Source organism: Onychomys torridus, chromosome 20 (genome assembly GCF_903995425.1).
Source record: "Onychomys torridus chromosome 20, mOncTor1.1, whole genome shotgun sequence".
Lineage (NCBI taxonomy): Eukaryota > Metazoa > Chordata > Mammalia > Rodentia > Cricetidae > Onychomys > Onychomys torridus.
Genome location: NC_050462.1, coordinates 22,788,616 through 22,860,704, shown reverse-complemented (window position 1 = coordinate 22,860,704; position 72,089 = coordinate 22,788,616).

Here is a 72,089-nt window from a genome sequence, read left to right as displayed (position 1 = left end):
CTCTTCTCTTTCTTCTTCTCCTTCCTCCTCCTCCTTCGTTTTTGTTCCCCATCTTCCTCCCTCCTCCTCTTTTTGTTCTTATTCTTCCTTTTCTGTGTTTTCCTTTCCTTCTTCCCCTTTCCTAAATGTCTACCACCTCTATTCTTTCAATAAAATGTCACCGATCACTAAAAGATGGGTGGGTGGGGGGAGTCCAAAATATTAAGGAGAATTGCCTTGGGGGTTGAATCCTAGAGAAGTGCTTACAAAATAATAGGAAACAATTCTGTCATGAGATTTTAAAGTGTGCATGTCTATAAAGTAACCTTGAAAAAATGCACGTGTTATAGTAAAATAATATTTTGTTGACCTTCATAGATATCAAGACATCTGATCACAAGTTATCATTTTTTTCATGAAGGCACATATTCACCATTCTTTCAAATCTGTCCCTCTCTTCACCCCCCCCCCCAAAAAAAAGATAAAATTCAGTGGAAACTACAATGCTCTACCATGTGTAAAGAGTGTTTTGAGAAGTTGTTTTCAAGCTAGCGTACTTTTGGTAAGTTCCTTCAGACACCCTTTTCTGATTTAGTGTTAATTCAATTCCTTCATTTTCTATCTGAAAAACAAATGTCTGGCCACGTTCACAAGAATTAAACATTGTAGTCTATTGCACAGGCAAATTGAACTGCTAGTTTCCATAAGGAAAAAAAATGTAATGAATCCACCACTCATCTAATTATGAAAGAGTGGCTATTTTTTCAGAAGCTATGCAAGCAATAAGAAACCATTTCATCTGTTTCACATCCATATTTCATGTAAAATTCTTGAGCCTCAAGCAACCAACAGAGTTGTCAATGAAGATATTATTGAGGGAAAACAATTAGTCTTGGGGCTCTTCCCTCTTCAATCTCACAGCAGGTTTTAAGCACAACCCAAACTTGAGGTGCTGACACCTGTAATCAGCACAGGAGGTTCCCTTTAAACTAACAAATCATTCTTCCCACTGGAAGTATAAACAAAACGCTAATTGCTGCTTTTGCTAGCTCATCTTCCCGCTGTGAACACCAGTGGCATTTGGTGTTTTAGCAGTAAGGGGAACTACAATTTATAATTGGCAAATGACTCAAGCGAATTCTGTGTGTAAAGCCTACATGGTTCAATGTCTTTCTAATTACAAGCTCGTTATCAATCATCTCAAAAACATATTTTAATTGCTAGGAGGTGAATATCAACAGCCCACACAAAGACTGCTGCTGGAGGCTCAAGCTCAGAGTTTTTGTTATTGTTTTTTTTGTGTGTGTGTGTTTCTACACGTCTCCGTTCATTTCACGTTTTATCACTCCCACTTAGGAGAACAGCCAGTCCTCTTCCTAATTTGCTGAGAGGAGGGAAATGAGGTACATAGTAGGTTATCTAAAGCATAACAACCATGAAGGCCTAGAGATGAGATTTGGCCTACGGCAATCTCTTGTCTCTTTTACTGAAAACAAAATTCTACATAAATGAAAAGTAGCTAGTGTCCCATCCAAACAATTAAATTTGGTGCAATCTATGTACAAGTTTCTCCAGGCAGGCTTCCTGGGTCATAAGGATTCTCGGGATAATGAAGTCTATAGTTTGTAAGCTAAAGAGTAGCCCTGATTAAAATAAATTAAGTGGTTAGGGAAAAGAACTGGAAACTCTGTGTGCAGAAAATGAATACAAATAAGTATGAGTGTTGCTAAATTTGGCAATATGTGCTTAATTTAAACTCAGAACACTGATTTATTTTTTACATTATTAAGGAATTGACCTTTCCTCTCTAGCTGCTTCTCAGTGTGACATCATTATGTTTCAAAGCCACATTTTATCTGTTCCCTAAAGCAGCTATGTTGAAGCTTCAGCATTATAAATTAATTTCAAATAATTAATTAAAACCTGATAAAGGTAAAATGCAAATTAAAAGTAAGGAAGGGTTGGGGATTTAGCTCAGTGGTAGAGTGCTTGCCTAGCAAGCACAAGGCCCTAGTTTCGATCCTCAGCTAAAAAAAACAAAAAAACAAAAAACCAAACCAAAAAGTAAGGAAGGGTGCCATTTGGAAGTTAGGACTCAGAATGTGGGTCCCAAATTTTGTCCACAGGTCAGAAACAAACCCTAACCTAGATTCTCAGGTCCCCAGCAGCCAAAATGGGAATTCGTAGCTCAAGATGAATATTAAATTCTTTTCCAGGAACACTGCCACTATGACTAAAACAGAAAAGGGTATATTTTTCATGAGTACTAATAAAGAAATACATCATGATTTAGAAGAAGTATATCCTCAATACTCTCCTCATCACAGACACATGATAAATTTCATTTAAATATTTCTCATAGTTAGCATTTAACTATTTCTCATAGTTAGGCTACTAAAGAATAAACAAGTAATTGTGGATATATTGTTAATTATAGCAGACAAAAGATAAAGAGGAAAGCCAGCCAGGATGAATCTCATGATAGAGTTATGATACCCATAAAAATACAGAGATACAGAAATAAACGCAAGGTCACAAACCACACACAGATATCACTGGATGATGCTGACACTCCTGGTTTTTATAGAACACTTTCTCTGACCTTATAATCCAGTGGTTTTTAATGTATGGTACTGATTATTTTCAAAACCATAGATGAAATTGCAGAATAATATAGAACCAAGCATTATATGCCACAATTTCCCCAGTGTATGTCTTTTTGCTGGACATGTAGCTCATTTACAATTTTTTTTACATGAACTAATAATGTAAGAATGGAAATAAAGGCTTTTTTTTTTTTAGAAAACATAGATGTTTTACCATATTTGGATATATTACTATAAATGAAATTTAGGTCTTTAGATTTAATCATTTTAAAGCTATTTGAAAAATATAATTTTAAGTACTACCGTAGGCTTACTGAATATAAAAAATGTTTTTCTAATTAACATAAAAATTTCTAGTAATTTATGCTTTCAAATAATTAGATATGGGAATACTTGTTAATACTACAAATATTTGCCATTTGTGATCTTTCACTTTTTTAGAGATTGGAAGAAACCCTCTAGACCAGATATATTACCAATGTCCACACCATGCAATTTTCTGTATGAAGTAAACTTTATATCTGTCAGTGTTTACCCAATAACCCATTTTACCTCTAAACTTTTATGAACCTCATTTTTTTGTTGCACTAAGGGATTGAACATGGGACCTTGTTCTAAGACAAGTGTTCATCCAGCTAAACGTTTCCCATGCCTCCAATAAGTGCATAGTATATTTTTGGTGGTATTAATAATTGTTTAGAGAGAAACACAAAAACAAATAAAATTGTAGTTACTTTCAATAAAATAAGTTTATATTTTGCTTTAGAATATAACTAGCATTTTTCTGGTGGGGGTAGGAGGACCTCTATTTGTTGAGTCATTGAAGGAGCCAGGTTGAGTAAATCTCCACCATCTATAATAACTGCTTCTCAAACTGCCCATGTGTCCAGACCAAGCTAGTGAGGTAGTGAGAGAAATCATTGAGAAACTATACCCTGGTTTACACTAGACTAAAAGGAAATCAGAGCATCTGAGATGACCTTGAGTCTGTAGAAATGGTGAAACTTAGTAATGACCATGGCATGTAATTAAGAAGAAAAATGGGAAGGGGCAAGTGAAGGTGTGACTTTCGTACTAGGTAGTGGGGGTCTGAAGACTTGCAAAAAAAAAAGTTTGTAATAAGTTGAATCTGAGGACATGCAAGTAGATAGATTATACAGGTATTTGGATGTAAATTTCAAATACTTAAACAGGAGCTGTTTGTATGAAACTTTAATGCAAAGGCACATAGGTGGTATGAACAAAGGTTAATCAGATTTTTCTTAACTTCAGATTTGCTGTTTTAGGCCTAAAATTTCTTTTGCTGTTCATGGCTTTCCTGTGCCTTGTGAAGGGTTTAGAATGTCCTGAGCCACTATCTAACAGATGCCAGGATCATTCCGCAAATCATATCAGTCAGAAATGTCTCTACATTTTACTCAACATGCCACGTGCAAATCGATCCTCTGTGGAGAGACACCACTTTAGTGTTAGTAACCAAGAAGAAACAGAGTAACAAGAAAACCAAATAGCCGTGCTGACACCAGACACCTTAAATTTAATTTGGATCCAAAATATATGGCTCAGGGAATTTTCTTTAATTGGAATAATTGTCATGGATAGGAGTGGGTAATGCGAACAAGAACACATTTTTGTATGTGTTATTGTGAGTCTAGCACAAGGCAAATCCAGGGAAGATGGAGAAATGAGACAAGAAGAGTTGGGAGATTTCAAAGTGGTTGAAGATGGGATTTTCTAGAAATAAGAGATTTTAACAGGTATGAGCTACTAGCAAGTTCTAATGTAGCACTTATTTGTATTAGTTCTAACACTAGTTAAGACTGAATAAGTGCCAGTTAAACCGTTAAACCATAGGCAGAGTTCCTTTTCAGGAAAGAAGCAGGCTGCTCTGCGACTCCAGTTTTAACCAGGGCACAAACCGAACCAGAGTCCTTTGCATTTGATTCTGTCTTTGTATTTGTTTGTTTGTTTACTTAAAAGGAACAGTCTCACTCTTGATACCTGAACTCATGTATTTCAACTTTGTCTTAGATTGATAGTGATTCTCTCTCCCTAACCTTCTAGGTGTTGAGATTATAGGTATTAGCTACTAAGCCCATCTGGCTGGCTGTTAATTGCTAATAAGCTCTAGGGTTTTCATTAAAAGTCTTAATATCTTTAATGTTTCATAGAGTATTAGGGTTTTATTGAACTATAAATGTTGATGATATTACTAGCTTCTTAGTAATGTTAACAGAATTTTCAATACATAGATCTATTTATTGGTGTAAATTTAGGTTTATGTATGAAAAATATAATGTGCATTATTTATCTGATTATTTTGCTCATATGCAAAGTATTTTTTACATTGTTTGTAAACAAAATGATTCCTTTTGATCCCTGAAAAATGTAAAGTTATAATTGTTTGCAAAAATACAACTGATTGTTGGCATCTGATGTAGTTAAAGTATGTGGCATGCTTTTCTCTTTCATTAAAAGTATTTTCTTCATTTACAAATACCTAATTGTATAATGTCTTCTAAAGAAGGTACGTTTAACACTTGGTTGATTTTGTTCAAAAATTCTTGGGATGTATCAAGTCAGTTTCTTTTCTGCACAAAGTTCATTTGGAATGTTAGCATGCAAAGTTGTAATTTGCCTCCAACTGCAAACTCCTTTGAAAGTGAGAGTAAAAACAGAAAGAAATAGAAATCTCTTTTAAAATTATTTAAGGATCTTTATTTCCCCCCTTAATGACCAGATATTACTAAGATTCTGGTTTCTAAAAACCATGCCATTTAGAAATTTCCTTGGCGGACAACATTGCTTTGCTGTGTGACATGTGGTTAATGTTAGTCACATCCTTGATGTAACATAACACAAGCTGGCTAAGGTAATCCAATGTGACATATGACAGCGTTGTAAGCCAGTCTGGAATATCTGAAAGTATGCCATCTCTCAAAGACTAGGGGTAGATAGTATGGTAAACCAAAATGGGCAACTTTGGTGCTGCATTTTGAAGGACAACGTAGTATGCCTCTGTGACAATCAACAGTGATTTCCAACCTGGTAGATTGTAGGTTTTTAACTAAAGCATGTGTATTTTTCTTGCTAGTGAGTTTATATACTTCAAACCACTGATGTTAAATCATTGAAAAAGCAACCGCTAAAGAGCTGTGATTATATATTATTATAGGTACAAGAGAACATTTCTCAGGTAATTCAGAGATGAACTAAAAGTACCTAGCAATGTATGAAAGGGTGACATGCAGACATGTGGGTCCTAGTTACATTTCATTTGTGTAAAGTGCTCACTTTGAATCAAATGTCATTTTATTAGCGTTGGAGGAAAAATAATCTAGAAACATGAGCACTCAGGAAAAAATATAAGTATTCTACATATGTTGTTGGGTTTCTCTGTAAAAAAGCCTTTCTCTCCTCAACCTAATTTATTGTGCAGGCTGTGGAGAATTTGAAAACCATGTTTTCTTCTAGGATTACTTCAAGAATGGCTCCTTTGGTTTTAAATTTGTTTCACATTTGTTTGAGCAGAAAATACTAGCACTAATAATTCTTGATGAATAGTGATGAGTTACAGAAATGAAAATAACCTGGACACTAAATTCGATAGGGGATGGAAAAGGAAATTGGACATAATATGTACATCTTAGAATGAAAAGGTAAAACTGCACTACATGGTGAAGGATCAGCATAGCCGTTCTTCCCGACAGCTGGGATGTTCCACTGCCTTACTCAATTATGTTTAAAACTGTTTTATCTTCCCATAGAAGCCAAAAGTTACAAAGTGTTTTTGCACAGATCTCAGAATAACTGCATTGGGATCAATGGTAACAACAATACACTTTCTTACAAACTAAAAAATAATGTATCTATTATGTATATCATATATCATCTATATCTACTATGAGGACTGATGTGTGTATGTATTCTAATAATTGTTTCCAAATATAGTACGTTTTAAAATGATAAATGGGGTTTGCCAAACTGCTGGAAACATAGGAAAATAGGAAGAAAATCTATTTCATTTAATGTTCTTGGGTAGGATAACAAAACTTTTCAATATATTTGTATCGAGCACATAGCATTTAGTAATGTGCTTCTGTTTTCTCTTTTGAAGTATGAGAGAGTTCTATGTTTTAATGCCAATAGATTCTTTTATCCTGTTTAACATAAAGAGACACTGAAGGCTTATTGTAGTAAGTGGTTGAATCCTTATTATGGTTCAGGCATTGAGGTTGGTGTTCACAACTTTTATATACTACTCATAAAGTCAGAGGTTCATTAAAGTATTGCAGGACATATTGAATAACATTTAAGGCAAATTTAAAAGCAAATGGAAGATGAATATCTATCACCCTGATGCTATACTTTGTTAAGGCTGAAGGGGTAGGCAGGGGTTATATCTTAAGTTCTGGTTGGTACTTACATGAACTCAGGTTTGTAGGTAAATGCATTGCAACCTTTTACTTCTTAGTGTAGAATTAATTTTATTGGAAGGGATCAATCGTCACCAATGAATCCAAAAGGTGGGATCTGATGCAATTTGGATCTGTGGAGGAAACGACAAGAATATTATCTAAACTGAGGAAACCAAAGGTGAAGAAATTATGTTCTCCATTGAGTTGGCTTCAGGAAAACTGCCTGAACTTGCTTATGAAACTGGGTTTCCATGTCTCTTCATACTGTTTACAAACAGGCAGCCCCATGGAGACAGGGAATGTGGTGCTAGGAAAAAATGCTAAGTTTTGCTGGAGCCTACCATTACTGTTCTCCAGGGATCGTTAGCAGCCGGAGAAAGTTGGTGAAAAGGGCTTTTTAGCCCATGATAGATAAGAAGTGAGACCCACTTAGTTTAAGGGACATGTTCAAGGTCATAAAGCTAATAAATAGCAGGTAAGTGTTTGAACCTAAATGAGGAACTGAAAGTTTGCTGCATCAATACAATATACAAATGAATATATAAAAGAAATGGCATAGAATAGAAACATAAATAAAATAGAACCGATGTTTTGACATGTGCAACGGCCTCCCTGGAAGAGCCATATGGTAAAGTTGAGTAATAGTTTTGTGGTTACATTGGTGAATTAAGGAAGTGCGGAAATTCCTCGAGAGTGGTTTGGCATGCATTTTGACCTCTTAAAACACCATAAGGTAGAACACAACATACCTGCTCAGACAACTCTGAATTAATTTCCTTGATATCTAGTTTGCTGAATGTGTTACTTTGGGTAGTGTATTGAATTCTTGGTGCAGAACTCTGTAAAATGACTAATAGTGTTGCTAACCTATGTTCTGTTCATGATAGTGTGATAAAAACATAACATTGCACAACTCACAATAGGATCCATTCCTGTTTGGGTCTTCAGGCCATGTACTGCTCAGCTTCTCCACCTCTTTGTCCCTGGGGTGTGCTCATCTCATAGTAAAGACAAAGGAGAGGTGGGAATCAATGGGTGGAGCTGAAGGGGCTACCTCATCACTTATTCATCTGTAGACATTTTAGGGGAGGTCACAACCTGGGCCTTTTGGAGTAGCATGGGAACTCACTTCACCTCATTGAGAAGGAAAGAAAACATCTGGAGCTATATATTCTACTCCACCAGACCCCAAGCCCAGGATCATGTACTTATGGCAGGAGATGAGAAAATGGAGCTCTGGCGGTAACGTGAACACATTAGGTAGTCTAGAAACTGAATTTAACTTTCATTCCCAGTTTGAGATTCATAAGCCATCTGAATAAAAAGAAACCTCATGAAACACTGAGGCTACATGTAGCATTAAACTAGCATTCATTTTGCCATTAACTTCTGTTATAATGACTGAGTTGTGCTGGTTACTAAAGTACTGGCTTTTTCCTTTTTTTTTCATTTTTCTTTATTAAGAAATTTTCTACTCACTCCACATGCTATCCATAGTCCCCCCAGCCCTCCTTCCCAAGCCACCCAGCATCCCCACATCCCCCAAATCAAGGTCTCCTCCCATGGGGAGTCAGCAGAGCCCAGCACACTGAGCCTAGGCAGGTCCAAGTCCCTTCCCACTGCACCAAAGCTGTGCAAGGTTTCACACCACAGGCACCAGATTCCAGAAGCCTGAAGTACTGGCTTTTTCATCTGAGGCCAGAGTTTACAAGAATGAACACTACATTAAAAAAAAAAAATCTTAGTAAGAAAGAAAGACTTTAGTTTCCTTTTTAATTTAAAATTTAAAAATGAATAGTAAACGAAGACATGACTTTACAAAGTTTACTCTTATTTTCTAAAGAATTCCAAATATTATAGAAACTTATTTCATAATTACTGCAGGAGGGAACAGTCAATACAACAGATGCACAAACTCTCTCTCTCTCTCTCTCTCTCTCTCTCTCTCTCTCTCACTCACTCTCTCTCTCTCTCTCTCTGACAATACTTCAATCAGAAGCTAGTATTTGGAATACTTAATGAAAATAGATTTTGGTAAGGATGCCATCCCAGTAAGAAAACTTACACTGGTTTTGTAAACTTTAGGACAAGAGGAAATTTCTCGATTGAATATTTCTTAACAGGTCTTTTCTATGTAATGTGGTCAATTCTCTCAAGAGGACTTTATTTTTTTTTTTAAATAAGTAATGGATGTGGTCTGGTAGAATTTTTCTGGATGAATCCTTGAGGAAAAACCCAAGAAGTTTGGACTTCCTTCTCTGAGAATAATGACACCACTGTATTTTTGGTATGAAAAGGTTTTCGCCTTGGTTGCCAAAAATCCACTGTTTTACCATCAGCTATAGAGTGGCACATACAGTGATTGAGAGCTCAAGCAGGTTTTCTAGGATGGCTGCATTTCAACTTGAAGCAGTGCTTAACTTGAAATGTACTTTGAGTTGCTTTTGGATACAGGAAAAAAAAAAAAAAAAAACATTCTTCCTTCCAGCTGACAGCCAGTCAACAACACCCACTACACAAGGTGTTGATTTTATTTTCTAATATATGGAGTACATTGAACACTTCTAAGTAAAACTACAAACTGATTCATAAAATTTAACTTGTATTTGCAATTTCAAAGTGGAGTTTGTATGCATGCAGGTCTTGATAACACGTAGAACAGTTTTTGGTCTGTGTAAAATCAAATGGCTAAGTTGTAATAATTTACCTATTTTTTCACATTAAAATGTAGTGCACAAGAATAGTTTCCAATAAAACCTGAATTGTTTAAATGCTTCCATCAAATTAAAACTATTCTAGGAAAAATGCATGAGGATGTTTTGGTATTCCATTTACGACAAGCTTTTGAAATAACAAAAAGGTTTTCACATGAATTTTGGTGTACTGTAGACATGTTCTCTCTACACACTGATATAACATGTATTTTTAAAATTGGCATAAAATTAATGGATAAATGGTAGTTATATATTGCTAAGGATCTCCTGACATATAAACTCCACTTTGATACTGCAAATGTGAAGAAATTTTTATGAATCAGTTTGTAGTTTTCAAACGCTTCTTAGATGTGTTCAGTGTATCCAAAACATTATACAATAAAATAGTTTGAAAATAAACTGGCAAAACAAAAATAAATTAGCGAAGAAAGTTTGATTAAAAATCCTGCCCCTCACTGGTTTGAGATAGGAACATTATAGAGACAAATATGCTTTAATGACAAGATTCCTTTGTCCTTAGAGTCAGCATACATAAGGAGCTACCTACCTTCACAGGAGTATTTACAGTCTTGAGACTTGTAGCATCCTGTAGCTTTCCCCTGAAATTTCAGGTCCAACTGAGTAAAGTCATGTGAAAGAAAACACTTAGGCACTTTGTGCTCCAAATCACAAGACTAGGGATCTGAGATCTTGGATAATTAGAGCTAATTGGTGACTGTACACAGAGATCAAGTTTGCTAGAAAAACTGCTTTCTCCATTGCTTCCGTTTCCAGGCACTGTTCAGAATCAAGGTTACAAAAAAGTTTGGGTGTTGTGTTAATTGATTTAGGAGTATGTTTTGTGCTCACCTCTGATGATGTGAAATGAAATGCAGCCGCTGGAAATGCGGGCTGCGTGGGTGTGGCAGCCTAATAAGCTGAAACCGGTTTGTTGTTTAGCAGTGAGCATTCGGTTGTCTCTTTCCTGAAATGTGGGCCTGGCTGGAGAAAACAGACAAATTCTGTGTCATATAGATGAAATATTCAGTTAAGCTGTGGGAACTTCAGGAGTTTTATTTTCCCCAAAATTTCCAAGACACTAATGACCCGCCTTCAGTTTGTATATCTCATCTTAAATATCTTGAGGCACACATTAGGATGATCATATTGTACAATGTCTCCTATTTTTTAAACTCTAATTTTAAATAACTTTATGCTCTAATTACTTTGCTAGATAATATAAGGCTTTGAAATAAAATTCCTGAAAATATTGAAAAATCAGTAAATTTAGAAGTCCAGATGAGAAAAACTTTGTTGGCATATTATCCTAATTATGGTAATGAAGTTGGTGTATAATGAATAGATTTTTTTTCCATAAAGTGAAAATTGACTAGACATTGATTAGATATCCTCTTTTTTCTTCATTCTGCTTTACAAATATTCAATGTCTGTATCGAAGTTTAAATTTTATTCTAGGTAGAAAGAGTCACCTTTGTGACAGAAATGCATGCTAAGGACTTCAATTGCTAAGAATAAAACACCTTTAACTGGCTACCTTTCGTCTCTTCTGATATTTGAATTTCCCTTATTGCTACCTCCTGAGTCCTTTATCTTTTTATAGAGATTTCTCTAAGTTGGGAAGCCTTTGATCAGTTTTATTTCTATCATGAAGTAAAACTTTACCTTTGGAAGTAACCCAAATTAATCTCTCGTCACTGTATTTCTTGAATCAGAAATTATTAAGATCTACATCATATTAGTAAGAAAATTTACTTAAACGTTTACAGCCCTCCAAAGAGAAACCCAACCCTCTTGCTGTTTAAATTCCCAAGCTTTGATTAAATTCTACAACACAGCGTGGAGCAGCACTAAAGTCATGTGATGGAGGCACTTGATAATCGGTCACCTTCTACCCTTCCCTTCTACATATGGTCTCTGCCACTCTCTTTGAAAAAACAAACTCGGACACCCAACATAGAAATAGACTTCAACAGCAGTCTGAACACTGAATAAAAAAGTAGCAATGTCTGAAAAATACAAACAGAAACCTCTAAAATAATGTTTTATTTATCACATACAAACGTGTTTTCCTAAGAATTATTTCCAGTGTGGGCCACCATATGGAAGCAGGAAGCCATTACAGGAATGGACTAAGATGGTTTGTATCAGCTGCATAACTTGTTTTGTTCTATGCCTTCAGGCTTCAAAACCCGCTTCCCATATTTTTTTCCTTTCTTTAAAAATAATGTACATCAGTTTAATTTATCCCAGGTCCTGACAGGGGGATCAGATTTTAAGCATTTAATGCTGTGGTTTCAAATCCAATTTCTCAGTGTTCATCGTTTCAAAAGTGGCAGAATTCAGGTTTTGAAAAGATTTAAGAACTCGTAGAGGACTGGCCCCCTTTCTGAAGTTCCACATTAACGTTAAAGGCTGCTCTGTAAGAAAGGCACAGTTTGGTCTGAATTTGTCTATAGTGCTTCAGGAAATACTCAAGCCTCAGACTCTCCAACAAGAACCTTCTCTTACTGGTGTCAACTTAGGAATACTGTTTAAACTCAAAAGGCATATTGAATAAATCATCCATTTACAGGTTTTCTGAACTAGGACACTGATTGGTTGGTGCATTTTCCTGAAAGGAGGGTATCAATAGATCTGCTTAAGGCTTGATTCCACTGAGTGTGTTCTGAAACAGCTTTCCCTGTGACCGATGGAATTTTCATCCATTCAGACATGAAGCATAGGTCTCTACACAGTCAATTCATTGTAGGCTCCCTTTATTGCTGGTGGGGGAACCTCCAAAGGTCAGGAGTCCAGATTGCTTCAAATAAACATCCAGAATCTCAGATGCCTTTTTGAAATGGACCCAAGTTTATTTGAACCTCGTTCCCTGGTTTGGAAGTCAGGCTAAAAATTTCACAGAAACAGATTTTTCTTATGAGATCTCAGAATGTTGTGGTTTAAGTAAAGTAATAAACAAACTTGAAAAATGAAAGGCAGAATTGGCCCAAACTCACCTGCTTTCATTCTGGGAAATGCCTGAAACTGAGTGGCATTGTGCAAACTTAAAAAAAGAAAAAAAGAAAAAGAAAAGGAGGCAAGAAGGTAAATAGCATTTGACTGTGGTTTGGCATAGAATTCCAAGGTTTAAGACAACATTTTGCCACTTTGTCCCCTGTTTTTGTGTTTCCTGGGATGACTATTTTGCCATCCACCTCCCCTTGTCTTCAGTTTGAGAGACCTCTGTATTCATACTCCATTTTTCGAGTTGCTAATAAAGAATAAATCTTGAGTGATTTGAAATGGGATATTTCCTATGTCTTTGTAGGCACGAGTGGATTGAAACTGGTATTTGCATGATGTAGACAAAATAAGAAAGAAGGAAGAATTTTCAACATGTTATCATTCCATACAAGGTGTAACAAGTGTGGTTTTTTTTAGTCATCATAGTGAAATCATTTAACAGATTTTTAGCTCCATTTACCAACTGGTGACACGTAGCATGCTTATCAAGGCATGCTAACTTGCTCAATTTTACATGTAATGTTACTGCTCTTAAGGAGGTGAAAAGGTAGGACTGGGGCTGAGGATGTTCAGGTTCAAAGATCACACACTTCAGAATCAATTTGTGAAATTTTCTGTTAAGTTGTTAAGGCCCCTCCAAGAGACTTCTAGTCTGTTTACCTCTAATAAAAGTCACAATACTATCTATTCTCTTCAGAAGGGATTACATATCTTACATATTACCTAGGAAGTATATCTGCTTTGTAAATCTGAGATGTGAATATAGGGAATTTCTGTGCTAAAGAATATAAATTTTAACGAAACTGCTGTATCTCTGTCAAGCAGTCATTCAGATTATGAGAAGTAGGTGGAAGAGGATGTTGAGAGGTACATAAAGAAAACAGAGTGCCTAAGAAATGAAAATATTTTCCAGGTCTTGAAATGAAGAGACACAGTGAAAAAATTCCAAGTCAAACCTTTTCCCACAAATAAACTGTTCTTTGCTTAACAATGCTTCAGAATTGTGTGGATGTTCACTTTCTAACGCTTTTTAAAAATTTCTCCTTCTTACATATTTCAATAATGGTGCATTTTCTCAGTTGGGTTTTCATATAATTCGGCTTTGCACATATGCTGTGCTTCTGATAGAAAGAGTTCTATGCTTACTGATAAAATCCAAACTACTTTTGCAAAGCTCAAAATAGTCCGGACACATGATACCAGGACTGATGGTGAGCTACCCATTTAAGCTATGTATTAAGTCTAAATTTAATCAAGGCCACATTTTATTTATACATTTCATGCATTAAACTCATTTAATCTTTTAGTCAGATTTCATTAGAAGAAATACTACCGTGTACATCATGCAGTAGTGAAGCTAGTGTGGTTCAGGAATTTGAAAGGAGTTAGAGATCAGGAGTCTGATTTCAACATTTCTTTTTCTTTCTCTCCTCAGTGCTAGCAGCAGGTCTGTTGTGGGGGCACACAGTTTGTTTCCTAGCACACTAACACAGTCAGCATGCTCTTTACAAATGTGTAAACACAGACATTCTCTGTAATCAGGGAGGTTGGTATCTTAAGGCAGGATTATGTTTTTTTAGGAAATGCAATTTATGCTCAGGATTGGGTTTCGTTTGCAGACTGATAACGTCTGGGGTTTGGGGAGATGATAATAGTATTGTGTCCTGCCTGCCTGGCATCTGAAAACTCTGGCCTTCCTGAGCAGTTGTGTCTTATGATCCCAAGTTAGACTATGTCCATTCTTCCATTCTTTGAATGATGGCCAACATGAGGGATACGAAAATCATTTTAAACTTATAAAATTTGCAACATTTATAAGCCACATGGGCTACTGCAAGGAAATACAGAGAGACATGAGGAAAAATACGCAGGACACCAGGACTAACATCCCTCCTCACAAGTCAGGAAATTAAAATTTATGTCTGGAACTCTGGTCTCCTTGAGGTTGAGGTTGTTGGGTGGGGAGCACGTTAGACACGATGCTTAGACTATAATCATTTTAGTCTGCTTGAGGCATGGCCCTAATATTATAAGACAAGTTAAACATATGACAAATATTCATTCCTGTTTCAAATACAAGTTGAAATAAATCCACCCAAATACCACTTGGTATTATAAGCGTTCTCTATAAATCCATCCATCCACTTTATCCAGAAAAAGCTGCTGTATGTCTTTTCCAAGGCAATAAAAATTGTTTTCACAAGTTAGAAGTTTCCATGCCCAAAGCATAGGTTTCCCCCTAATATTGAATTCACCGGATTGCCTTTTCAACTCCTCTTTCTCTCCCTCCTCCCCTCATCCATTCCTTCTCTTCTTCCTCCTTCTGATCCTTTCCTTTCCTTTTACAAGGTTATGCCATGAAAGCAAGGAGTTGAGATCCCACCATCCCCTATGCAGGGAATGCACATCACATGAAAGAGAGCTAAGTCCCTCAGTCAGCTGATGTTCTTCATGTTAAAAAAAAAAATCCTTGATGAATTGCGTACCCAGAACTAAATTTTGTCTTAGCACCATGACTGGCATCTTCCCTTTTAATCATGGGAATAGGTACTGGGAGGGAGGAACCCAGCCCACAGAAACCTCAACCTGTCTGGGCTGTGCTTTGAGCGCTGTGGCAACTCTGACCAGGGTGACAGAAACTTAGGATTGTTTGCTCAGACATATTTTTCTAAATGACATGTGTGTGTGTATGTGAATTAGAAGGACCGGAGGATGCTGCCTTGACCTGATTTTCCCGAAGAAGGTCCCTGTACCGCATTATAATTATCTGAATGTCTAGGTATGCCTTATAGGCACGAGTCTGTGGACAAACTTTATCTATTATGATTCTTCCAAGACACTTGGAAAAACTCGTTGTTCAGAAAAAAAAAAAATAAATAACAAACTTACATTGGGGTCCTCCGTTTGTTCCACCTAGATTAAAAATGGAACTCAATTTCACTCAGTGGCTCTCATTTCAAAACTACTTGTTAAATGACAACGTTTCGGCCTGAGATGTAGCATCCCTTGAGTACGTATTTGTTATTGTTCTTGTTCGTTTAAGGTTTCCAACAGAGAGCTAAAGTATTGAAAATCGGGAGCTGGAATGGAAAGTCGGACACGATTTTAGAAGCAGTCTCGCTGCCTTAACTGGAGAGAAAAATATTAGCCTCAGCTAACCTACCTTTTCCATAAGGTGTAAAAAGCCCTTTCTACAAGGGGAGAATGTGAAGGCCGGCTCTCGGCTGATTGCTTGCATGCTATTCCTACGCACGCCCATTGTCATAAGCTGGCGCTGGGTGAACGGCTGATTCTAACCATATGCTAAAGGCAGAAAAACTTGGAAGAGTTTCCTCTAGGGTGCCCACACTATGTCCTGCTGGATCCCCAGGCTCCAGAAGAAAATGAAAACTGTGAGTTCTCCCAAGATGAGATTTCATCCAGATGGTCTTGAGTTTATATATTAAATAACAAGTTCTGGACTTTTAAAGTAGCTTGGTATTTTTTTTTTCTTTTTCTTTTTCTTTTCTTTCTTTTTCTTTTTCAATAAATTGTGCAGTCCATATATATTTGTCCACTGGGGGGCGCACAAAGGCCATACTACTGAAGCCAACTCAGGCCGGAAACTGAAAATCTAATTTAAGATACATCACTTGAGTGGATTAATTCATAACTACTGTAATTCTAATAGGATTACTAATTTATAGTGTCAAACGCCATTCAGACCTCTGCTCTGGTTCACTTTTGTGCAGCCTGCTGAAGGTCTGAAATGCTGTGTCTTTTTTTATTGGTCTTGTTAGTCTTCTGAGGATTTTATGTGTTCAGTACTATATTTATATCATTCTTCTCCTCCCTCCAGTTCCTCCTGTGTCACACCTACACCCTTACTTCTTCTCAAATTCATGGCCGCTTATTATATATATGTGTGTGATGTGTGTGTGTGTGTGTGTGTGTGTGTACATGTATATGTGTGTGTATTTATATGTATGTGTGTGTTAGTTTAGAAATACACTCTTTTAAGGTCCTTTAGCACTGCTTGTGTGTATTTAGGGCTGAACTCTTGGGTCTGATTAACCTATCAAGGGGCATGCCATTGGAAAGGACCAAGTCGGCTTCCCTTGGCAACCATCAATTCCTCTTATAGGGTTGAAGCTTCAGAATTGCCCCTCTTTGTCCGCATGCCAATTGGTGTTGCTAGACTTTATGTCTTGTTTAAGGATCCATGTCATTGAGATTACCCGGGGGCAACTTCCTAGCTAAAGACGACACTCCAAGCAGGCACCCTGGTCCTACTGCTTCTGTCTTTCCCACCTTCTTTCATAATGCTCCTTGAACGTAGATAAGGGAGGTTATACAGAAGAACCAGTTGTGCAGGGGCACCCCATAATCATTGTTCTCTGTCTTTGGATCAGTGGTGGCTTTCGGTTCTAGTGCCTGTCTATGGCTGAAAGAAGCTTCTTAGGTGAGGGATGGGAGTTGCACTTCTCTGTGGTGCAAGGGTGAGGATCTTGAGTGTAGTTAGGAATTAGACAGTTATAGTGAGACAGTAGCAGCAGACCATCTTCGTGAGTTCAAGGGCATCCTCAAGGTCAGAAAGCAGGGAAACAAAGAGGTCTTGTGAAGGTGGAGGATTATGATCCAGACAGATGGAAACATATTCTTGCAGAATCCCTTTTCATACTTCTCACATTAGATAAAATAAGCTTGTTTATCAAAACTATTTTTAGAATTGTTTCGACTAACTTGAAACTAGTTTTTAAATAAGCATGATGGTAACCTTGTAGACAAACAAAATCCTATGAAATTCAATGAGTTTTCAGCTTTTTCTTCCTCCTCATTTTATAATGTTTCCCTAAGGTGGTAACACTTAAGAATGTAATGATATTTTATTTTATTTTCTTCTTCTTTTTTTTTTTTTTTTTTTTTGGCCAGAGCTGAGGACTGAAACCAGGGCCTTGTGCTTGCTAGGCAAGCGCTCTACCACTGAGCTAAATCCCCAATATGGTAATTGGGTGAGTAAATTTAAATAATATGGATAGAGGTGATTCAAACAATAAAGTGAGTATAATGCAAACTTGTTACTAAAAATGGGTAAGCCTCCCATTGTGACCACCAAAACTGTCTATTGTAGTGAATTAATTTTGAAATTAGGAGGATTTGAATCACCCAAGCCCAGTACTTTTAAGTAGCTAAAATCACTTAAAAATGAACCGTCTAATGTGGTGGCCTCTAGCCCTATTTCTTTAAATAAAACTAAAAATTTTATTCCTCTGTCACACAAGTCAATAGTCAGAGGTCAAGGGTTTGACCCTGATAGGTGATTAAAAGTCACCACGTTGGTGAGCTGATAGATATCAGATTGAATTGTCTAAACTCATATAAATGTCCAGCTTTTGTCAGGTGTGGTGACACACACCTGTAATCACAGCTACTGGAAAGTCTTGGGCAGAAGGATTAAAACACAAAAGTCGCCATGTTGGGATGGCTGTGATTAACAATGCTGAAAGCTCTACTGCCCAGCTACTCAAGAATGTCCAATTTTTTTGCTTATTTGGATTTGTTTCTTGGGGTTTTTGTTGTTTGTTTTCTTTTTAGAAAAAAGAGAGAGAGAAAGAACATAAATTTGGATGGGTATGGAGATAAGTAGGATCTGGAAGGGGTTGGACAGGGGAAAACCTGATCAAATATATTGTATGAAAAAATATGATGATTTAAAAATGGAGAAATGTCTGTACTCCTTTGTGGTTACATATTTCCACCCCATCTGTGTCGTGTCTCTCTGCTCATTTCTGTTATGATATATCCTAGAAAGCAAGAATTTTCAGTGTTAGTGTTTTTCTCATTAACTACTTTTCCTGCTTATGTCTGTCTCAAGACCATGAAATACCTGCCCACATTTTTCTGAAACAATATTTTTTCATGTTCTATCTCACATTGTAAAATATCATTGGCCTAGTTGGAAATCCAATGCATGGTAGTCAACAGCATTAAGTTAGCTCAATCATTATAGTATTAAAAGAAAAAAAAAGTTTTTTTTTTCCTCCTAAGAGGAAGTATGGAAATACCAAAGTTGTAAAACATATTTACTTGCAATTAATTACAGTTCAGAAACTTTGTTACTTAAGCTAACTATCACTAAAGTAGAACTCATTGGAGAGTACACCAGCAGGTGAATGTTTTAGTGAAATAACTCATGACTTTAGTTGTGAGAATGTATTTTTATGACTATAGTATATCCTTCAACACTCCACATTGACTTATTTGAAAATTCTTGCTTTAATGGAACAAAAATTCCTGACTTCAGCAACACTGAACCACATGTTTTCTTTTTAGTTCTTCTTGGTTCTGATGTGATTTCATCTTTACTTTTCTAATAAAGAAAATGATATGACTGACAAGGGAAAAGTTAATCACTAAAGTCATGCTTTGTGGATTTTAGGACTTGTGTGAGCTCTTGGGGTTCCTGATCTGTTTTATTGAATGTTCTTCAGATTTCTCCCTAGTTATCAAATAGTGACACTTTTCTGAGATTGTTCAACCATAGTAGAATTTACTTTGGGACCCTAATTCTCTAGTTCTTTTTTCTTTTCCTTTCCTTTTTTTTTTTTTTTTTTAGTTTTTCGAATCAGGGTTTCTCTGTGTAGTTTTGGTGCCTGTTCTGGAGCTCACTCTGTAGACCACTCTGGCCTCGAACTCACAGAGATCCACCTGGTTCTGACTCTTGAGTGCTGCTGGTATTAAAGACATGTGCCACCACCACGGGCAATTCTGTAGTTCTTAGTTAGTGCTGACATGCTCTAAATCAGTGCATCTCAACCAGAGGGTCAAATGACCCTTCTACAGAGGTCATATATCAGATGTCCTGTATGTCAGACATTCACATTACAATTCATAACAATAGTTTGTCAAGTTTTCTCTCTTCAAATGGATATAGCACTTCAGAACATATGTGTCAACCTTGTCATTTGATAATATCTCTTCTGATCATTCCACATCTCCTAAGATGTTGAAAGCTGTATGCATGTTGTACTTGTGAGGCTTTGTTCTTTACTGAAGAACTGCACAGAGAAACTGGCTTTCTTTCCTTGTAAACATCTCAAGGTATATCTGTGTTTGTCAGCTTTCTGTCACTGTAGCAAAATAACCGAGAAAATCAACTTATTGTGAAGAAAGATGAACTTTGGCCTATGGCTTCAGAAATCTTTTCAAGCAATTTCTTCAGGGTCCTGAATCCCTGTTCATCCTTCAAAGGCACAAAACTCCCGTGACACTGAGCTCCACCTCCTGATGCTTTCATCCCTTCAAGAAAGTGTGCCCACTAGGACTACACGTTTAAAATACAGAATTGAGAGAATATTTCCCAGTCCAAACTATAACAGTCTATTTGGTAGTACTTGTGTCCTGGTTATGATCAGTGCCTTTTGAATTATTAATTTCAAGCACTCCTTCCTCTGACTGATGCACTGCTCTATTGTGTAATATGTCTTACCACTCACCATCCCAAACCCATTTGACTTCATTTGAGATTACCAGTCTACGAATGCTATCACTTTGATTGCATATGGAGCCCTAGCATCCTTGCCCTGTTATCAGAATCTCCCCACTCTGACGAGTACTAATGACCACTCTCTGTAATAAGCGCTAACTGAATTGCACCTATAGTCTAAATATGTGTCCTGCATCCCCAACCAATCCCTATGTTTAATTTTAATTCCCAGTTCAATAGGGGCAACAGAAGGGGCCTTTGGGGGTGGCTGCTTAGGAGAGTTCTATTCCCATGAATGAGAATATGGTCCTTATTAAAGAAGCTCAAAAGAGTCCATTACCTCCTTTTTACCATGAAAAACACAGCTAGGTAGAAGATCCTTTCTAGGAGGAATGGATCTTCATGTAACTTTAACTGTTCTAGTGCTTTAATCCTGGACCTCACAGCCTACAGAATCATGGGCAACACTTTTATGTTATTATAAGTGGAGTCCTAGTTTGTTTTCTATTCCTGTGATAAATATATTGGTCAAAACGCAACTTGAGGATAAAAAGGTTAATTTGGTTTGTATGTCCTGGTCATAGTCCATCCTTGAAGAAATTCAGGACAGGAATTCACGCAGGAGCCTGGAGGCACATACTGAGGCAGAGATTGTGGAGGAGAGTTGCTTACTGGCTGTGTGTTCTTCCTGGTTGCTCAGCTTGTTTTTTTTTAAATGTCACTTAGGCTGACCAGCCCACAGGTGCATCTGCAGTGGATTGGGCCTTCCCATATCATGTCAACCACTAACAAAGAAAATGTTCCACAGATTTACCTAAATGCCAATCTGATGGAGGCATTTTTCTCAACTGAGGGCTCTCTTCCCTGGTGACTCTAGCTTGTGGCAAGTCACCAAAGAAAACAAAACAAACCCAAAATCCGAATCAAACCACCACCACTGACAAACAAACCAGAACAGTTATGCAGTCTAAACTAGTATTCTAACACAGTCTGAATAGACTGAGAGCGACAGAAACATTGTATCCAGAGCAAGCAGCCACATTACCAATGCTGTCAACTCAATGAGGATGCTGCATAAGTTTAGCTTATGGGGATTCAAGGCAACTGTGCGAAGGTATAATGAGTTGCAAATTCTTTAAAAAAAAAAAGATCTCTGAAGCAGTGTCTAATGTAGCACAGGTTGGCCCTGAAATCACCATTCAACTGAGGATAGCCTTGAACTTCTGAACATGGTACATTACCAAGTGTAGTTAAGTTTCACATTCATAAATGGACTGGCTTTAAAGATAGGCAATGAAAATTATCAAGATCCTGAGATCCTTATTTTTTTTTTTTAAAGAAAGAGCTTTACTTTTATTTTACCTGGCACTCATATCTGAAGCTGGCAGGTTTGACTTTACAGAGCTACAAGTAAAGCAAGGGGCCTTTCTGTTTGGAGAAGAGTGAACTGGGCAGAAGGGGAGGAGATATTGAGCACATAGTGAGGTAGGATGTCCTGAATGACCCTCAATAACCTAAAATGCAGCACGGCAGGCAGGCTCTTCTTTTTTTAAATTTTTATTAATACAATTTATTTATTCTATGTGTTTTTCACATCATGTGTCTTGATCCCATTCATTTCCCATCCCTTAACATCTGCCCTCTGCCCCTGCACCCCCCACCAAAAGACTCAATAAAAAAAAAAAAATTCAGGAGAAAAAAAATGAAAATAAAATGATGAGTTTAAAAAAAAAAAAAGGAAAAGAATTCAAAGTCTCATCATGGAAGCTGCAATGTGACCCAACAAGTCTCGCCATATACTTGCTGCTCCCTACATCTCTACTTGCAAGTCTTCATTGCAGAGTCATTGGTCTGGTTCAAGGCCCCTAGTCTCCACTACACCTTGGATGCTAGACCCCCCACTTAGGACCCTTCCTGGACATTCCTCTGGCACCCCATCAGGCAGATGCTAAGGGCTGTGATGAAAATAGAATTACAAGATCAAGGTTTAAAAAAAAAAAAAGGTGATTGGTTTGAAGAGAGCTATGGAGGAAAATCTCAGGAGTGCTTAATGGCAGGGGAGTAACATCTGGTTCTATGTTTAAAATACCCTTGTATCATCCTGTTTTAAATTAAGTACATGGGTTCCAATGACTTTAGATGACATTTAAGGACAAGAAGGAGAAAGTTTTACTACAAAGGCGTTCTTGCTGGTGGAATGCAGGTCCTGAAAGAGGATTGTTTCAATTGAGCTAAACACCCCATAGATGTTTTAATGGATTATGACTGTACAGAATCGGTGTGATCGTGATGATAGTTGCAGAGTTGAATCTGTAAGGCATCTTTCCAGTGCCCCTTAGATTCCTTCATTGTCTTTTGCCATTTATTACTCGGATGTGATTTTATTTCATTCTGGCCCCGGACAGACAGGACTTCCTTACATTGTAATCTCATTTAATTCGGGGGTGGTGGTGGTATTGCCAAGAGGTTCACATCTTAATGTAATTATATGCACATTTCATCTATTTGAATCAAATGAGATAATGTATATAAAAATGTTTTGGAAAGCACCAATCACTTTATAAACACAAAGGATTGAGCAGTATATTAGGAAGATTGTTGTCTAAAGCTGTTTGAAATAATCTGTTTGAAATCTCACTTACATTTTCCAATCATTTAAGAGAACTACATACTCTTCTACTACAGCTAAAGAACAGAACTTGCTTTCATTTTATAAAATTAAATTTTTGGAGAGGGTTAACAGGCAATTTTCTACATAGTGTAAAGATTGTTCTTCTGATATTGGCACTTGTAGACTGTTTAGAATTTCCCTGCCAAATGTGCAGTTTCTTGAATATTTTGAGCTGGGAGAGAATTAATTTTCTTTGCTCCTACTTGTTTTCAACTTTAAACTTCAATTTGCAAGCATGAAAATAAGTTCTCTCCCCCTTCCCTAAAATGTTAACTTCAAGCACTCGTTCGCTGGATCAAGTTGTTGGCAATTATAATATTGGCTCCAAATTTGTGGGTGTTCTTCTCAGCCAGACAATGATGTCATTGTAGATATGTTTCTTTAGGAAGATGGGGAGTTTTGCAGAGGTCCAGTCTTCCATCACTGATGTGGATCTCAGCTTCAGACTTTGAGTATGACTTCTCACCTAGATCTCTCTTGCTAGCCCTCCTGAGTTTCCCAATTAGACCACACCCTGTTCCTGACCGCCAAGCTCTTCCCCCAGGGAATCTGTCATATTGGATTGATGTGGTTTTTATTTGTTAGCTGACTATCTGGGAGATTCTAAACTTGATTGGAATAGAGCCCATGCCTCTTTGTAGCCCAAATCATATCACATTACTTGGCAGAGAGTAGATATTCTGCTGACTAAATAATTAGCAATACAGTGTCAGTCTCAAGGGGAACTGTTGAGCTAAACATTTTGAAATAAAATTAAATATGAAAGACATTACCAGTAAAATAAAATGTGAAAGACATTACCAGTTATGTGATTAATAGTGATAACGTAGCAACATATACTGTGCATTTCCCACAAACAAGACAAAATTTTATAGTTTTCAATTAGTCAGCATGGTTAGCTACTCTAAAATTTATCTCCTAAACATTCACACGTATCTCAGACATCAGTGAGGACTATTACTGCAGGAAATCAGCTAAGGATTTCCACCAATCTCAGGTTCTACTGAGTTTGGAATTGTGAGCTGGGTCCATGCTTCTCAGGGTCCCTCCAGTGAGGAAAGAGAGGTCACAGAGAAACCACCCTGCTCTCAAAAGATCCAGATTACAAATATCAAGTGTTATTTATGTTTACAGCATTTGTCTTATACCTACACTATCCGTGTGTGTGTGTGTGTGTGTGTGTGTGTGTGTGTGTGTTTTACACACACAGTGATCTTCAGAGTCTTGCACACAAAAGAAGGACAGGCAAACGTGTAATGGAAACTAAAACAAAACAAAAAACAGTAAAGTAACTCCTAAAAACAATTGTTTCAGGTGTTTGAATAAGCAATTCTAAATCAGACAAAACAGAAAAATGGGAAAAAAAATCACCCCTGTTTAATGACAAACCTTGACCAGATAGTATCCAAGAAACCAAGGTTCTTGAATTATTTTGTTAACTGAGACAGAAGTGCCATTGGAGAGTTATCTGGCTAAAGTATTTAATATCTAGCTTCCTTTTTTATCCTCATCCATTATTTACACAATAAAGTTGAAAGGTGAAACTTATAAGATGTATAAGCTTAAAGCACAAAATAGCAGAAAACAGGAACAAAGCATAATGTATTTATAATGCTAGGGGATGAAATTGGCAGATTTAGAAAGGACTGGGAATGTAGAGCTGTGATGGAATCACTCAGTTACTCAGCCTTTGAAACATGTTGAAGTTGGGCTAGATGATAGGCAGAGTTGAGACTATGAGGGGAGAAGCGGTACAGCAATCAGACGCCACACTCTGGGACCCAAGTTGAGTATTCTTAGAAAGGGGAACACTTATTTTTATAGAGAGCTTGCACTGACTCTATGTAATCAGTTTTGACATTTTAACTAATTTTAGAGTTTACTAACTACTCATTTTTCAATTTAGCCAAAAACTAATAGCAAGTGTGTTTAGCCAAAGTAGTAAAACTATGAAAAGCAATCAAATTGATAAAACATATAGTTATAGCCTCAAGCATCCCCAAAAGACTGACAGAGTTGAACATGGCCAAAAATTTTGGGTTAGAAAAATCCTGACTCCATTTCTGTGTAATTGTTAGAAGCCTACATATCCCATATCAGCTTCTCACAGTGATGTCTTACTGAATCAGACAAACTGTCTCTTCTAACCACAACCACTTCCCTCCACTTAGCACATACACAGATTAGGCATAAAAGCCACAATTAAAACCTCACATAAAACAAAGAGCTGAGGCCAAAGGGAAGTCTGTGTACATCTACGCATGACAAATGTGTTTGTGTCACAAATGTTGGGAAACTTAGTGTATCTGTCACAACCTTCTGCTTCAATTTCTGTCATTTTCTGCAGGTTAAGGACAATATCAGATTATAGCAGACCATGCCCAGTGGGCTCGGGAAAACTTTAAAAGTGCCTGTTTTTCCTACTCTGGACACCTGCCAATTATGTAGTAAAACTGATGTCTTATTTCATTTTTTTCCATATTTCTATGTAGAGAGACTTCTGTAAACTACAAATCAAATTTGTTTGCTTCAACACTACTTATTAATACTTAGAATAAATCCATTCATTTGATAGATACTATCTACTGTTCAAGACCTATGGTTTGAATGTATTATACTAATAAGATCTTTGATCTCATGGAATGAAGAGACACAGATATGAGTAACTGTAATTAAATCCTCTACAGTATTGGCTTAGAAGCATTGAAAATGTGGGTAGAGAGTGTAAGAACTCACCAAAGAAGATCTGCTTGAAAGAGAGGCGAAGATGGTGTGGCAAGTATCTTGGTCAACAACATTCTAACTAGCGAAGGGAAGAACTGGAAGGGAAATGAATTATTGATTGTGTTTGCAGACAGTCAAAGAGGCTGTCTGGCTTGCATGGAGGAATACAGGAGGACAAGAGCTGGGGATGGAAGAAAAGAGTCTGTGTCCCAGACTTGCACTCTGAATGAGACAGATTTTGAAGAAGTAAGTTCTACAAGGATAAGACAAGCAAACTGTGAATGGAACAGGTTTGGAAGTGGCTGGGATGGTTCATCATATTCTGTCAGGAACTCATGTTTGGATGTAGTGATTCTGAGAGGACAGTTGTTGATTTGTGAGAATATTGAGTATTTCGTGGGATAAAACATGGAACTCTTAGAAATAGATTTATGCCCTAAGGAAAAAGTATTTGAGATCTTGACCTGAAGAAAAATTAATTCTATATGGCTCTAATTCATTTATAAAGTATTTCTATTTTGTCCTATATGCTAACATGACATTAAAGTGTTAATAAATAAATTAATAATCTAAGAGTATTTGAGGAAGATAGACATGGAGAGCAGTCAGTTCTTTGTGATTCTATTCATATAGAAAAATGTTTACTTTTTGTCCCATACACTGCATTTTATAGTTTCATATTCATCCCACAGATCAGTTTATAGGCTTGCTAGCAGGGAAATAGCACCATCTTGTGGGTAAGAATATAAAATTTTATTAGAAACAATTTATGAAATGACACTATAGCACATTTTGTTGCATTATGCTAGGTTTAGTTCTTCAGGAAAATTAAATATTTTTAATGGTGAATAGTAATTATGGACATTTTTGTGGTACAGTGTAAGATTTTAACCCTTGTGTATTGCACAGAGATTTAAACCAAAGCAATGAAAATATCCACAAATAAACCAATTAACCTTCTTTGTGAGATTAGTAAAAAGCTGTGGGGCCAATGAGATGGCTCAAAGGTAAAAAGTGATTGCTGTCAAAACATAAGGACCTGAGTTCCAATCCCCAGTAACCTTGTAAAAAGCTGAGTGTGATCACTCACACAGGTTATCCCAACACATTAGGACAGTGGTCCTCAATCTATGGGTTGAAACAGTAGCAAAATTACAGGTATGGAGTAGAAACAAAGTAATTTTATGGTGTGTGTATTGGGTTACCAGACATTAGGAACTGTATTCAAGGGTCACAGCATTAGCGGAGTTGAGAACCATTATTATAGGGAGAATTACTGCCTTTTGCTAGTCAAGAGCCTAGGTCCAGGTTTGTAAGAGAATTTGTCTTATTTTTCTCTCTCTCTCTCTCTCTCTCTCTCTCTCTCTCTCTCTCTCTCTCTCCATTCATTCATTCGTTTGTTTCTTATGTTTATCCAAGAACTCACTCTTTGTTTGTTTGTTTGTTTATGTTCACTCAAGAACTCACCCTTCTTTCCTTCCTTCCTTCCTTCCTTCCTTCCTTCCTTCCTTCCTTCCTCCCTTCTTCCCTCCCTCCCTCCCTCCCTCCCTCCCTCCCTCCCTTCCTTCCTTCCTTCCTTCCTTCCTTCCTTTCTTTCTTTCTGTTTATTCAAGAACTCACTCTGTAGACCGGGCTGTCCTTGAACTCACAGACATCTGACTGACTCTGTCTCCTGAGTGCTGGGATTAAAAGCCTGTGCTACCACTGAATTTGCCTTAAGGGAGTAAGGGAAGAGAGATAACAAAACAGCCTCAATATCCTTCTTCTCTGGCTTCCATGCATGTGCAGAGGTGCACAGGTGTAAAAACACATACACACACACATCAGTCAGACATGTCTCACACGTTCACACACAGAATAAGTGAGAAGTAGCACCACCTCTTTCATATGTACACAGAAGAACCTGTACAACACAGCAGGAGGATTGTTAGCAGGAGAATCAGTGATTCCATTCTGAAAGTTGTCTACTGATGCTGAGGCTCAGACAAATGATAGCCTCCATTTGGTTTAAAGTTGTGCCTCTCAGATTCAAACACGATCATCAAAAGCACTCAGTCTGTCAGGCAGCCGAATGGATCAAATAAAAGTCAAGTCAGCAATGAGCTCAGGACAACCTCAGGATTCTGAATGAATTATAATTCAGATCATTGGCAATTTCTGAAGAGAGGAGAATATTATACATTTATACATATGATGAAAGTATGTGAATTTCATTTCTTAGACTCCTTACTAGAATGCGTTAATTTATTTGTTTCTAAATGTTAAAAGTTTATGTATGTACAATTTTACCAGGCCCAGTAGAAAATCAAATAAGCTGTGTCAAATGTGTATTTCTGTCCTGAAGCAACGTACTTCCCAGGTAGAATTTATGTTTTCAAACTCAAAGGCCATTAAAATGGGAAAGCATAAAAATAACACATTAAATATAGGAACAGAACTAATAAAGCAAATTATTTTTTTCTTTTCCAAGTTGGGTTTGATGACTGTGCTTAAGGTACTTGATAGTACCTTACCAGCTAGAAAACTGACCGGACACGAATGCTTCCTTTCCTCTTACAAATGAACTTAGAAACACAGTAGCTAAAGCATCATGTGCTTTTCTATGGTTAATATTGGTTGTCAACTTGACAGAATCTAGAATCACCTAGATAACCAATCCCTGGTCATGTCTGTGAAGGAGTTTTTAGATTGGTTGGAGGATGTAGGAAAACCTGCTTTAACTGTGACTGGTCTGTGAAGGAGTTTTCAGATTGGTTGGGGGATGTAGGAAAACCCACCTTAACTGTGATGGGTATTGGTATTATTCTGTGAGGTATGATACTGGACTAAATAAAAGGGCGGTGGTGGCGTACACCTTTGATCCCAGCACTTGGGAGGCAGAGCCAGGCTGATCTCTGAGTTTGAGGCCAGCCTGGTCTACAGAGTGAGACCCAGGACACCAAAAACTACACAGAGAAACCCTGTCTCAAAAAAAAAAAAAAAAAATCTAAAAACTAACTAACTAACTAACTAACTAACTAACTGAATGAATGAATGAATAACTGAATGAATGGAGGATGTGAGCTGAGCTCCAGCATTCTCCCTGTATGACATGATATCAGTTGCCTCCATCCCTTTCCACCCTGCCTCCTGCACCAACCACAACGAAGTGTAAAATCTCGAACTGTGTACCTAAATATAGCCCACCTTTCTTGCGTTCCTTGGTCAGGTATTTTTTTCTCTCAAAAATAATGTTATATTTTACATCATACTTTTAAAATTTATTATTATTATTATTATTATTATTATTATTATTATTATGTGTTTTAATTTTACATATCAGCCATGGGTTTCCTTGTCCTCCCCCCTCCCGCCCCACCCCCACCTTTCCCCCAGCCCCTCCCCTCCATTCCCATCTCCTCCAGGGCCAAGACTCCCCTGGGGATTCATTTAAACCTGGTGGATTCAGTACAGGCAGGTCCAGTCCCCTCCTTCCAGGCTGAGCAAAGTGTAGCTGTGTAAGCTCAAGGTTCCAAACAGCCAGCTCATGCACTAAGGACAGGTCCCGGTCCTACAGCCTGGGTGCCTCCCAAACAGTTCAAGCTATTCAGTTGTCTCACTTATCCAGAGGGCCTGATCCAGCTGGGGGCTCCACAGCCTTTGGTTCATAATTCATGTGCTTCCATTTATTTGGCTATTTGTCCCTGTGCTTTTCCAATCTTGGTCTCAACAATTCACACTCTTACAGTCCCTCCTCTTTCTCCACAATTGGACTCCTGGAGCTCCACCTGAGGCCTGGCTGGGGATCTCTGCATCTACTTCCATCAGTTATTGGATGAGAGTTCCAGCTTGACTGTTAGGGTGTTTGGCCATCTGATCACCAGACTAGGTCAGATCAGGCTTTCTCTTGACCATTGCCAGCAGTCTACAGAGGATGTATCATTGTGGATTTCAGGGGATCTCTCCAGCACTCTGCCTATTCCTGTTCTCATGTGGTCTTCATTTATCATGGTCTGTTATTCCTTGTTCTCCCTTTCTGTTCTTGATCCAGCTGGGATCTCCTGCTCCCCTAAGCTTTCTTTCCCTCAAATCTTGTCCTTCATTACTCCCACTGTCATCCAGGTTGTTCATGTAGATCTCATCCATTTCTCTGTCATTGGTTGATCCCTGTGTCTTTCCTAGGGTCCCATTTTCTAGGTAGCCTCCCTGGAGTTGTGTAGCAGTCTAGTCATCTTTGTTTTACATCTAGTATCCTCCTATGAGTGTGTACATACCATGTTTGTCCTTCTGAGTGTGGGTTACCTTACTCAGGATGATTTTTTTCTAGATCCATCCATTTGCCTGCAAACCTCATGATGCCATTGTTTTTCTCTGCTGAATAGTACTTCATTGTGTATATGTGCCATATTTTCTTTATCCATTCTTCAGTTGAAGGGCATCTAGGTTGTTTCCAAGTTCTGGCTATTACAAACAATGCTGATTTGAATATAGCTGAGCAAATGCCCTTGTGGTATGATTGAGCATTCCTTGGGTATATGCCCAAGAGTGCTACAGCTGGGTCTTGGGGGAGATGGATTCCCAATTTTCTAAGGAAGCGCCATATTGATTTTCCAAAGTGGCTGTACAAGCTTGCATTCCCACCAGCAGTGGAGGAGAGTTCCCCTTGCTCCACATCCTCTCCAGCATAAGCTGTCTTCTGTGTTTTTGATCTTAGCCACTCTGACAGCTTTAAGTCCCTGAAAAAAGAAATTGAAGAAGATGTCAAAAAATGGAAAGACCTCCCATGCTCATGGATAGGCAGGATTAACATAGTAAAAATGGCGATCTTACCTAAAGCAATCTACAGATTCAACACAATCCCCATCAAATTACCAACACAATTCTTCACAGATCTGGAAAGAATAATTCTCAACTTCATATGGAAAAACAAAAAACCTAGGATAGCCAAAAGAATCCTGTACAATAAACCTCTGGAGGCATCAAGATCCCCGACCTCAAGCTCTGCTATAAAGCTACCATAATAAAAACAGCTTGGTACTGGTATAAAAAACCAACATGTGGACCAATGGAATCGAATTGAAGACCCTGACATTAACCTGCACACCTATGAACATATAATTTTTGACAAAGAAGGCAAAAATGTACAATGGAAAAGAGAAAGCATCTTCAACAAATGGTGCTAGCATAACTGGATGTCAATGTGTAGAAGGCTGCAAATAGATCCATATCTGTCACCATGCACAAAACTTAAGTCCAAGTGGATCAAAGACCTCAACATAAATCCAGTTACTCTGCACCTGATAGTAGAGAAAGTAGGAAGTACTCTTGAACACATTGTCACCAGAGATCACTTTCTAAATATAACACTAGTAGCACAGACACTGAGAGAATCAATCAGTCAATGGGAACTGTTGAAACTGAGAAGCTTTTGTAGAGCAAAGGACATGGTCAACAAGACAAAGCAACAGCCTACAGAATGGGAAAAGGTCTTCACCAACCCCACATCTGACAGAGGGCTGATATCCAGAATATATAAAGAACTCAAGAAATTAGACATCAAAATGCCCAACAGTCCAATTAAGAAATGGGCTATAGAACTAAACAGAGAATTCTCCACAGAGGAAGTTCAAATGGCTGAAAGACATTTAAGGAATTGTTCAACATCCCTAATTATCCTGGAAATGCAAATCAAAATGACTGAGATACCATTTTACATCATTTTTATTGTTACTGTTTAAGTAAGTTAAATATTAACAAATTTGTTTTTAATGTGGTTTTTGGTTAGTTGTGTAGATAACATTTTGAACTTAGTAAACCACCAAACAGTAAATTATCATAGAAGATATCAGGTACCATGACAATAATCCCAGCTTTTATTATTAAAAAAAATGAAACTCAGGTCAGATCATGATTAAAATATTGGCTGAAGCTTCTTCATTCTGGCGTGTGGGAAATGGAATAGGGCAAGATCTCTGTGGACATATAGTTCTATTTTCTCATATAGTTTTATTTTTAAGTCTGTAACCATTCTACATGTCAAAAGTATTAATTTGAAGGGATAAACAAAACCATCTTAAAGTTAAGAACAAATGAAATAATACCATTTCGGGCTGTTAGCATAACCATGCAAATTAATAAACAATGATATCTGAGCTGTGATATAAACTCATTTATTAGACTCTCGTATGTCTAAAGAGGACATGATAGTTACTTGAATAAATGCTAATGATTTGAGATACTAATCTACATATCAAGGGGGCAACTGGGAGATATTTCTACAATAGTGAGAAACATTGGCTATAGCAGGTGTCTTCATGTCTGGGAAGTGGAAAAGGATGATGTAAGTGAAAGTTTATGCTATGGGTGGATTAGCAGAGGATACAGAATAAAAGCTAAAGATTTTGTTTATCAAATGCTGTAAAGGGCCAGTGAGATGGGTCATCAGGGTTAAAAACTTTCCACCAAGACTGATGACCTAAATTCCATTCTCTGGAACTCCATCTTAGAAGAAGAGAACTGACTTCCACAAGTTGTTCTCTAACATTCATACATGCACCATGACACACATGTGTACACATGAAAACACACAAATGAGTACAATAAAATTAAAGACAAATTGTTGTCAAATCTCTTAGAACCCTTCAAAGGCTAGATGTCATATCGCTTCAGATACAAGAATTTGGTGTGTATTTCCCCTTAGCTTTATCCACAGAATGATACAAAAGCATAATGTATCCCAAGTAACATCTGAGCAGCCTGAGTTCCAAGACCTTGCTATCTAACAATATGACCACCTTCAAGAAGAGCTTGTAAATCTCAATGGTTTTCAGGTTGGGGACAAACACAAAAGTTGAACCTGAAAAATCTTTGAGTGGCAGAAACCTCTGAAGAGCACAAAGAGTAATGGGGTCATACTAAAGTTAAAAAAAAAAGCCAGCCTGTTACCCTCTCCTCCAAGTTTAAGACAGCTTAAAAGTCAGTACAATAAGGCAAACAACAGATTTCACAGTAACGTGTATCAAATGAATAGAGTGATAAGAATTATGGAAACAAAACCCACTAGTTTTAAACATGGATGTAATAACTGATTTAGCAACAGGTCATCTGTGTGTAATAAAGTCATTGACAAAGAAGAAAAGACAAAAAAAGGAAGTTGCTTGGGAGTCTTAAGTTAAATTGGTCATATGTGTTACTACAAAATACATGGCAATTGGAAAAGTTAAAAGTACGTCAGTATGAGGAAACCCAGGGTATATCACCTTCTTCAAGTGACTAAGAGTAGCTTTAGCAATAATATGACAGATTTAAATATACGATATAATAGGCTCCACACAGCATCATCTGGAAACAAAATGGTTAGCCTAGTTGTATAACCTGAATACAACAGTGAAAATACATTTAGATAAAGCTATAGACATTCCTTAATACAACTGGCATCTGATGTAAAATGTAAATGTCACAAAGTCTCAACGGTTCTAGGAGAAAGATGATAACACGACAAGAGAATGGATGGACCATTCAATTTTTATTTAATGTTTGATGAAAGGGAAAAAGTATATAGCTGAGATATTTGGAAAGATTTCTTATACATTAGTAGCATGACTATTACTGAATTGATGTTAAATTTCAGGGGCATCAATGATGTTACTATAGTTATGTAGGAAAATGTCCTTGTTCTAGGGGACAATGTTTTAAGGTTTTATGACAATTAGGGATAAAATATCATGGGTGCTACTTACTATAGTTTTTTTCTGAAAATGATAGAAAGTTAAATCTATATATTTTATATCTATATTTATATATTACCCATATCTATGTAAATGTTTGAAGAAATGGTTGACAATTGACAAATCTATATGAAAGGTATATGGGAGTTTTAGAAACTATTTTTATAAATTTGAAAAATTTAAACAGAGAAATAGTTTGAATATAACTTCATCTTATTATATTTTTTTCAAACAGCCTTATGGTTTTGTTGTTGTTGTTATTGTTTATTTTTGAGATTGCAATTTAAATACAGCATTTCTCTCCAATTGTTCCCATACCCCTTCCCTGTTGGCTTTGAAATCATGGCCTTTTTTTTCATTAATTGCCATTGAATGAATATATGTACTGTGTATACCTAAACATACATATTCTGAAACATACATATTCCTAAACATAACCTGTTGGTACATATGATGTTACTTATATGTATCTTTTCAGGGATGAATGTTTGACATTGGACAACCAGTTGGTGTGTTCTTCCCTGAGGGCGATTACCTTTTCAGCTCTCGGCTTTCCTCCTTTACCTCAGTTCTTAGTGTTGGGTTGCACCCCCATGGGCTTTTTCCTGTGCAGTTTGGCGTGTTCCTTGGTGTTCTTCTTGTTCAGGTCGCATTTGGGTGGTCCTGTTGTTGAGCTATTACAGATATATCATCTAAGCACACCAGTAGAGAATATTTAACACACGTGCCATATGATCCACCTGAGCATAAAAGTTAAAATATAATGAGGAGATCACGTCATCCAGACTGAGCATGAAATCTCTGTCCTCGGCACATTACTATACTGTACTCGCAGCCCAGTTAATCCCTTTTCAAGCCAACTTGGTGACGCCTCTTTAATCCCCTGATCACAAGTCTCTTCTCATATAAAGTTATGACTTACTGAGCAACTGGATTTTTTACTTTTATTTTGATAACCTATAAATTATATATAATTTTCAAATAATTAGATGTAATTTATGAAACACATTAGTATGTCGATTATATATCAATAACAATTTTATATGATTGTATAGATGTATATGATTTTTTTTTTGTTTGTTTTTTTTTGTTTTTGAGACAGGGTTTCTCTGTGTAGCTTTGCGCCTTTCTTGGAACTCACTTTGTAGACCAGGCTAGCCTCGAACTCACAGAGATCCACCTGCCTTTGCCTCCCGAGTGCTGGGATTCAAGGCATGTGCCACCACTGCCCAGCTATATATTATTTTGAGACAGAGTCTTCTGTAGTCCAGGTTGGCCTCATATTTTCTGTGTAGCTAGGGGTCCTCTTCAAGTTCTGACCCTCTCCCAAGTGCTGGTAGGATTTGTTCATATTTTTGTATGTTTTAAAATACTTTAAAAAATTTGATAAACAAAGATATTTAGACCAGCTGGATTTTTAACCTTCAGTTAAAATCTAAGATTCGTGATTGGTGAAAAATTTTCACTTTCTGTTTTTCATGTTTTTTTTTTTTCCTTCTGATAGTATTTACCTATGTATTCCAGGCTACCCTCAAGCTTGAGATTCTCCTACATTTTCTGGCACAGGATTATACCACTATGTCTAACAAGATTTTTATGTCCAGTTCTGATTAATAAAATTGTTACTCAAACTTAAAACAGCATTATAATACATCCTAGTTTACCATTACTATATTAGATCATTTATTAAGGAATAAAATGTGATAGTATGTTCTGTTAGTTTGCATATGTTCCATTTCTTGGTGTACTTAAATCTTTCACCATTCCATACATTTTATTTTCTGTTAAATTTTAAAATTTGGGTTTGAGAATATCAATACAACTAAAACAGTTATAAATAGGATTTAAAAAATTTCTTCAAATAATCCAATATCTTCAAAATTATTTCAGCTTATACGTCTGGTTCCTTTCTTCTAATACTATTCTTAGCCCCTATCTACACATGGCAATAAAAATCTCATTCATTGGCAGAGGGAACTCTGAGACTGTTTACTTTGCTTCTCTTGTGAGGATAGCCATTTCCTTTGCATTAATTAAATTAAGCAAAACTCCTTTACAGTCTACCTGACTCAAACAGAGGATGCATTGAGGGATAGTACAAGGAGAGGAAAAGAAGATATAAACAAAGAAAGCATTCAACAAATGCAATGAAGAATGGGCATAATGTTTGGGGCAGTAAACTGAAATAATTTTGGGTGTGGAAATTCTACGAACTCTTTAAAGACACTCTGATTTATGGGACTGTATTGGCTAAAGTTCAACATCATCGTCTCAGTATATGAAGGTCTAATCCAGTTAAACTCCATGCAGCAAGTACTGAAGAAAATAAGAATGTACTTGGTTTCTACTAGGAAATAATTACGTGATAAGATTGCTATCCCTGTTAAAGATACATACCTCTGTTCTGTTTGTACTGCAGAAGCACTTCATGAAAATATTCTCTATTATATGCTTCTGTCATGCATATCTCATGCACTTTTTAGCATAGTAAATATAATATAGTAAGTTCAATTAATTGTTTTTTTCAGAATCAGCTATGTAGCAAGTATGGTGCTAGACAAATGTATATAATATATCTGAAATGATTCTATTAGTTAAGCAGAGCTGGAAAAATACATATGTGTATATACACATATGTGTATATACATCCATATATATATTCAACTTGTTCATGTTTTTACTTCAATACCCAGTGTGATATAGATTCTCCCTAACTCTCCACTCATCACCAGAAGTGCTCTCTAGAGTATGGTGAAAAACATCAGTTTGACAAGGGAAAGCCTTTACCCTCCTATTGGAGCAAAACCAGAATTGAGACATACTGATTATTATGCCTCCTCATCCAACAGAGGTCTACTATTTTCAGCTATTTCATGGATCTCTGTAATTATGTGTGTTTTAATCGCATGTTTAGGGAGAAGAGGCACGGTTCTTTGATGGCAGCTTGGCCCTTGCTGTTCTTAGATGTCACCTCCCACCTCCATGAGGAGGCAGCAAGCCAAGGGCCACTCCTGCCGGCAGTGTTGTAACGGAACCTACTTACTTTTCTTTTCCCAAGAAGACATAATCAGTTTTAGAAAAGGAGAAAAGAAACAACATATGAGCAACATATAGAGTATGGATTATCAAGGAAGTGATAAGAACAATGATTTGAAGGCCACGGCACAATTTCTATCTGACATGCAATGACCCAGCAAAAAGTAAATCATCACCAGATTCATGGAAGTAACTATAATTCCTTTCTAGAAAGAAAAAAAGAAACGCATTGTTTATAGAATGAATCCCAATTGGTCTTAACAAAAAATGAGGAGTCAGATAACAGAAAGATCAGAGAAGCAGAACAGCCAGCCACTGGTTCTTAACCTCTAAGAAATCCTCGGCTGAATGACAAGAAGCTCCTGTCTCCTCCCCCCTCATATTCCTCTCTCTCTCTCTCTCTCTCTCTCTCTCTCTCTCTCTCTCTCTGTCCAGCCATGTCACTTCCTGTCTCCACCTCTATAGTGCTGAGTTGAAAGGCGTGAGGCTCCACAGCCTGGCTCTGTTTCTCCTTTAGATTGGATCAGTCTTGTGTAGCCTAGGGTGGCCTTGAACTCACAGAGACCTATCTAACTCTGCCTCCTGAGTGCTGGAATTAAAGGTGTGTGTCATCCCTGCATGACCTCTATGGCTAACTAGTGGCTTAGCTCCACCCTCTCATCTTCAAGCAAACTTTATTTGTTAGATCACAAACAAAATATCACAATTACTCATTGTTATCTGGTTATTTTTTAATTTCTCCTAATATTTTCCATTGATGTTTTAAGATTCACTATAATTTTATAACATGATTCCACATTTCTGTGACCAATTTTGTGGTTTATCAAGCTAATGGATTAATGATGAAAAAGGAAAAAAAAAAACTATGAGACTCAAGGGACTTCAAAGCAATCTTATCAAAGATTTAAAAAGATCATGCTATGTTCTCAGTTTCTAGTCATATATATGAAGTTCCAAAGGGAAAGAAATCAAGCATTAAGCACTTGCTCAGTGATACATAGTACAAATTAAAAATAATCTAAAAGTGCTTGACTGGAAAAATTAACTTAGCTTCCGTTTCCTTAAAAGATACTCTGTATAGTCTTCTTATATGAATGTGTGTCTCTATTCTAATAATAGACATTTATAAACTCCATCCTCTTTGCTCTATGAAGATACAAGAATCTCTCCCTTAATACTGAAGAGATGACGAAGATAATATAGTGCTTTCTCAGCAAGTCTGAGGACTTGGTTTTTATCCCCAACATATAGGTGAAAAACCAGGTACAGCATGTAATCCTGACACTTGAGGGATTAGTGGCAAATAGATCCCAAGGAATAACTACTCAAGTTCAAACTGTCAGGTCCATGTTCAAGGAGACTTCCTGTCTTAAAAATATGGGGAAAATCTTATGTCAACCTCTGGCTTTCATATGCACACATACACATCACAGTGGGGGCATCTCAGCATTTTATTGTGCTTGTAGTTTCCTGTACTCTATGAATCTGATTTTCTATTCTTCCCCACCTGCTGGGGAATGTTGTTCTGTATGCTGTGAATGTGTGTTGCTCTGATGGGTTGATAAATAAAATGCTAATTGGCCAGTAGCCAGGCAGAAAGTATAGGCAGGATAAGCAGACAAGGATAATTCTAAGAAGAGGAAGCCTGAGTCAGGAGTTGCCACCCAGACACAGAGGAAGCAAGATGACAAGACAGAATTGAGTACAGGTACCAACCCATATGCTAAACATAAATAAGAATTATGGTTTAATTAAGTGTAAGAGCTAGTCAGTAATAAGCCTGAGCCATGGCCATATAGTTTGTGATGTTTACTTGGGGGATGTGAGTGGGAGAGATCTGTCCCAACCTCTGGCCAGCCGGGACACTGGAAAACTTCCAGCTACACCCACCCAACTTCTTATTTTAAATTTTCTTCCTTATTTGCTTTGTCATATAATTTATCTTAGCATATTCTTTTCTTTCCTCAAACTCCATATCTTTCCTATCTATCCTCTTTCCTATCTATCGAACTTCATGTTCTTTCTCTCTGAAAAACAAAACAAACAAAACCCACCCTGAATCAAAAAATACTAAAAACAAAAGGCACACACAATAAAATGGAGTCCATTTTGGGTGATCCAACTGAGCATACTGCCTGCCCTGGAGTATAGTTGATATGCTCCCTATGACCCACAATGAAGAAAAATGATTTTTTTCCTTTCCAAGATGGTATCAGTTGTAAAAAGCTTCTTGGTTAGGGGTGGGACTTTATGCTTTCATCTGAATTGAACTTAAGCAGGTTCATTCACTGCAATTGTCCAATTGTGAGTGTCTGTGTTAATTATCACTTACTGCAAGGAGAAGCTTCACTGGTGAGACCTGAGTAACACACTGATTTATGGGTATGGCAATATGTTCTTAGGAGCAATTTTATTGCTATGTTTCTTTGGCAGAATAGTAGTAGGTTTGCCCACTGGGCCTGTGATCTATCTACTCTCAGGTTCTTGACCATTTTCGAAGTGTCAGGTATAGTTTCCATATCATGGAGTGGACCTGAAATTAAAAAAAAAAAAAAGAGTAGTTGCTTGCTCCCATAACATGCTCAAGTATGCTATGGGATGATCCTTCTGTATGCTGTGAATATGTATTGCTCTCATTGGTTAATAAAAATGCTGTTTGGCCTATGGCAAGGCAGTATAAAGTTATGTGGGACAATCAAACTGAGGACTGGGATGAAGAAGGGCAGAATCAAGAGAGACAGTAGCTACCCAAGAAGTAAGATGCCAGAGAACCAGTAAAGCCACAGGCCATGTTGCAATACATAGATTAATAGAAATGGGTTCATTTAAAAGTAAGAGCTAGTTAATAATAAGCCTAAGCTATTGGATAAGCATTTTATAATTAATATAAATAAGCTTTTGTGTGTTTGTTTGGAACCAGACAGTTGGGACAGAAAAACTCCACCATTGTTTACACAAATATATACATATTATTTTAGAGTTAATGGGAAATATAATTCACATATGTTTATCCACTTAAAAATACATATAACTAAGAAGAGAGCTAAGAAGAGAGCAGGAGGTATATAGAATGGCTTCTACTGGCACTCTGTGTGATGGATATATAAAAGTGAAGATTCTGTTATTATAATTTAATAGTTATCAATAACTTGAATTCTATCTTACCTCTATCCCTTTGTTTTACTTGCTTTAATAACACCTTTATTCAATCTTAATTTTTATAGTACAGTAACAGTTTCTAGAAGTCATGGAATGGTCAGTGGAGTAGCTACATGGGTAGGTTCTAGCAGTGCAAATCCTGGATTAATCATCAAAAGGAACATTTCAATATAACCTGTGAGATTCCATCTTCTCACCTGTGAAATCACCTTAGTAAGGCATTTTTATCACATGGTTGTTGAGCATACAAAGGCTAGAGACAGTGCCTGATACCTGGTAAACACATGAAGAGATGTGAGATCCTTTGCCATAATATAACCACAAAATACCAATTCTGCAAGTATTCCAAAACTGTGAAAAAGTAGATGTAGTCTAATGCTACAAAAATTAATCCCTGAATTTTCTAGTTTATTCTTTGATAGTTCGTATAAATATCCAACAAGAGAAAGTTTGTGTGTGTGTTGAAATCACACCACTGAGAAATTAGGGAGTAGATAAGAAGAGATAAGGAAGCTGAAAACTCAACTTGTGATTTTTAATAAGTCTTCTCTTGTGTACTTAATGGCAGAGCAGAAGTTCCAGAGGGAAGAGAAGTGAGTTGGGAAGGCGGAGACATAAGAAAATGGATGGACAACTGCAAACCTATGACCTACAACAGTTACTTCTCTTCAAGATTTATTGGTGCAATAGTGGCACTAATATTATGAAAACTTAGATATCACTGGACAATAGAATACACCAGGATCAACTGTGTATGTGCTGTGTTTATTGACTGAAATATCATTATTGGGCCTATGGCTATATTCATAAACCATAAAGGGTAGTGGTTTTATTTTTCATCTGGATGATTAAAATATACAGCCCAATTGATATTTTGTACTCAATAATTTTCTTAAGAAAGAATATAGTATTAAACCAACTCCTAAAGACTACCATTACAGCATACATTAGTGTCTCCTTCAGTGCTCATCAGAGAAGCTTCTTGCAGTAGTTGGCAATTAACTCAGACCCTTGCAACTTGTCCAAAGTGCACAAAGTAACAGACAGCTGGGTGCTCTTCTCTAACTGGGACATTGATGTCACACCCTTCTCCCAATGCTCAGGGTTCGTGATAGAAGAGGAGGTGGAAGCATTCCAAAAGCCAGAGCAGTAGATGGCTACACCAAGACAGTGATTTTGCATACAGCAAGGCAGTTGCATATATAAACTGATGGCAGGTGTGACTGCACACTAAAGACATGTGCAAGATCAATCCAGACAAAAGCCCAGCATGGAATGAGGATGAGATAAGGAATTCCTAGCTATAGCTGAGGATCTATCAGCAACTGATGGTTTGGAGGAGAAGGAGAGTCAGTTTTCTTCCATTGTAAAGGCACAGAGACTGTCCATGCTCCAGTAGATGGTCTTATACCCATGCGTATATTGGCAGCACTAAACAGCAATATATATGTATGTATGTATATATAACATATCATATGAGATATATCAGATTAGATTATGTGCATTCTGTGTGGTAAGATAGCATCTTGAACAAATGGTGTTGGGAACTGTTCAATCCCAAACAGACCAAGGGCTTCAAAATAAGAGCAAATACTCTCAACTGCTAGAACAAAAAATTTGATGTATATTTCAACTTACAGACATAGCTAAGTAATTTCTGAATAGGATTTTGTAGCTCAGAAAATCAGAATAATAATTGACAAACATCATCAAGCTAAAAGTTTCTGTACATCATATAAGACCATCAATAAAGTGAAAAGCAGCCTACAGGATGGGGGAAAAAATCAATGCTAACCATACATTTGACAGATTAGTCCCTGAAATACATAAAGAACAAAAAAAGAAAAAAAGAAAAGAAAGAAAGAAAAACTAAACACACACACACACACACACACACACACACACACACCAAACAAAACATCCAATTTGATTACAAAATGGTCTATGCAACTTAACACAGAGCTCTCAAAATAAGAAATATAAGTGACTAAGAACTGAGAACTATTTTAACAAGTTTTCAAGATCCTTAGCAATCAGGAAAATGCATGTAAAAACCACTTTGAGATTTCATTTTATCCTAGTGAGAATATCTATGATCAATAAAAAAAAATGGTAGTATGTGCTAGTAAGGATGCAACAAAGGGAGAAAATATATTCAATGTTAAGGAGATTGCAGGCCCTGTGGGGATCAGTATGGAGGTTCCTCAAAAAGCTGGATACAGATCTCCTTGTACAGAAATGCTTTATCACTCCTCAGCATATACCCAAAGGACTCTATATCTTACTACATAGATACTCATCTATTTTCAATGATGCGCATTTCACAATAGCTGGAAAAGAAAGCTCCTAGATGTCCTTCAACAGATGAATATGTAATGAAAATATAATATGAATAGACGACGGAATTTTTCCAGCTCAGTAGAAAAATGACACAATGAAATTTGCGGGTTTTAGATGTAACTAGAAGAAATCATAATGAAAGTGGTAATCCAGACACAGATAGAAATATTCCACATATCCGCCCTCATATGTGGCTCCTAGCTTTGAACCTTTTAATTATATAAAAATAGATTCTTCTCTCATACAATACATCTCAACCATAGTTTCCTCTCTCTCCACTCCTCCCAGCTGCCCTCCCCACAACTTCTCTCCTCCTGATCCACTTCCTCTCTATTTCCCTTCAGAAGGAAGCTGGCCTCCAAGAGAAAACAATGAAACAGGACAAAAGACAATACAATAAGGCAAGACAAAAATCCTCATTTCAATGCCGGACAACATAACCCAATAGGAGGGAAAGTGTCCCAAGAGCAGGCAAACGTGTCAGAGAAGCACCTGCTCCAACTGTTGAGTCCCATGAAAAAACATCAAGCTAACAGCCCTAACATATACCCAGAGGACCTGGTGCAGACCTATGCAGGTCCTGTGCTTGCCTCTTCAGTCTCTGTGAGCACATATGAACCCTGCCTAGTTGATTTAGTGGGCCATGGACTCCTCTTTTCCTGGTGTCCTTAATCTCCTGTGATGCCTACAATGTTTCCTCTCCCTCTTTTGCAAGGTTCTCTAAGCTCTGAATGGTGGAAACCAACAGAGACCTCCAATGGGGCTCTCTTCATAATGTCTGGCTGTAGTTATCTGCATCCACTTCAATCTGCTGCCAGAGGAAGCCTCTCTGATGAAGACAAGTAACCCAGAATACCATTAGGAGTCATTTCATTGATTATTTTGCCAGTCATGTTTGGCTCTACTCTAGGTAGGTCTCTAGGTTATCCAGTTTCTGGTTCCTAGCTGCCCTGGTAGAGTCAGGCATGGACTCCCTCTCCTAGAGGGTGTCAGCAAAGTTAAGCCAGACATTGGCTAGCCACCCTCCCAAGTTCTGCACCACCACTATTTCAGTACATCTTGCAGGCAGGACAGATTGTAGGTCAAGGGTTTTGTGGCAGGTTTAGTGTCCAGGTTTCTCACTCCATAACCTGCAGAGTACCTTCCTTTGCTAAAGAGACTTGAACATAGTGATGAAGACTCCATGCTGGCACCAGTTCAACCTCTAAGTTCAAGGAACTGTGGATAATTTTCTCCACAATGTGGCTCAGCTCTCAGTTTGCAGAGAGTGACTCTCTCTCTTAGCATCAGCCTGGGTTATTTGAATATCTCCATGGGACTCCCTTGGCCAACAGCTCAACCAAATGCAACCCTGGCCCACCTCTGGATGCCTTGCCTCGCTACCAACTTTGTATCCTCTATCACTAGGCGTCTTCACTAGGGTCACTCTCATAGATTTAAAAAGCTTCCACTGCATTAAGTTTCCACACTGTACCATAAATGTCCTCTAATTCCAGCCATGTTCACAATGCCCTCTTCATCCATTGCTTCCCCCTTCATGGGTCAGGGTTATCCTCCCTCAGGATGCTTTTTTATAGTTCCATCCATTTGCCTGCAAATTTTATAATGTCATTTTTAACACCTGAATAATACTTCATTGTGTAGATGTACCACATTTTCTTTATCCACTCTTCTCTTGAGGGACACCTCAAGTTCTGTTACTGGCTATTATGAATAAAGCAGCAATAAACATAGTTGAGAAAGTGTTCTTGTGGTATGATGGGGATCCTTTGGGTATATGCCCAAGAGTGATATAACAAGGTCTTGAAGTAGATTGTTTCCTAATTTTCTGAGGAACCACCATATTGATTTCCACAGTGGCTGTACAAGTTTCCACTCTGACCAGCAATGTAGGAGTGTTCCCCTTGCTCCACATCTTCTCCAGCATGACTTGTCACATGTGCTTTAGTCCTAAGCCATTATGACAGGTGTAAGATGGGATTTTAATTTGCATTACCCTATGGCTAAGGATGTTAAACATTTGTTTAAGGGTTTCTTGGCCATTTGAGTTTCCTCTGTTGAGAATTCTCAATTTAGATCTGTACCCCATCTTTAAATTTGATTATTGGGTTTGCTGATACCTTGTTTCTTGAGTTCTTTATATTATCTGGATATTAGACCTCTATGAAGTATGGAGTTGAAGTAATAAACCTTTTATTTATGTGATTAAGTTGGAGTAAATGTAGAGTAGAAAGGGACCATTAGGATATGAGAGAGAAAAGAGCTTAAGAAAGAGAGACAATAGAACACAGGTGATAAGAAGGGTGAAGGTATAATAATGAGGAAGGTTATAAGTGAGGCAAGTAGTGTAGAGAATGGGCAAGGATAGCTACAGCGATCACTAAAGATGTTTTAAAAGATGTATGGACATCCACTATTTTATAAACTTCCAAAATACACTTACACCAACAGGGTTTAAATGGTGTCACCCCACATGGGAAATCACACTCCTTCCAGAAGATAATGGTTCTCATATAAAATGCCTGATGCCAGGTCTTGGGGACCTCCCTCAGAGATGCTGGTCAGGGAGTTACCAGAGACCTCACAAACAATACAGACAATTGCTATTGTTCTTAGTTGTCCACCAGAACTTGACAGTGAGATTATTTTCCCAAAGACAACACATTGATCACGAGACAAGGAGAATCAATCTGACAGTGGCCAGGAAGCTTATTCTAGGATGTCTTGATTCAAGTACAGAGCCTGACTTCCAGATCAGCTCTCCTTTCCAAATAAGGATTAGACTCCTTTCTCACTCTGAGGGATACTTTTAGAACTTTCAAAGTGTACTTGAGTTGAAATTAAGCTTTAAGTGTTCAATGGCTCAGGAAACAACCCATAGAAAAAAGATTTAAAAGAACATAATTATCTGAAAATTACTTTGAACACAGTGAAAGAGTTTCTTCCCCTGAGACGACATTGAGTTCTTTCGACAAAAGTAAAATCCCCAAACCCAGTGACCAGAGTTCCTTTCTTTCTTGCCAAATTAAGGGTTTATTTTGCCACAGTTTACTCTGCCTAAATGCACAGAAAACTTCCCTTTAACTTATTTATGTTTTTTTTTCCAATTACAACTGCAGACTCTTGAGGATGAAGAGTAAACAAAGTCTCCCATTAGCTGTGTTAAACTCACATGAGCCCTTCTCTTTGACACATCTCCCAACATTTTGTGTCTGTGATTTCTGCTAACATTCAAGTATTTTTTACATCTCTTTTTAATATGTCAATGAGAAGTAGGACTTGGTACATGAACTCCATTACTATAGAGAAACCTGGTGTACTTTCCTTGGAATCTTCTCTCAGAAGAGATTACTACTTAGTCTCTGTCTTTAGCAGAACATTCCTTGGTAGTATGTTGCTCACTCATCATGGTCTTTGGAGCAATTGCTTTTTACAAACTTGGTGTTGTAAAAATACCAATTGTAGACACAATCACTTTCACCATTCTTGGTCAAAGGGAGTGGAATTGGACTTCTACCATCATTAAAAATTATCTCTGCTTTGAGACTAAAGAGAAGGTGTCAGAGCTGATACTTTTTTGATCTCTCTAGTCTCTTGTTTCTAGTAAGTAGACATATGGCACTAAAAACAAGCTATTTATTTTCTGTTTGGAAAGTTTCTTTCACAATATATATAATGAATCAAGTTTAAAAAGTACTATAGAATTGCCCAAATATTTCTATGTCAATCATAGTATGGCTACAATCATCTTTGTGGCTAATACTTTGGAACAGGAGTAACTTTCAACTAAATAAACACCATTTTTATTGTCCAACAAAAATAACAATAAAAATCTGTATGTATTTTTCATTTGTCATAGTGACAATGATGCTGAACATATTATCTCTGCTTAACAGCTACTTCATAATGTCCATATTTTATAGAAAATAAATGCTTAAATTTATTCATTATAGAATTTATTTATGTTCATATATTCAATAAATTGTAGATTGTAACTAAGACCCCATTCATTCCAACTGTAGAATATTTATTAACAAAATACAAATTACAGCTGGGCGTTGGTGGCACACACCTTTAATCCCAGCACTCAGGAGGCAGAGGCAGGCAGATCTCTGTGAGTTCAAGGCCAGCCTGGGCTACCAAGTGAGTTTCAGGAAAGGTGCAAAGCTACACAGAGAAACCCTGTCTCGAAAAACCAAAAAACCAAAACCAAAAACAAAGTACAAATTACAATACTGTCAAATAATAATATCAAGATATATTAATAATTATTTCGCAATGCTATTCAAAAGCAGATATAGAAAAATTAGATAGACTGATCACAAAGGAGGGATTGAGATGATTGAAACAATCAATTTATGAAATTTTACTAAAGATGTTTAAAACTGTAGGAATGTGATACTAGATTCAGCAACTAATAGAAACAGATGAGGAGACCCACAGCCAAGTATTAGGTGGAGCTTACTAGGGAACCCTGCTAAAGAGAGGGAGAAAGGATTGTAGGAGCCAAGAGATGTCAAGGCCATCAAAAGAAAACCCAAAGAATCAACTAACCTGGGCTCATAGGAGCTCACAGAGAAGGAACCAACAACCAGAAAGCCTGCACAGACCAACCTAGGCTCTTTACATATATGTGACAGTTGTGTAAATTGATCTATTGTGGGACTCCTAACAGTGGGAACAAGGGTTGTCCCTGATGCTTTGGCTGACTTTTGGGAATTAGTCCTCATACTAGGTTGCTTTTCCCAGTCTTAATACAAGGGGGAGGAGGTGCTTACTTAGTCTTACTGAAATTTCATAAGCTATGTTTTGTCGATATCCATGGGAAGTCTGCCCTTTTCTGAACAGAAACAGAGGAGAGGTATATTTGGGGGACAGAGGGGGTTGGGGGAGGGAATGGGAGGAGTTGGATGGGAAAAAGTGATCGAGATGGATAGTAAATAAATAAATTTATTTAAAAAAGGATGTGATACAATCTTGAGAGTTTTGCCTTTTGCATTTGAAATCACACATGTATTACTAGACACTGAACTTTGCAAACAAAACAATTTGGGTGGTTTTTCTTGGTTGTCAGCTTAATTGGATCTGGAATGGACTCCGATGATCCTCAAGATGGAAGTGTAAGGTATTTTCCTAGAACAATGAACTGGGAGGATGACGTTCTCCTAGAGTGGGAAGCACCTTCAGATGGTACGCCAGTTATAGGGAGATCCGTGGAAAAAAAACCTAATTTTCCTGTCTGCCTTTTCTTTAATGAGAAGTGCATCTACCTCCTTGCTGCTGCTATTGTTGCTGCCATCGTTTATGGACATTGGAAGTTGTGACTCTCCAGGAATTCTGAAGGTCTTCATCATCAGTTTAGAACTGCTGAGGCATTGAACCTTGTGGACTGAGCAGGTACAAGGTTCTCAATAGAGTGTTAGAGGCCATCATCAATGCTCCGTGTCCACTTCTATGTGCTTCTGAGGGAGTTGTATGCTTTCTTTGGTTCTGTGTTTCCCTAAGTTCTTGGCCATGATCTACCTGGTATGATTGCAATATGTGTATGTGTCCCTACAGTCCAAAATCATCTCAATATATTTGTAGGTATGCACCCTTTTCTACTAAATCTTTGCCAATATGTGCTGATGGGAATTGCTTCATAGATGGTACTGCTTAGTGTCTACCCTTGTACATAGTCATCCTCTGTCTTCAAAATGGAGTCAAAAGCTGTTTGTAAAATGGAGTCCCTTAGAACAAGGCACAGTCTGCAGAGTATTGTTCTTCACAATTCATAGTAACTTGGAGCATGACACAGCCAGATCTCAATATTCCCTTAGATTGAAAAAAAAAATCTCAGTGGTTTCAACCAACTTGTAAGCGTCAATTTCCAGCTATACATAGTTCCTCACTCTCATAGTTAGACCTACAGATAGAAAAAGAGCTGCTTGAAGGTGGCAGTTTGCCTAGGAAGTGTCATAGGAGGCTTCTGCATTTGATTTAAATAATATTTTACCTCTAAACCTTAAGGGGCACTAAACTAACCAAATTAGGGCCATAATTTCCTTTTATCACATTACTGCTTATAGAAATTTATTTTTTAAACTTATAGGGATCTTGTTGAAATAGTATCTGTAGCTATGAAGAAGGATTTATTTAAAGTTCAATAATTCCTTCATTTTCACCTCTGTTTATGTATTTTATTAAATCCAAGTAAAATAAAATTTACTACTTTTAATTTAAACATGTAATCTTAAAATGTGATTTTGTTTTTGTAAAAGAAATTCTATCTCTATCTGGTGCTATCATTATATAGAGAGAACAATATGTTTACATGAACAATTTATATTCTAGAATGCCTAGGTTCAAACTCAGATTGACATTAACTACTTGAATGACCTTGAGCAGTTTACTTAACTGTCTTATACCATTATTTTCTTAAGGGAAGATAAATGTAATGCCTACTTCATTCATTTCTTAGGATGACTAAGTGAGTCAAAGCTTATTAATTAATGTTTTTATGCCAGTAATTACACAGTGCAAGCGATGATCGTCTCTATTGTGGCCAGTGTTCTCTCTCATGTTATTACATTCATTGTGGTGGTAGTTTCATGAGTAAAAGACAGAGCCCACTCATAATTCTGTGTTTTGAATATGTACTGAATGTATTGATCTTTTACCTCAGTAAAGCTGAAAGAAGTTGGTTAGTAAGTGAATAAAATATATATATATATATATATATATATATATATATATATATACAGTGCTGTTGATCTAAACATAAAATGACTCTTTCTGGATAATGACAGACTGATTTGTGACTATACTATGTTGCTGTGAGTGTCATGAAACTCTTTTCTTGAGTGCAAGGATAAGGTTTTGTTTTGTTTTGTTTTGTTTTAAGAATGATGAATATGTAAGACAAACACAAACTATTTATCATAGTTTCTCAGAGGGAAGCATTTTGAATATACAATACATTCAATATTCATTTCTAATGCTGTATTTTGTCACTCTTCATTAGACAGACTTCAGATATAATATTTCCCATCCAAATCTCTGAGTGCTATTATTCCATCATTTTACACTGACGTGTCTGTGCATCAGATAAGTGAATAACTCTGCAATTTCTCACTGTGATTATGAAAACTCCTTCTTTAACTTCTCCAAGCTTACATGTCTTTTGTTCAGAAGCAACTCATACAGTAAATATCCCTAAGTGCTCTGTGGCTTCCTGTCTAGAGAGAACAACCGCTCCCAAACAAATTCAGCTTCAGCAAATTTTCATGTAGAGGAAGTATTCAACATCCTCTTAGCTTGTGTCGTAGTCAGACTTCCTCATCTCTTATATATTTCTTTTTGTTCTTTACACATTGTACCCGAACATGGCATTTTTCAATGAACTTCCTCTGAATAGGACAAATTTGATGGAGATCTACAGCAAAATGGCAAGAACCCTCTCTCCCTTTCCGTGAAACACTGAATGCACTCCTTTCGTATTTAAACCTATCCACAGATTATCAGTTACAGTGTAAAAGCTACCTTTCCTATGATGATGCAGCTAGAATATTGTGTCACATGTGCCAACACTTTCATTGTGGTCTGTGCTAAACACTCTATAACACCATTGGTCTGTGCTAAACACTCTATAACACCATTTGCTTGTTACTGATTGAAAGTATTTGGAAATCTCAAGTGATCATCTTTACAGTTCTGTGATGCTATTGAAAACCATGGTTGCTTTGTGTCTATAGACACAGATGACAGGCATAACTGAAATATAACTGTCTACTTTTCTTGACTTATTTTGGCCTGTACTGTCCTAGACTCAAGGTGATCTTCTGGCCTCAGTCTCCTAAGTAATGGGATCATAGGTGCACCATTAGCAGGCCCAATGAAGGTCTATTCCTTACTCATGAAATGAACAAATGAAAATAGCCATATTTCCTTTACTATTTTTCCCTTGATGAGCTGTATCCTAAAACTGGTATATCTATATACCCATTTGACATAATTATATTCTCATTCAGAACATACTGTTTGACTAAACAGTCTTTACTCTAGTAGACCTGATAAATAAAGGCATCATTTTATTCTTTAAATTATTTGATTCTGTTTATTTGCATAACTACTTCCTCAACATTCAATCCTTTCTACACTCCCCTCACTCCATTGCTCCCATTGGTACAAAAACACATTCATTATTGCTCCCACTCTGACTCCCTAAACATCTCCTCTGACATGACTCCCGCCTCTGCTGAGGATCCTCTGTTAATTCAGATGACACCTCAGGGTTCGATGGACATGCCACTCCATTCAACACGCTAGGTTTCACCTCACTGCTGTGGATGATTGATTGATAAATAAAACACTGATTGGCCAGTAGCCAGGCAGGAAGTACGGGCAGGACTAGCAGAGAGAACTGAGAGAACAGAAAGGTGGAGAGAAGGAGACACTAGCCTGCCATCCAGGGAGCATGATGTAAAGGCTGGAGGTAAAGCCATAGAACATGTGGTGACATATAGGTTAACAGAAATGTGCTGAGTATAAAAGTAAGAGCTAGACAATGGTAGGCCTGAGCTAATGGCAGAGCAGTTTAAATAATATAAGCATCTGTATGTTTATTTTATAAGTGGGGTACTGGGGTACGAGACTGCTGGGGCTTGGCGGGACCCGGAGAGAAAAACTCCAGCTACTCATGTTCACACTCCCATGTTTGGAAGCCCTCCTTTCATTTTTTTCTAGAACCTACTCTTTGGTTAAAGCCCACTTCAACTCCTGATCTCTCCAAACATTCCCTGAAAGTAAAACCATTCTCTTCCTATTTTGCTTATACTTAAAATTAAAACCATGGATTTAGAAGTGGAAAGCATTTTAGAGATTTTTCTTACTGAGTCATGGGAAAGTGAAATAAGTTCATCAGTGCTACCTGAGCACTACAAATCTGAGACTGAATTTACTGTGTTCAGATTTCATATCACACAATAGAACTTTTCCCTTAGTACTGGGTAGTTTAGTTTTGATATTAAACACATATTGTATTATTGCATCACTTTATGTTTTGTTTCATAAATCCTGGTTCTCTGTTTCATATCATCCAATCACCACATCTCCTCTAATCCATGGAGGTAATGTACCTGTTTTCTCTGTCTCTCTTTCTTTCTTACTTTTTCTCCTTCCTTACTCAACAAAATCATAAAACACAGCTATGAACTGCATAGAAATAACAGTGTTTATATCAACAACAGATTATATATAATAGCAGCCCCATAAGATGTAAACACAGGCTGAGTGTGCTGTATACTTTCCCATCTAGATATATAAGTGTGCTCTAGAAAGTCTACTCAATGACAAAATCATCTAACTACTCATTTCTCAGAGTACATCACCATCATTAAGTGACTCATGACTACTCTGTATGTGTGTATAGATGTACGCCAGTGGTACTCAACTTATAATTATAGACTCAGCTGAATTCTATTTTTAGAGTTTTATCAAGTATGTGCAAGCTCTATTTAGGTTCTATTAGTAAATTTTGTGGTTCTATAACTACATAGCTTGTGGAAATATTAATTATAAAATGTATTGGATGAATATATAATTCCCTCTCACTTTTGATTTTCTAAATTATTGTAGGTCAAGTCCATTACTGTCCTTTATTTTGCTTTCCATTACAGTAGCAAATGTCACCATCTCTCTGGGACACATATTTGCACTTGTCCTCCTCATAACAATCAAATGGAAACACAAGGTCACAGCTTTGTGTAATAAGGCTTTTATCTACATACTGCAGGATCTGCTTATCATTGCCTGGTATGCTATAGATCATTGTTATTGGTTTGGGTTTCTTCTTTCATGGAACTATAAACTGATGTAGACACTGTGATCATTTGAGCCAGCACATTTCTATGGATTCATATGTATAAATCCTCTTTTCAATAGCCTTGGATCACACATGCATAACTACATTCATAGGGGGAGGGAATGTATGTGTGCTGAAGAGGGAGAGGCAAGGCAGCAGCTGCCTTCAGATAGCTGTGTGTAAACTACATGACTGAGTCATGAAACGCCCTGCATGAAGCGAGAACAAGTTTGAACACTGGGAAGTCTCACAGTGAATTGCCCTTTCACAAGAGAGCAGTCCCTCTGGAACATCAAGTTAATAATCAAAGCTATACTTTACTATTAAAACTATTCATGCCTGGAATAAGTTGTCTTAGTCGGTAATTAAATCATAAAACCACTGAATAAACTAACTGACATCTTTGTAAAATGGGGATTTAATTATAAACTTTAATCTTGGCAATGCTGCTTGAAACCCAAAACTGTGACCATGAATGTGTGGACTCAACTAAAACTAAACTTTCCACTTCTTAGCAACACTTCCCTCACTTAGGGTTTTCTGCACTCAAGCTGTTGGCACATTTGGGCCACACTTCCCTCTTTGAGACCTTAGGATATAAGTGCTTCTTCAAATATGGACACAAAATTCAGAGACCTCTCAAATGATCGATAATTTGAAAAACCATGGTTAAGCAGCTTTTTAATTTGAAGAAATGTTATACAGAAGCAAAATGAATATTTCCCTGTATTGAAAATATTACTACAAGATTATAATCTCTAATATCCTTAGTAGAAGTAAACCAAAAAGAAATATCACTTGCCTGTTGCAAAATAACATTCTATGTAAGGGTTTCCTCCTGGGAAATGAACAGGCTTAGGAAAAACATTTTTCATTGAAGAGACATGACTCCAAAGCAAAGTTCATACTTATTTTCTTGATATCTTCTTTATAGGGAGTTGTAGAAGGAATCCTGCCACAATTTAATCTAAACTACAATTTGTTTTAAATTCGTAAATGCTGCCTAACTGCTTCAGCAATGTCCCCACAAACCATTGCTTGATGGAAATTTCCTTTCGCACACAGAAGGCAGTCAGGTGCACACCTGATCTCCATGCTTTTCTAACCAGCATTCATCTCCTGGGGAAGAGGTGGTGTAGAGCTTTTATCTTCGAATGAGGTTCCTGATAATATCTTCTGCCTCACAGTCCTAGACTGCACGAAAATCAAATGTCTGTTGAAGAGAATGTGTGGCAGATTGCCATGGACTAATGTTGGTGGTAGCACATGCTATTTCCTCTTCCCTCTGTTGGCTGAAATGTTTCCAAACTAAATAAAAGGGGAAAAAAAAGCTGACGATGTGGCTGTGGAGAAGACACATTTGTACTGGCCACTGGCTGTTCCTGTCATGCCTTTGCTAATGCCCACATTCTTCAACCATGTAGGAAAGGGATATCCTATTCTTAGACAGCACATAACAAGAAAGCATTCAGTGTCAGAGAACAGATCTAGTTGGGCAATTTCCTGTTTTTCAGTTTTTGATTTCTGTCATTGAAATTGAAGTGGATATAATATATGGCAGATTTGACATGTGTAGCCTTGTTGTCTGTATTTAGAGTCATATATGTTCCCTAAGCTTGTCTTTTACTATACCTTTACTGCTCATTTTAGTAATAACTTAAATCATCAATGCAGATAACTGATCTCTTGGGCCTCAAAATGCACTAATGAAGTATTTTTTTTTTTATTGCGGAAAAGATGTGTTGAAAAACCACACTGGGTATCCAAAGGATGCAAATGAATAGAATGATGATGGAGTGGTCCTCAAAAATCACTCTGGTTTTCCTGACCATGAGTAATGCCGAACTCATTTTGCCTTCTATAACCCAGCTTTTGTCATTTAATTTACCTTCTGAGAAAGTAAGAGAATGTTAGATCCTAAAAATAGAATGGCTGTCTTCTAATAGCACAGAGCATCTACTGTCTTGTGTTAATGGCATTTATCAGGTGCCATGAACTCTATCCTTGCCCTTCCTTGCTATCAGGAAGTTGAGGCCCTCACTCTTGATAAAATATCTATTGTATGTCCCCAGCAGCTAATGACATATCTATCAATCATATGTCCCCAGCAGCTGATGTCCCCACTCCATGTCATCTCTGAACCTCTGATTCCTTGCCAACCTTTCTCCTGGTGTCTTCAACAATTCATGGTCCTTTGGAGGAAATTTGAACTAAAACTAGGAAAAAAATAGCTAGGGGTGGAAACTAGGAAAATCCCAGACTAACAAAGATGAGCACTTGCTCTTGCAGACTTTAGATCCAAAGAGCAGTTGGGTACCATCAACAGCCCAAAATCTCACATGTGCTCACTTCGTCTAAGGATTAGCCGCTGTCTGGCAGACAGCAACCACCAGTTGATTCTCTCTTGGCTCAACAGACACCATTTTTCTACACTTCTGCATCAGAAGTGCCACATTGCTAACAATTACCTTATGGTACAATTTAGAAATACTAAAATTAGGGCTCCACTTCTTTAAGAAGTCCACTTACAGAGTAGCAACAGACACCCTCCTCTTTTCACCTGTTGGGATAACATTGAGGAAACTCCAGCATTTAGCAAAAGTCTCACTCTTCCATGGTGCATGAAACTTCAGAAAGGCATAAATGTATCTTTATATAAAGCTGTAAGTTGTTACACCACAAAGGCTTACACCCTTCCTCCCTCAAGTAGAGGAGTCCTAGGTGTCTGTCTACCTGGTGCTCCAAACATCTTTGTCTTAAGAGTATGACTCCCTCCTACCCTGGATACATGACTGTCCCTCTCATCTCCGTCAGGCTTTTCTTTCTCTTGTTCACTTTTAGCAGTAATTTTAAAATTCTTTACAGTCACATCTACACCACTACCCAAACTGTTTGATCAAAAACTGAATGGTTTGTTTCAACCCCTGGTTATTTCCTTTGTAATTTTTTTTCCTGTCTCATGATATCTATGTCCATGCCGCTCCTTCCCGCCAGGTATATGTGCACACAGAGATAATCCTCCTCAGCCTATATCAGGCATTCCATGTACAGGGTTTCCAGGCCACTCCTGCCTCAGATTTCCTCCTAGGCTGGGAAGTTTTGGCAAAAGAAGAAGCTATGGCTTTAATTGCTTCCTACATCCTACTCTAGTTTTAAACGGCTTCTTTTAATTTCCAGCTATTAGCTAGAACACACCATTTTCTGGGCAGAACACTCCCTCCTGTTTAATGTCCATGCTTTATTTTAAGAAAAGCCCAAGGGGAATAACCTGTTGGTGCTGTACCAGAAACTTCCACTAGATGGAATTCCTGAGTCAGTTTAGTTTTCAATTTCCATCGGAGCCAGGTTCATGTCAGTAACACAAGAGCAGAAAGAGACGAATGCTTTGTTTCCTCACAAATCCATAACCTAGATTTAAAACGTGTGTGTGTGTGTGTGTGTGTGTGTGTGTGTGTGTGTGTGTGTGTGTGTGTGTGTTCTGTGTGGTTTGTGCGTGTGGTGTGTGTGTATTGTGTGTGGTGTATGTGAGTGTGTGTGTGTGTGTGTGATAGAGGTGTTTGTGGTGTGAGTGGTGTGTGTGTGTGTGTGTGTGTGTGTGTATGTGTGTGTGTGTGTGCAGTGTGTGTGTGTGTGTGTGTGTGTGTGTGTGGCGTGGTGTGTGGTGTGTGTGTGTGTGTAAATCTTGAGTGGGGAGGAAGAGTAAGTGACAAATGGAAGGAAAAGGAATAAATGTCACAGGAAAGCATAGCTTTGGAATAACTGAGAAAGGGAAGGAAACCAGCCAGAAGGAAGATGGGGTGGAAAAATGAATGATAAAACAATTATAGAGACACATGTAGGAAGAAATTGTGATGGGATCGATTACTTTGCATGATGTATACATGTAATTAATTGATTTTATTTTTTAAAGTTTTATTTTTATTTATTTCCTGTTTTATTTATTTATTTATTGTTTATTACTTTTTTCAGAATTTTGTACGTGAGTACATCATGTTTCCATCCATCTTCCCCACTTCCAACCCCTTTTTATGTTCCTATACCCCTTCTTAAATCTGTGTCCTCTTCCATAATTAGACATGTAACACCTCCTGAGTACAGTTCCTGTTCTTGTTGTCTATATATGCATATGTTTGTGGCTGACTAGTTAGGTCTGAATAACTTATCAAAGGGCTTGTCTCTGGAGAAAGCCAATTCTCTCACTTAGCAGCCATGATTGCCAGTCATTTGTATTTTTATCTGTGTGTACTTACCCATGAGTGTATACCACTACTTGTAGGAGCCTGTGAAGGCCAGAAGAGGGGGGTCAAGTTTCCAAGAACTGGGGTTGCAGGCGGTTGTGAGGTACAAGAATTTTTAATCGTTGAGCCATCTTTCCAATAAAATATTTAATTTAAACAAACAAACAAAACAAAACAAAGCTGATTTCCCCAACTAGTGACTACTTTACCATTTTTCTAGCGCTGTTTTACAATTTTTAGTGTTGAGAACATGGTCTTACACATGTTATTTATATATGGATGCATGGTATTTGAACACAACTGGCCACATTTCCTTTTTCAGTCTCCACACTCTCTAATTCTACTAAAGAAAACTGCATATGACTTTGAATATTGACTTTTCTAAATTCAAAGTTAGTTTTTATAGGGTCCATAGATTTTTTTTTATGTGCACCAGCATGCCATTTATAGTTAAAGAGTTTTACTCTGATATTTAAGAGCAGAAAGGGTCATGATTTAGGTTTCTGGGTAGACTTGGGTAGTTTTTTTCCAAATTTTTCAAATTGTTTCAGAAATTAAACCTTATGCTTTCTTGTTGCATCTGAGCTAATTGTATTGCTATACATGTGGGAGCTTATTGTATTTTAAGTACACATCAGTAAACAGGTGAATACCTCCACTGGGCACCTCAACTATATATTGTTGAATATTAATGAGTCTAGCCAAACACCACCCTCAAATGTAGTCTGGGTCTTACTGTATTCTCACTGGCACATCCATGATCTCTACCACAGTTAGTTCCCATACGATACGATGTCACAGGTTGGTTCCCCATCTGATGTCACAGGTTCCTCCCCCCCACCCATCTGATGTCACAGATTGGTCCTCGCCCATTTGATGATGCAGCCCCCACCCCAATTTGCCTATCACAGGTTAGTTCCCTTCACTGCTTCTTGTCCAAAGCAGTGTTGGCTCAAGTCAGTTATTCTTGAACTATATTTATTCCCCCTAATACCTGAGTCCTCTACTTTTTAAATGGTGCTGGTGAAGGCTAGAATTGGTTTCTTAGTATTACCAGGCTCTTCAACTTAAGATTTGTTACTTAGGGAGTGTAAAAGAAATTTTCAGTAACTCCAAATATAACCACCACGTGTAGAGACATAGAAAGAGGTAGCCATAGAAGCTTGGGGCCAAACAATCAGCCATTTTCAAGTCACAAATTGGCCAATGACTGAATAATGGCCATGATGCTATTTAAGTCATTGGGGATTTTTCTGCCGTCAAAGAATGAAATCAGGTTTCATACATGGAAGCTAAAGTATTAATAAGTTGTATTCCTTCAGAAAACACCAAAAACTAAACCAATGATGAAACTCAAAGAGGATTTGATGAGAGAAAACACGGGACAGAAGCAAGAGGTTTCCAGGGAAGAGAATTAAGACACAGTTTCAAGTAGGCAAAGACACAGTCGTTGAGACCCATCTCCACTCTTTATAGTTAATACTTTGGTCCTTATTTGTCAAGGCAAAAGATTACCTGAAATATTCCTGACATAAAGGAGAACAGCGAGACGCTGTTCTTGTCTAGATGTAGAACTGGGATTTGCTCTTAAATAAATAGGTGAGACAAAGCCGGGTGGTGGCGGCGGTGGCACTCGCCTTTAATCCCAGCACTTGGGAAGCAGAGGCAGGCGGATCTCTGTGAGTTTGAAGCCTGCCTGGTCTACAGAGTGAGTTCCAGGAACCGCACAAAGCCTGTCATGAAAAACCAAAAAAAAAAAGAAAGAAAGAAAGAAAGAAAGAAAGAAAGAATTACTGAGACGAAAAGGAATGAAGGTATTTGGGATACTTTAAGACTAACATTAGTGCCAGCAGAGATGGTATCATACATTACAATACCTATTTATCTGTTTCATTTTTTGCAATTTAAAATTTATATTTATAGTAAAAAGGAGGATATTCATAAAATCTATATAAACTAATATAACAAATGTATGGATACATGTATATCTGTTTATCTATATATCATGCATATGCTTACATTCAGAAGAATATACATAATTAAAAATTAATTTCACACTAACAGTGTAAGTAACCCTGCCCCCCAGAGCAGTTTCCACTTGTTAGAAAGAAGATTCATTGACTAATTAATCATTGTTTATTAAAATAAAGATCTTAGATTATTACTTCATGTTGGGCTCTTTGCTGAGAATTGCAATGCTAAGTTAGGTTCAGTACTCAGTACTCTTAGTTTAGAAATTTTTAAGAGATGGGCACTCACATCCAATTCACCAGACATATTTTGTTTTTGTTTTGACTTTTGCTTTATATAATGATACCATTTTTAAAATTAAAAGTAGTTTTTTTTCATATAATATATTCCGATTATGGATTCAGCTTCCCAATTTTCATAAAATAAAAACCCAAAGTCTTTTTTATTCAGTAAGACACACTAAATAAGGTCAATAAGAATCTCACTAAAATGAAAATAACATCAGGTGATTTGCACAAACTCCCACACGGAATCCTAGGAAGTAAAATTGCCGAGGGGGTTTTCATGTGCAATGACGCTCGCTCAAGAAGAATTAAACGCAGCAGTATCCTAATTCCCTATGGATCACAGTACAAAATAATTCCTAGGTGACGTTGTAAGAGATGGATGTGACTGTCAAGAACCCTGTAGAAGAGTTTTCTGTAAGGAAGTGTCAGAATGTACGCTGTGAACACTTGGCATGAGCTACCACAGCTGAACGCTGGTCTGGTGCTTGCAGCTAATGACTCACCCCCTGCAATGGTGTAACTAGCAATTTCAGGCTCTAGAAGGAAAATGAAGAATAATTACAGTTCTTGCACAAGCATTCACTCTAAGTTCCTTACACGCTCGCTCCCAAAGCAGCCCCCCCCCAAACTGAGATGTGATGGGGGTCTGTGGAAAGACTTAAAAACTTCCAGCTTACAACTTTCAAATGACAGATTTAATTTTACCTTCCAGTTGAATTTGGAAGAGTTTCATATTGAATAACTTATGGGAAAATATACTGGAAATAATAGCTTTGGACTCAGTGCATTTTATAGGTAATTTGTTCCCTTCAATAACTTCAATAATAGCTAGTGATTTCAAAAATACGTAGGTGTTGCTGGGTGGGGGATAGCTCAGCTGTGGAAGGTTAGGCTTACAACCAAAATGTCAAAAATAGATGACTGATAACATTGCATTTGACATAAAAGTGCTGCTTACGTTCAGACAAAATTGGTCAGTCTGATATGTACACATGGCTAGGGAAGCTGCTGTCCACAAATATTCCTTCTAATGAGCCTCTGCCTCCATAATATGACCTTTTGACATATGACTCTAAAGCATATCAGCTATTCATTTTTGACATCTGCAGTTATTCAACCTAAGATTTGATTATTGATGTCTTACTATCTAGATGAAGGTGTCAGACAGTGAAATTGTGGTGTGGTTTCTATCCTCATCTTGGATGTAGCCTGTCTGGATTTAATAAGGTGGTTCCTCCTCTGTGGACCATATGTGATCTATAACTATAGTCTTTCCTCAACTGCCCTACAAAGGCATGGTAGGGATTGTACAAGATTCCCAGGATGCTTTAGTGAGGTTTTGTTATTGGCATACTGAATGGAAACATAACTGCAACTTCCTTCTGGTTCTTAGTTCTAAATCTCTGCTTTCTACAGCTTCTGTGTCTTTATGCACAGAGTTTTCAGGATGAGGGAGAGAGAGAAAGCAACCTACCACTGTGGTCACTGGTTCTTAGTGCCAAATGGATATTAAAATTATTTGGGGTATTGTAAAAACAAAACTCAGTGTTCATAGGCACTCTGTATACAGTAACTAATAATTTCTAGTGTATAACTAAAAAAAAAATCCCTGTCTGAAAATTCTCCACAGTGATATGAATAGGAAGAGGAACTATAAGAAGTTTATTTTTATATTTTCTATATGCATTTGAATCAGACCACTGTTCATTCAGAGAGTGAATTATAATGAGGTGGTAGGTACCTGTAATTTCAGCTCTCTCTCAGGAATCGAGTGAGGCTCAGTGTAAGGCATATAATAAGATCTTGTCTTAAACCTGGTGCTAGGGAAATTCCCAGGAATTCACAAGGATGATCCCAGATTAGACTACCAGCAATAGCGGAGACGGTGTCTGAACTGATCTACACTGGTAATCAGATTGGTGAATACTCTAACTGACATCATAGAGCCTTCATTCAGTAACTGATGGAAGCAGGTGCAGAGATCCACAGCCAAGCATCAGGCCTAGCTCTGGGAGGCCCGTCAAAGAGAAAGAAGAGGGAATCTACGAGCAAGGGAGGTCAAGACAACGGTGGGGAAATCTACAGAGACAACTGAACCAAGCTCATAAGAACTCATGAACTTTAGACCAACAGCTATGGAACCTGCATGGGATCAGACTAGGTAGGCCCTCTACATAGGGAGACAGTTGCATAGCTGGGTCTGTTTGAGGGGTCCTTGGCAGTGGGATCAGGATCTATCCCTGGTGCATGAGCCAGCTTTCTGGATCCCACGACCTCTGGTTGGACAACTTGCTCACCCTTGAGGCAGTGGGGAGGGGCTTTGTCCTGCCTCAGCTGAAGGTACCAGGCTTTGCTGACTCCCCATGGGAAGCCTTATCCTTTCAGAGGAGGGGACAGGAGGTAGGTTGGAAGGAGAGGCTGGGAGGTAGCAGGAGGAGGGATGAGAAGGGGATCTGTGGTTGGTATGTTATATATAAAACTATTAATAAAAAATAATTCAGAGCCGGGTGCATGCCTGTAATCCCAACACTCGGGAGGCAGAGGAAGGTGGATCTCTGAGTTCAAGGCCAGCCTGGTCTACAGAGCTAGTCTAGGACAGGCTCCAAAGCTACAGAGAAACCCTGTCTCAAAAAACCAAAAGAAGAAAAAAAATAATAATTCAGAAAAGAAAACGAACAAGCAAAATATTATCTAGCTATTGTGTTATATCCTGAAGGCAGTATGAGGAGCAGGCAAGTGCCTTGTTCTATCACAATTATGTGGCTCTTCCTACAGAGACACATAACTTACCTATATAGGCACAAAGAAAAGCCTCCTTCAGTACAGCTGTGCTGTTGAAACCCTAGGATCATTTAGTCTAAACTGTCTCAAAATGTAGGTAATATATCAATAACAGTTTCAACATCTGCCTGTGCAGTCACAGTTCACTGTGACTGTGGTGCATATTTAGTTATCAGAAAACCCATCAGAAATGGGAGCCTTCGTTTATTATTTCATTCACTATCCTTGCATCAATATTCTTGGTTGTGCACAGGACTCATCAAAGTTTCATTTGTTACCCTGTAGGCAACTGGAGACAGTCACAAGTGTCTCTGCCTCTTCCACGGATGATACAGTTTTAATCATCTCAGTGATTCCCCTTAGATGCCTGGTGGTTTGAAAAGATGGTTGAAAATTCTTACTTTATTCATCCAGAGGTGAAAGTATTTACCTAAGTGGCTCTGTGTGGGCTTGCAGCTGGGAGTGCCACTCTAGTGACACTATGTGAATCTCAAGGTTAAGTGTTCGAAAGGTGCACATCAGCTCCCTTTGGGTGCACATCAGCTCCTTTTGGGTGCACATCAGCTCCCTCTGGGTTCATTGTGACATGGCTTGTTAGAGTCCCTCCCCAAAATGAAGTACTACTGCCCAGGCACTGTGTCGGATGAGAAACACCGCTCCTGTTCTTCATTTCCTGCAGTGAGTTCCTCCTTTCATCCATTCTCACAACGTCCTTCCTGAGCAATGTACTCTCACTGAGTTTTCATCTCTGACCTGCACAACTCAATAATTGCTTTCCCACCACCAAAAACCTGTGCCCAATTTTCCATTCACAAAAAAAGTTGTATTCCCACCACCAGCAATTTGTATTCAACTTTCCACTCACAAAACCATAACATGCATGTGATAACAAACATAGCTTCTCCTGCTAAGTTTTGGGGTAGTTGCTCAGCAGCAGCTACTAACATAGTTTTTGATTTGTTAGGAGACACTTTGTCCACAATGCATCTTCTTACACGTGCACAGAGGTACATATCATGTTAAAAATATTCTTGTATTTGTTTACATGTTAATATGAAATTTAACATGTAAGGCAGTTTCCATTAAAGGTCTGGGGCAAGCAATGGCTCTCTGCACCATGCCGTGTGGCTGGGGTAAGCAGGACTCAGCTAAGTTTCGTCCAGGGTCTCTAGTCCCAGACCTTTGAGACAACAACAGCAACAGTTCTTGGCCAACCAGGAGCACACAGAGGAGCTAGATAGTTGGGCACCATTATGGTGAGTGAGCATAGGATGGAAAAGTGGAGAGAGAGAGAGAGAGAGAGAGAGAGAGAGAGAGAGAGAGAGAACAGTTCATGGACTGGGAGAGAGATGAATATGAAGATATGAAAGTGATGAGGAATAGGATAACGTGAATGCACTGCTTGCCATCAGTCCAAAACGATGTCTATGTCTGGGCCTGGGTTATTTCGAAGGGCCAAGTTTTAGTTCAAGGCCCTGAAGCAACTGAGGGGTCCTGAGTTGATGTCTGTGGCTCCTGTTGCCACTGAACACCATGCCAAGGCCAGGGTTCTGGGCTGCCACATGAGGTCATGTTGGTATCCCAGGGCCACACTCCTACGGGAGGCATGCTGAACCAGATAGCTTGCACTGCCACCTAGGGCCATTGTGACATCTGGCAAGGGCTGATGCCCAGGACCATGTTTCTGTGAGATTCCTGAGTGTGCACTCAAGTGTGTCTCTATGTGTTCCTCATGTATTTTCTTGGGCTCTCTTCCTTCTGTTTTGTTCTGTTCCAGTTTGTTTATTTTTGTTTTATCTCATTATATCATATCATATCATATTACACTATGTTTATTATTATCCTCTAGAAGCCTTTTCTTTTCTCACAATAGACAGAAATGTAGGTGGATCCGGGTGACAAGGAACATTGGAAGGGACAGGGAAGAGTTGTGTGTGTGGAGTATATTGTATGAAAAAATTCTATTTTCAATATAAAAATAAAAAATGTGAAATTTATCATTTAACTCTGTATTGGTAAACACGGAATAGTGACCAATGTTTGTTTTGCTTAAATCTTTTTATATCTTTGATTTGATTATCTCTTTTTTTTTTGTAGGTGTGAGTTCAGTGTTAGAAAAACAGGAAAATATAGAAAGGAGATGCTGAACACCTTTGTGGACCTAGTCTGCAAGAAGGTACCCTCCTCCCAAATACTGTCTTAATTAAGTCAACTTCAAAACCAGATACTCTCTTCTACTTGAAAACAAATGTCCACTAATTTTACTTTCTTTTCTTTAATATTGATATGTATGACACACATGTACATATATACAAGTCAATATAACATAATTTTTTAAAAATGAACCAAATATAAAATTTTGCGCGTTCTGAAATTTTGTATGTTTAAATATTGAGTATAACAATTTTATAATTTGGGAAAATTCATAAACTCGTACACATATATTTAAAATACATACAAATACTATGTAATTTGTAGTAGTAATTTTAAAGAAAAATGCTTCTTGATATATTTCTAATTGTTCCACTAGAGGGCACACCTTCCTAGATAATTATGTGCCTCCAGCCAAAGACCTGGTGTGAGGCTGTAAGTATCATTTTCCATTATACTTTTTTTGACATATGAAATAAAATAAATTTCAAAGAATAAATAAAAAATCCAATAAAATTTCTTCAAAGATCATTAGTATTATAAGCATTATAAAACCTGTTTTTCATTGCTTTTAAATGAAGTCTATGGATAAATACTCAAAAATGTAGTCAGAAAAAAAAAAACTGGTTCCTTAGAACACACATTTCTTAATAGTCTATTGGAATACTTCATGCATGCTCAAAGCACATACACTTTATTCTTGCAATAACATAGCTTAAAAATTACAAATAGAGATGATAAATCACTAAAAACTAGAAAGGAGCTTTCCTGCGATGTCTATCAAAGCATAAGTTGGTAAATTTTTTGAGCACCAAGATACCAGTTCTCAAGGAATAAGCATCTGGAAGGCACATACATGTTGGGCATTGTTCCTGGTAGTTTGCGCGTAGTTATTGTATTTATCATGTGATCATGAGGTACAATAAAAATGCAACACAATAAAAGGAGAAAAAGAGTCAAATTAGACTATGTGGTTAGGATACCAGGCCTGAGTGTGCTGATGCTAATTTCAGAAATTGCCTATAGGTCAGAGGCTTCCCCTCAACTGTTCAGTCAGAGTGACTCCAACCCTGACATAGATGGGGAAAGAGGTTTGCCTACCTAACAATTTATCCATTTGCTCATTCAACTTTGCAATCTTATAATGAGTGTTTATCAAAGGTCTACTAAAGTCAAGTCCTAAATCAACTCATGGAAACCAACTAATATTGTTCGTTACGCATTTTACACTGAATTTTGAATATCATCAAATGAAGCAAGAGGAAAACCAGAAGAGAGATGACTAGGCTGGGAATAAGTATCTCCCTGTGAAGGTGATAGTCAAACAGGCACTGAAAGGGGAGGATTCAGAGGAATGGGAACAACATGGTTACACTGAGTCACACATAGATAATGAATTTTATTAAAGTGAGAGTTGAAATCAAACCTCATGGCCGAACAATCATTTGGGTCCTACTGAAATCATAGTCTGTCCACAAGCAGGAAGAGAGTCAGTGCTGAGAGTTCTAAGATGAGCCTTCTCTTGACTACTAGCCATTGAATAGTTGTATGGTTTCCATAAGTACCCAAGACTAGAGCCTGGAAACCTGAGATGATTTCTCTCACAAAATGACAAACACCAAACTCCTGTGATATCATGAAAATACCAGAAGAAACTTGTTAAATTAACATATGTGAATTATTTGAGACCAGATAGCCCCAGACAAACTGAAAGAATGGAAACAAGTGGACGTGTTGCTGTGATTAGAAGGAAAGCTGGACCACTAATTTTCTTTTTTCTTTCTTTTATTTATTTATTTATTTATTTGTCTTTGGGAACCAATGTCAGAGAGTACCAGGGTCAAGAGCAGTCCTGCTAATCCCTTATCAGACAGAACATTGTGAGTTTAACAAATTAACAAATTAACTGATTTGAAATATTTTTCTCTCTCTCTTTTTTTTTTTTAATGCCAGGAAACAGGTTATCTAGAGCAGTCCTGATGGAGTAATCTGCAGAGCTACAAGTGCTCAGGTATTCTAGAACTCCTCACTCCCCTGTTCAGAGGAGGACTCCTTCTTCCCCTTCTTCAGAGAGGAGGATTCCTTACTCCTCTTTGTCAGAAAGGAGGACTCTTTACTTCCCTACTTCAGAGAGGAGCACTGCTTACTCCTCTACTTCAGAGAGGAGGACTCTTTACTTCCCTACTTCAGAGAGGAGCACTGCTTACTCCCCTACTTCAGAGAGGAGGACTCCTTAATCCTCTACTTCAGAGAGGAGCACTGCTTACTCCCCTACTTCAGAGAGGAGGACTCCCTAATCCTCTACTTCAGAGAGGAGCACTGCTTACTCCTCTACTTCAGAGAGGAGGACTCCCTAATCCTCTACTTCAGATAGGAGGACTCCTTGCTCCCCTACTTCAGAGAGGCTTTGGCATAGAGTGACTACAGTTCCCAACTCCTGGATGATGAGGGAATGTCTAGAAAAGACAGAGACTGGGAGAGAGAAGCAGAAAACAATAGTTATTAGCAAAATGAGAGCCAAACAGTGGCTTGTGGCGCTAGATATTTTCCCTCTCATGGCTTTTCTCGGAGCCTGATTCTTAGATGTCATATAGCTTTTGGCCTTTCCGATTCCAAAATCAATAACTATTTTATTACACTGGGTGGGAGAAAACATAATTCCAGTAAAAGGAAGATAAAGATCAAAGGTATATTTTAAATATGCTCTATTGAAACAAAGGCTTGTTATAATATCACTTCATACTGGGGCAAGAAAATATTCAGGATAAAATTAAGCCTTTTCCCTTTCATCCTGAAGGGGCCCTCTAGATATTTGTTAAGTTGTCCTAACCAGCTACTGTACAATGCTCACTGATGCATGAAGTAAACTGCTTGGAGCACCCAGACTGGTTAGGATTTCCTTGGCTAGAGGCAATGCTGATAGTAAGTTACCTATGTGTCTCAAACTCGTTGTGCATGGGCTCTTCCATTGTTTATCATCCTGTGTTGATCGCTCATATTCCAGTATTCTCAAGTGAAGGGCCTAGTGTCTGTAGTTTTGATAATCATGTATGTAACCACTCTTAACCATCTCCTCCATGTACAGTAATGAGCATGTTATTGGAATAAGCATCTTACAAAACCATGAAAAAGGACTTTCAGATCAGTTACTTATTATTACATTTTCTTAAGAGAAGAAAATAATATTGCTTTGAAGTCATATTTGTTTATATTTTTGGAGTGGGGTTTTCTGCTTGCTAAAATTTTCAGCTGTGCCAATAGAATATAAATGTGGGATATTACTTGATTCATTCAATGCTATATGAGGTAAGACAATTAAACCTTAGTAAGAGGGCTGGGGCCTGGAGCTAGATTGATTGCCTACCAATCCCCAGTACTTCATATATTGGATGTGGTGGTGCATGCTTCTAATTCTAGGAGATAAGGGTAGAGACACTACAAGTTCAAAGTCATCATAGAAAGTTAAAAGCTAGCCTGGAATACAAGACATTCCATGGGAGGGAGTGAGAGAGAGGGAGAAAAATGAATTGTCATTTTGGAAAATTCTAGCAAGAACTTGAAGTAAATTTCCCAGTGTGGAAAATAAAGGTGAAGAGTGAATGAGAGACCCAGGGATTGTCTTATAAGATTTATGGGTTACTCTAAATGTAACATCATTTGCCTCAGGTATCAAATTAACAGATCCAATCAGCCATCTACTTAGGAAGAAAGTGAAAAATGAGATGTTATTTTCTTGCCATTTTCAATACAATTTAAAGCCATCAAAGTTAAAATGAATATCAGAATTAAAATGAATTTGCAAACATGTTTAACAGGTCCTAGAATATGCAGGGAGAGTGAACAGGCAACAGCAGCATAGGTATGTGAAGCAGAGGGCCACTGGTGCATGAAATTGGGAAGTGAAACTCTTAATGTCAACAAAGGGCATCACAAATACATTCTCTAGAGAGACCAAAAAGAAACTATCTGCCTTGGAAATCCCACCCAATTTCAGACACATGTGCATGTGTTTGCTTTCTAGTGGAAAAAAAAATAGGAGACTGCAATTCTTTCTTCACAAAATGCAAAACATGTAATGTGACTATCTCCATTCCTTACTGTAATTTTAACAAGCATTGGAGCAGTTGTAATATACTAGACAATAAGCACTGTGTAAATGTGGCAAGAAGTTACTTATTAAACAGTGTAATTTATGGAAAATGGTCCCGATAAAAGTGGTTAAAAATTAGCTCAAGATTATAGTTGGTAGATAGCAGAGCCAAGATCCAACCTCACCATTGTGAGAAAAATATATAATTGAGGCTTGTGGTTCCAGAGGGAAGTAGAGTCCGTGATCACCATGGAAGAGAGAATGGCAACAGGCAGGCAGGCATGGTGCTGGAACAGTGGCTAAGAGCTTACATACATAATACTAGAACTTTCTGTGGAGTGTTTTGCAGAACAATTAGGTCTTAAACAAAATTTTGATAACTACACCTAAGAAACAACAATTGAGCAAGAATGTAGAAAACATGCCCAAAGAAGTTTGAGGAAGAATAACCTTAACACAGGGCCATTCACATTTGAGATGCAATTATAATCTCTAGGAGATAAAGAAGCATCCCCTAGCCCCCAGTTTTGCTAGACCAAACTCATTCCTTCTTTTATTTTTAGGGATCACATCATAGTATTAGGGCTCACAAAAATTTAACTTCTTCAGAATTCAGATGAAAATGAGTAAGTGCAAATTTAAATAACTTGCTTCTGTGATTTTTTTTTAAGTTTCTAAGAAAGTTTAAATGTATGCAGGATGAACATTATTCTTTCCTGTGCAATGTACTTGTGCTAAACTTTAAGATCTTTTCCTACTCTATTGATATAGATTGGACAATCAAAAAGAAAAAAAAGCTCAGCTTCCTGGAACACTACTTGAATGAATAACCATTAATTGATTTGCTTTTAACACTATAGTATTACAGTTTCTATAGTGTGCTTTTGAAAGCATGCCGAAGTGGGAATCAAGGTGGGCTTGGATCTTGGCTCTGCTATCTACCAACTATAATCTTGAGCTAATTATTTAATGTTTCTGTGCCTCTTTTTACTTCACTTGTGAAAATGGGAATATTAACATAGCTGCCTCGTTGGGTATTATGGAGTTTCCAGCTGTGTTTGTGCATATGAAGCTGTAACTTTATAGTGTTTATAAGAAAACCTAACACTGTATTATCTATTATTATGGTGTCTTCTCTGTACTCATCATCTGAGCTGATGGTCCAAGTTCTGGGCTGAATAAGAATGGGGAAAGAGCTAGCAAACACATTTGGACACAATTAAACAACACATGCAGCCTAACTTTTATCTGTATTAACCCTGTACTCAACTGCATATAGGAAATTTTTTCTTACTTTGTGTAGAAAGTGCATGTGCATATTCCAGCTGTGCATTCTCTGGGCTTTTCCATGGCACTTCTAGCTTTCAAATAGCATCTTAAAATGAAGCCCACCTGCATCCATGCAGGGCTCATGCATCTGAAACACAAAACTTCTAAGTGCCACCTGATACAAGTTTTCCTATAAAGACCCACCTACTCTCGTGCTGAGCCCTCAAGAACCTTGCCCACACCACATCCAGAAATGTAAAGATGAGGATCCTGCAGGTGTGGGATGCATTCTCTTTTGTAAGTTGTCTTCATTAATTTTGTAATGCCTTCACAAAGCAGCAGAACCAAGGCAACTTAATTAAAAGAAAGCATTTAATTGAGGCTTGTCATTCCAGATGGAAGTAGAGTCCATTAACACCTTGGAAGGGATAATGGCAACAGGTTGGCAGACATGGTGCTGGAGCAGTAGCCGAGAGCTTATATATTACCCGAAAGTTGGAGGCAGAGAGAGAGAGGGAGGGGGGTAACTTCCAATGGTATGTCTTTTGAAACTGCAAAACCCACCCCTAGTGACATAGCTCCTCCAAGGCTACACCTTGTAATTTTTTCCAAACTGTTCCACCAACAGAAGAGAGAACATTCAAACATATTAGCCTAGAGAGCTATGCTTACTCAAATCACCACACTGCGGAGGAACCGTTTGGGTTAAATCTCCCTGAGAAAAATGAAAAGAGAAGGAGCGGTGTGCATATTCCAGGTCATGTTGTCTTTCTTTACAGGTGCCAGCAGTTTAGGACAAATAGTGACACAGTCTTCAGATTGTTGTCGTTGGCCTAGAGAATTGTAAAAGCTCCAAGTAAAGTAAATAAATAAAGATACCTCCTAGTACAATCTTGAAAGAATCTGCATGCCCAGCTGTTGTGTGGCTTTACCTTTCCTGACATTCCTTGTTCTTTAGTCCTTGATGTGTTTTATGTAAAGTCTGTGAAGATTGACAAATAGAACTTAAAATTATCTAGGCTTTTCATAATCTGGACAATAGCCTAATGTAATTTATTTTTCTCTCTTTTGCTTCTGTCTTTTCTTTTTCCTCTGAAGCTGGAGTTAGTGTTATATAGAGAATTTCAGGGAAAATTCAATTATTGCAACAAAATCTAATGATAACCACCTTTACAGGGAAACAAAGAATATGAACCTAAACTTCTATATAACATTGATTGCACACTGTCTCCTCCAGAAGCTGGGCTGTGCTTTGTAAACACACTTGAACAGGTTACTGAAGTTCCTAGTATTGGAAATTTATTGAAGAGGAAATGTTGTAAGCCACTGACATTTCCTTTTGGGGATTTTGCCCAGGACTTGGTAAAATGAATTGAAGCACGTGTGAGAAAGATTATCAGTCAGTGTCAGTGTATTATAAAAACTTAACAGTGCCTTATCTCCTGTAATGGTGCAGTGCATTTCAGAAGGTGAATGTTCAGAAAGACAAGCTGAGGATAGCATCACAGGTGGTTAAAAAAACAACAACAAAAAAAAAAACACCAAAAAACCATGTTCCTGAACTCAGTGTTGGCTAAGGAGCAGAGAAGGGAGAGAGTAACTTTCCTCTTACAGGGAAAAGTGAGCCATTATTGTCAATCAGATCTGCCTCTGTGGCCTCATTTGCCTCCCGACTTGTACTTCTCCCTTCCTACAATGGGACCTGAATTGGAGCGTCATCTGTCAGGTAATGGAACAAGTGACATTATTTCTTCTAGGGCCAGATATTTGTGAAAGCTCAGGCAAAGGCTTTTCTGCTAGCACTTTCTGAGCCAGTGATCATGTCCTTAACTCCGACCTGCTCTGTGAGACATCTTTGGAGAATGAGGACATGAGAGCCTGTTATTAGGCCCCTCATGCATCCAATGTTGTGCCACTTGGATTTAAGTTAGAAAAAAAAATAGTCCCTGGATGTAAACTAGAGAGCATCATGACTGTTTCTTGTTACATTGCTGGGAAAGCCAGTGTCCCATTTCTGAAGCTGAAGAGCACAGCTGAACAGTTGAGGGTAGGATCATTTTAATCTTTCAGAAATTAAATTTGATTGCAATCAATACATTCCTCGTGTAATGTTGAGTATTAAATAATTAGTTTGTTGTTTTTACATTGAACTTCATGATTCATGAATTGTTGGTTTTGTTAATCTGGAGAGCCTGTATCAGCTGCTGTAATGTATTTATTTATTTATTTATTTACATCAAAACTCTTCATTCTGACTTATCTGAATCAAAATGCCCAGGACTGGAAATCAGCTGCATTCAGTCCACAAGACAATCACTGTGGTCATGAGGAGCTGTCTTAAAATACAGAAGCCCAAAGATAGCTAAATATTTACTATACAAGTCTTAAAAGGAGCCCCAAGGAAACAAATTATTGCATGTTGGCCTGGTTTTAGCGAATATAGAATAAAGCTGACTTCTTTTGTTGAAGTGTGTGCCCATGTATCAGGGTATGTTTATAGTTGTTTACTTTACCTGAGGACATGAAATATAAGCCACAGAATGAACTAGCTCCCCCTGCCTTGGGGCTATAATAGAAATATAGAGATAATGGGTTATTTTATTTTACTTTGAGCTACTAAAAACTAAATAAGAAGCTATATTTAAGTGGGCATGACAAGACATAATTGGTTCCAAAGCCAACAGGTAAAAATTAATGAAAATGCATTTAAAAAATTTAGAATTCCCATTCATAAATGTAAATTAATGAATTTGAAAAGACAATGAATCATGTGAACATATAGACACCCATTATCTATATCATTTAATAATGTTTTTATAGTGTTTTGGCTGTAAGGGAATGAGCAGCATGTGTGACAATTACAAAAATTTTTCATTGACTATGAGTTATGAACGTTATAAAGCTGGTTGTGCCTTTGGGCTCTATAATCAAAAGTGAAAGGAATAGATCACATTAATTTAGAAAATAAACAAATGATGCTCTCTCATTAAATGAGAAGTGAAATTTGCTTCTCCTTATATACTCCAGTATGTGCAAAAGTAAACTTAATGTGTTGGGTATTGGAACTTAGTCTGTGGTAACTTAGTTCATATATTTGAAAGATTACTCCATGGTACCTTAAGCACATGGCTTTCAGGGGAATACAAAATCATCATCTATATTTAGAAAAGCTATGAGATCATGGCTTGATTTATGTATTTTGCTAAGTTTACATTTTCCCAAATTATAGTTTGCAATGTTTATGTATTAATACAGATACCTCATTAGGCAATTTGGTGTGCCTAGCATGTACTATGACTAATAGTGTTATTGCCTTCAAAGTTAAACATAAACACTAGGAGATATTTATCTAAATTGACTTAATCATAATTTAATTACTACATACCAAGGCACACCCATTACAAAATTCAGACTCATATTAGCCAAATAATAGATTTCAAATATAGTGTGATCATATAAGAGTGGACTGAAAACTCATTTGTTAGACTCCTGAGAGAAGATTTTTTTTTTTAAAGAATGATTCTTAGGTTAATTGTAAAGAGGAGAAAAATTTCACTTTATATTATAGAATATAACTTTCTAGACTTCTAGTTTTCTGGTTTGATAAGCAATTCAGAACTCATGGCAGTACTGCTTTTTA